This window comes from Sus scrofa, chromosome 10 (assembly GCF_054392235.1).
Source record: "Sus scrofa isolate SSC_HxYL_T2T_F1_AM1 chromosome 10, Sscrofa_HxYL_maternal_Yorkshire_Landrace_v2.0, whole genome shotgun sequence".
NCBI lineage: Eukaryota > Metazoa > Chordata > Mammalia > Artiodactyla > Suidae > Sus > Sus scrofa.
The window spans coordinates 2,919,204-2,991,292 of record NC_139392.1 but is presented as its reverse complement, the minus strand read 5'-3'; the positions used below and the strand labels follow the sequence as shown (position 1 = coordinate 2,991,292).

At 41.7% G+C, this 72,089-nt stretch overlaps 1 long non-coding RNA gene across 1 annotated transcript; it reads left to right on the top strand.

Annotated features, from left to right (window-relative positions):
* The first annotated feature begins 25,968 nt into the window (after positions 1–25,968).
* Positions 25,969–56,606, top strand: LOC146398759 (uncharacterized). The gene is made up of 7 exons (XR_014817259.1): positions 25,969–26,581; positions 26,665–26,750; positions 28,041–28,225; positions 35,603–35,791; positions 47,713–47,817; positions 48,899–49,457; positions 56,020–56,606. It is a non-coding gene; the product is annotated as an uncharacterized LOC146398759 (long non-coding RNA).
* Positions 56,607–72,089: the final 15,483 nt, after the last annotated feature.

Sequence of the window (72,089 nt, the reverse complement as noted above, 5' to 3'; positions counted from 1 at the left end):
GGATATTGACCTAGAGTTTTCTTTCCTTTTGCCATTTTTGTCTGATTTTGTTATCAGAAATGGGTTTCATAGACTAAATTGGAAAGTGTTCCCTTATTTCTACTCTTTTAGAAGAGTTTGCAAAGGATTGATGTTATTGACGTTAATTTTTTAAATGTTCGATAGACTTCAACAGTGACACCATCTCATCCTGGACTTTTCTTTGTAGGATTTTTTTTGCTTATTAATTCTTTCTGTTTACTCGTTTTAGGCTCATTCAAATTTTCTATATGTTTAATTTTGGTAATTGTCTGTTTCTAGGAGGTTGCTGGTTTCAGTTAGCTTATACAGTAGTACACTTATAATCCTCTCATTTCTGTGTGATCAAGAGTAATGTCTCTTCTTTCATTTTTAATTTCAGTAATTTGAATCATCTCTCTCTCTCTCTCTTTTTCCTGGTCATTCTACTTACAGATGTGTTAATTTTCTTTACCTTTTCAAAAATCAATTTTTGATTTTATTGATTTTCTTTTTGATTGTTTTTAATCCTCCATTTCACTTATTTCTACTTTCATCACTGTCTCCTCCTTTTTTATCCTTGTTTTAAGTTTGCTCTTCTTTTCTAGTTTCATAAAGTGGAAATTTAGGCTGCTGTTTTGAGATTTTTCTTATTTTTTAATATAGGCATTTTACAGGAAACATGTAAATTTCCTCCAAACACTGCTTTAGCTGCATCCTATAGGTTTTAGTATATTGTATTTTCATTTCATTCTTGCAAAGTATTTTCTAATTTCTAGTCTAATTTTTTTGGCTCATTTTTTTCTTTGTTAAACTGTGTTGTCTAATTTCCACATAATTGTGGATTTTCCAACTGTTCATTCCTCACAGATTCTTTTTTTTTTTATTTTCCCACTGTACAGCAAGGGGGTCAGGTTATCCTTACATGTATACATTACAATTACAGTTTCTTAATTTCATTCACTGTGGTCAGAGAATGTACTTTGTATATCTTCAGCCCCTACAAATTTATTGAGACTTGTTTTATGATCTAACGTATGATCTACTTTAAAAAGTGCCTTATAAGCCCATAAGAATGTATATGCTACTCTTGTTGGGTAAAGTGTTTTATAGATGCCTGGATTTGTTGGCTTATAATGTTGTTCAAGTCTTTTAATCATTGTTGATCTTCCGTCTAGTTCTAAATTATATTGCCTTTTTTTATTGTGGTGTCATTGACATACAACATTATATGAGTTTCAGATGTACAATTCAGCATTTTTCTATATGGCAAAATGATGATCACAATAAGTCTAGTTAAACATCTATCACCATACTTAGTCATGGAAGAGTTGTATATTAACTTTTATTAATACTTACAGGTTTAGTTTGGTAAATTTTGTTTAGAACTTTTTTATTTGTTTTGGTCTGAAAATAAGGTATTAGAGATTTATGTTTTATTTTTTATTTTATTTTATTTATTTTTTGGAGGGCATTAGGATTTTTAATTTATTTTTATTTTTAATTATTATTTACCCAATGCATTTTTTTTCTACTGTACAGCATGGTGACCCAGTTACACATACATGTATACATTCTATTTTCTCACATTATCATGCTCCATCATAAGTGACTAGACACAGTTCCCAGTGCTACACAGCAGGACTTTATTGCTAATCCATTCTAAAGGCAATAGTTTGCATCTATTAACCCCAAGCTCCCCATCCATCCCACTCCCTCCCCCTCCCCCTTGGCAACCACAAATCTATTCTCCAAGTCCATGATTTTCTTTTCTGTGGAAAGGTTCTTTGTGCCATATTTTAGATTCCAGATATAAGTGATATCATAGGGTATTTGTCCTTCTCTTTGTTGGGTTGTTTCCATGTGTTGTGGGTGCATGTGTCTTTTTTAAGGAAAGTTTTGTCTGGATATATGCCCAAGAGTGGGATTGCTGGGTCATGTGGTACGTCTATGTATAGATTTCTCCATACTGTTCTCGATAGTGGTTGTTCCAGTTTACATTCCCCCCGAGAGTGCAGGAAGGTTCCCTTTTCTCCACACCCCCTCCAGCATTTGTTAGTGATGGCCATTCTCATTGGTGTGAGGTGGTATCTCATGGTAGTTTTGATTTGCAATTCTCTAATAATCAGAGATGTTGAGCATTTTTTTTCATGGGCTTGTTGGCCATCTGTTTGTCTTCCTTGGAGAAATTCTATTCAGGTCTTTTGCCCATTTTTCCAGAGTTGTTGGCTTTTTTGCTGTTGAGTTGTATACGTTGTTTGTATATTTTAGAGATTAAGTCCTTGTCAGTTGCATCATTTGAAAGTTTTTTCTCCCATCCTGTGAGTTGTCTTTTGTTTTCTTTTTGGTTTCCTTTGCTGGGCAAAAGCTTGTCAGTTTGGTTAGGTCCCATTGGTTCATTTTTGCTTTTATTTCTGTTGCTTTGGGAGATGGACCTGAGAACACATTTGTAAGGTTGATGTCAGAGAATGTCTTGCCTATGTTCTCTTCCAGGAGTTTGATGGTGTCTTGCCTTCTATTTAAGTCCTTAAGCCATTTGGAGTTTATTTTGGTGCGTGGTGTGAGGGTGTGTTCTAGTTTCCTTGACGTGCATGCAGCTGTCCAGGTTTCCCAGCAATGCTTGCTGAAAAGACTGTCTTTTCCCCATTTTGTGTTCTTGCCTCCTTTGTCCAAGATTAATTGACCCTAGATGTCTGGGTTTATTTCTGGGTTCTCTGTTCTGTTCCACTGGTCTGTCTGTCTGTTTTGGTACCAGTCCCACACTGTCTTGACATCTGTGGCTTTGTAATACTGCCTGAAGTCTGGGAGAGTGATGCCTCCTGCTTGGCTTTGGTCCTCAGAATTGCTTTGGCAATTCTGGGTCTTTTGTGGTTCCATATACATTTTGGGGTTGTTTGTTCTAGTTCTGTGCAAAATGTCCTGGGTAATTTGATAGGGATTGCATTGAATCTGTAGATGCTTTGGGTAGTATGGCCATTTTTACAATATTAATTTTTCCAACCCAGGAGCATGGAATATCTTTCCATTTCTTTACATCTTCTTTAATTTCCTTGATTAGTGTGTTATAGTTCTCGGCATGTAAGTCCTTTACCTCCTTGGTCAGGTGTATTCCTAGGTATTTGATTTTGGGGGTGTAATTTTAAAAGGTATTGTATTTTTGTATTCCTTTTCTCATATTTCATTGTTAGTATACAGAAATGTGACTGATTTCTGAATGTTAATCTTATATCCTTTTACTTTGCTGAATTTGGGTTGTGTCCTTAGGGTTTTCTATATATAGGATCATGTCATCTGCATACAGTGACAATTTTACCTCTTTTTTTCCTGTTTGGATGCCTTTTATTTCTTTTGTTTGTCTGATTGCTGTGGCTAGGACTTCCAGTACTATGTTGAATAATGGTGATGAGAGTGGGCATCCATGCCTTGTTCCAGATTTTAGTGGGAAGGCTTTCAGCTTTTCTCCATTGAGTATTGTATTTGCTGTGGGTTTGTCATAAATGGCTTTTATCATGTTAAGGTATGTTCCCTCTATACCCACTTTGGTAAGAGTTTTTATCATGAATGGATGTTGGACTTTGTCAAATGCTTTCTCTGCATCTATTGAGATGGTTATGTGGTTTTTGACTTTTCTTTTGCTAATGTGATATATGATGTTGATTGATTTGCATATGCTGAACCATCCTTGTGAACCTGGGATGAATCCCACCTGGTCGTGGTGTTCGATCTTTTTTATATGATGTTGGATTCGGTTGGCTAAACTTTTGTTGAGAATTTTTGCATCTATATTCATCAAGGATATTGGCCTATAGTTTTCTTTTTTGGTGGTATCTTTGTCTGGTTTTGGAATTAGGGTTTTGGTGGTGTCATAGAATGTCTTTGGGAATGCTCCTTCTTCTTCAATCTTTTGAAAAAGTTTAAGGAGGATGGGTATAAGTTCCCCTTTGTATGTTTGGTAGAATTCACCTGTGAAGCCATCTTCTGGACTTTTATTTGTAGGGAGTGTTTTTATGACATATTCAATTTCATTTCTAGTGATTGGTCTGTTCAGTTTATCTATTTCTTCTTGATTCAGTTTTGACAGGCTGTAAGTCTCTAGAAATTGTCCATTTCTTCTAGGTTGTCAAATTTGTTGGCATACAATTGTTCATAGTATTCTCTCATGGCTTTTTTGTATTTCTGTAGTATCAGTTGTGACTTCTCCTTTTTCACTTCTTATTTTGTTTATTTGGGTATTTTCTTTCCTCTTCTTGGTGAGTCTAGCCAGAGGTTTGTCAATTTTGTTAACCTTTTCAAAGAACCAGCTCTTGGTTTAATTGATTTTTTTCTCTTGTTTTTTTTTTTTTTTCTTTTTTTTAAATCTCTATTTTATTGATTTCCTCTTTGATCTTTGTGATTTCCTTCCTTCTGCTGACTTTAGGTTTTGTTTGTTCTTCTTTTTCTAATTCATTTAGATGTTGGGTTAAGTTGTCGGTTTGAGATTTTTCTTCTTTTTTGAGGAAGTCTTATATTGCTGTGAATTTCCCTACGAGCACTGGTTTTGCAGCACCCCATAGATTTTGAGTGGTTGTGTTTTCATTATCATGTGTCTCGAAGTATTTTTTAATTTTCTTCTTGATTTCCTTGTTGACCCATTGGTTTTTTAGTAGTGTGTTGTTTAGTCTCCAGCAGTTTTTTTTTTCTCATTTCTTTTCCTGTGGTTGATTTCTAGTTTCATGCCATTGTGGTCAGAGAAGATACTTGAAATAATTCCTATACTCTTAAATTTGTTGAGGTTAGCTTTGTGCCCCAGTATGTGATCAATTCTTGAGAATGTTCCCTGTGCACTTGAGAAGAATGCATATTCTGATTTTTTTGGATGTAATGTCCTGAAAATGTTGATTAAGTCTAACTTTTCTATTGTGTCCTTTAGGATCTCTGTTGCCTTATTGATTTTCCATCTAGAGGAACTGTCCATTGTCGTGAGTGGGGTGTTAAAGTCTCCTACTATGATTGTATTCCCATCATTTTCTCTTTTTATGCCTGTTAGTATTTGTTGGAGGTATCTGGGTGCTCCTATATTAGGGGCATATATATTGACAATTATAATATCCTCTTCTTGAATGGATCCTTTAACCATTAAATAGTGTCCTTCTTTGTCTTTCTTTATGGCCTTCATTTTAAAGTCTATTTTGTCTGATATGAGTATTGTAATTCCTGCTTTCCTGTCTTGTCCTTTGGCATGAAATATCTTTTCCCATCCCCTCACTTTCAATCTGTATGTGTCCTATGGCTAAGGTGAGTTTCTTGTAGACAGCAGATTGAAGGTTTTTGCTTTTTTATCCAATCTGCCACTCTGTGTCTTTTGATTGGAGCATTCAGTCCATTGACATTTAAGGTGATTATTGATAGATATGTACTTATTGTCATTTTAAACCTTGTTTTCCAGTTGATTTTCTGTTTCTCTTCTTTTTTTGGTTGGATGGTTTCCATTTATTTTACGCTTGAGTACTTTTCTTTTCAGTTTTTGTGAATGTAATGTTTGGCTTTGATGTGTGGTTGCCCTGTTTTCTAAGTACATTAACCCCTTCCTATATCTGCTTGCTTTTGCCTGATAGTCATAAAGGCTCAAGCGCATCATTAAAATAAAAAAAGGATCTATATTTTCTTACTTTCCTTCCCCACATTTTATGATTTTAATGTCTTTTTTCCCCCCAACATCTTCATGTTTAGATCTGTATGATGGCTTATTTAAGTGATTGCTTTCCAGTTATGGTTTCCTCCATCCTGATTCTTGTTTTTTTCTTTTTTTTTTAATTTAGAGAAGCCCTTTCTCTTTTCTTCTTTTCTTTTTTTTGTTGGATGGTTTCCATTTATTTTATACTTGAGCATTTTTCTTTTCAGTTTTTATGAATGTAATGTTTGGCTTTGATTTGTGGTTGCCCTGTTTTTTTAAGTATGTTAACACCTTTCTATATCTGCTTACTTTAGCAGATATAATCATATCTTACTTCAGCTTATATAATCATATAGGCTCAAACATATCATTAAGATAAAAAAAGAATTTTTTTTCTTACTTCCCTTACCCATATTGTATGATTTTGATGTCTTTTTTTTATTAGCATCTTCATGTTTGAATCTTATGCTTGCTTATTTAAGCGACTGCTTTCCAATTGTGGTTTCCTCCATCCTAGTCCTTCCTTTTTTTTTTAAATTTAGAGAAGCCTTTTCAGCATTCCTTTTAGAATGGGTTTCATATTGCTGTACTCTTTCAGCTTTTGTCAGAGAAATTCTTTATTTCCCCTTTTAATTTAAGTGATATTCTTGCTTGATAGAGTATTCTAGTTGCATTTTTTTCCCTTTTAGCACTTTAAATATATCTTGCCACTCCCTTCTGGGCTGTAGTGTTTCTGTAGAGAAATCAACTGATAGCCTTATGGGGGTTCCCTTATAATTAATGCTTTACTTTTCTCCTGCTGCCTTTAGAATCCTCTATTTAACTTTTGCCATTTTTATTGTACTAGGTCTTGGTGTGGGCCTGTGCGGGTTCAACTTATTTGGGGCCCTCTGTGCTTCCTGTATCTTGGTATCAGTATCCTTTAGATTTGGAAAGTTTTCAGCCATAATTTCTTCAAATATATTTTCAATCCCCTTTTCTTTTTCTTTTCCTTCTGGAATTCCAATTATGCATAGATTGGCCTGCTTTATATTATCCCATAGGTCTCTTATATTGCTTTCATGTTTTTTCATTTGGTTTTCTGTCTGCTGTCCCGATTGGGTGATTTCCATTATTCTATCTTCCACGTCACTAATTCATTCCTCTGCATTATTCATTCTGGTCTTTATTGCCTTTAGCTCGGTTTGTACCTCTGTAAATGAATTTTCTAGTTTGTCTTGGCTCCTCCTTATATTTTCTAGTTCCTTTCTAAAGGAATCCGCATTACTGTTCATATCCTCTCTTAATTCCTTCAGAGTTTTCACTATCTCCCTTTTGAACTCAGTGTCTGTCATACTGCAGAGGTCTGTTTCATTGTTGATTGCTTTAGGTGAATTCTCCTTTAATTGGGAATGGTTTCTGAGCTTCTTCATCTTGCTTGTGTTTTTCTTTTTCTATGAGTTTGGGGAAGCAAAACTGTAGTCTTGTAAGGGTACTTCTATGCAAGAATAATCCTTTGTATTTTTTTGGGGGGGTTACTATTTATTTTTGGTGTGGGAGTTTGAATATTTGCTGTCTTTTTCTTTGGTGTGAGCAGGCCATTCTTCCCAGGATGCTCAATGTGTTTTCAGGGAGAAGGAGGCGATGTGTAGGGCCAGCAGTCCGTGCCTGGTCATTGGGCTCTCAACAGCAGTAAGGACCTGCAGGAAGGTGGCACAGGCTACTCCTGGTGCAGGGCCCTGGGAAGTGGTGATGAGCTCTAGGCAGATCTTCAAGGTCAGAGCATTTGGCAGCAGCAGCAGCAGCAGCAGAATGTGTGAGTTCCTGGGGGTGTGAGGGCAACAACATTGTGTGTTTGATTGCAATGCCCTCCTCTGAAGTGACTGGAACCGCAGGTGGTGCCTGTTCAGGGACCCCTATTGTGAGCGGGCCGTGACCGTCTCTAGAGTCAGTGATAACTGCGGTGGTTTTCCCTTGCCACCTGTAGACCATGCATGTAGCAACCCGTCTCACTTAGCTCACATAGGAGGCACTGTACAGGCTGCTCCTAGTTGCAGGATCCTGGGAAGTGACAGAAATCAGGCATGTGGGGACTGCCTGGAATGTTTGGCAGGGGCAGCAGCAGGGGCAGTTTCCAGGGGCGTGAGAGCACCAATAGGTGGTGTTCGGTCACAATGCCCTCCTCTGTGGTGCCCTTGAGGTGGGTTTGCAAGTGATTTTTGTTCAGATATTCCCAGGGGCTGTGGGCCACACCAACCTCTGGAATCAGGGATAACTGTGGCGGTTTGCCCCTGCTGCCTGCAGATCACTCAAGAAGAACCCTGTCCCACTTAGGCCATGCGGGAGATGCTGCTCCAGCTGCTCCTAGTTGTAGGGTCTTGGGAAGGGACAGGGATCAAGTGCCTGGGCGCAGCCCAGAGCATTTGGCAGTGGCAGCTGCAGGGCAGGTGTGTTCCCAGGGGAGTGAGAGCAATAGCATATGGTGCTTGGTTGCAGTGCCCTCTTTTTTTCTTTTTTGCCAACCCCTGAGGTGACTGGGGTCACAGGTGGAGCCCACTTACAGGGCTCCAGTGGTGACAAGCCACGCCTTCCTCTGGCCTCTGAGATGACCACCAGTCTGTCCCTGCCACCTGTAGCTCGTGCAAGAGGCACTACGTTGTGATCAGCCCCCTCATGCCCTTAGCCCACACAAGAAGTGCCTGGCCACCAGTAGCCTGCATAAGAAGCACCCAATCTCCCCTAAACAAGCAAGAGGCTTCTCGCTGCCCTGCGCTCTGAGCCCTTGGGCACGTGCAAGCTCCAGTGCAGGTAGTTTCCTGTGGCATCCACTCCTCCTCATCTCCCCTCCCCAACAATATGGTGCCTTGCCTCTCCTGCGGGTCCGGACCTTACCCTGGGTTCCCTCTGCCAGGGCACCCCCTCCTCAGCCCGTGGTGCACTGCTCCCCCACCTGTGGCGCACTGCTCCTTGGCACCTCAGACTGTCCCCACACAGCCCAGCCCCAGTCCTCTCCCGGGGACTGGCCTCTGGAGCCTGAGTCTCAGCGCCCAGCCCACACCCGAGTGTCTCAGGCTGTGGTGTCTGGGCCGGTGGTTCAGATGATTTGTCTGAGTCTCTTGTACACTTTTTCCTTTTTGTTTCCTTTCTCTCCAGGGTCTTCGGTTTCTCCCCAACCGGTGGCTTTTCCCCCTCAGTTGATGAACATTCTCAGTGGCTCCTGATAACCAGGAAATCAAGCAACACGTCTACCCTGTTTGTCTTTCTGTGCCACACCCTCCCCCCACCCTTCTAATCCTTTCCTTCATAACTGCAGTGCTAAATTCAGGCTTAATGTTCCCTTTTGAATTTAATCTTCTTTTTTTTTTTGGCCACACCTGTGACATGCGGAAGTTCCTGGAACAGGGATCGAACCTGCCCCTCAACCACAACCTGAGTCACAGCAGTGACAACAGCGGGTCCTGAACCCACTAGGCCACTAGGGAACTTCTGAATTTAAACTTCTTAAAACAGTCAACACTGAGAGACTCCATTTCTCCACCTCCCATTCTCATCTCAACTTTGGGCAGTTTGGCATCTGCTCTCAAAACTGTGCTAAAACTGCTCTCAAACTGTGCTGCCAATGGCTTTCTAGTTTCCACACCCTCCAGCAATGTCCAGTTCTTATCTCACTTTTCTGTGGCATTTACCATTTCCGACCACTCCGTCCTGGAAGCTCGGTCTTCTCTTGGATTTTGACATACACCATTTTCCATTGCTTGTCTGGGAATCTCCCTGGCCCTTGTATTTGACACCTTCTTTTCTTTTGTCCAGCTCTGGAAATGCTGCTGTTCCCCAAGTGTCTGACTTTGGTGCTCTTTCATCCACAAACATCTATGTGCTGATGACCCTCAACTTATTTTGCCATGTGGTAAACTCTAAGATCACTGAATCCGGCTCTTCACCAACAGTATCTACGTGGCTGTCCCATGAGCATCTCATTCCAAACTTGCCCCAATTAAACCTATTTGCTCAATAAATAGTGAATATCCACTATGTGCCCAAGATATACATATTTTTACATTCCTGGAACTTTGGCCATCATATTTCCTTATTGCATAATGAAACTTTATCTATATTTCTGATGTCAGAGAGAGACATCACCGTTATTCATCCACAACCGAACCAGAAGCTTAGACTTTTCCTTAGACCACAGAGCACACATTCCCACTCTAATGCTGTGACTTATTTGAAACCCTTCAGAGGCTTTCTTTTCCCTGGGATTGGAACACTGTCTTTATTCCTGGTCACTGCTTTCTTTCTCCAGTTTCATCTCTCACCCATTTCACATACTCTCCCTTGTGTAGGTAACAGGTTTATCAAGAAATTGTATCTTGTTGGAGCATAAATACAAACTCTTGACATTTTCCTTACAACACACCTGTCAAGTTCCCGTTTTTCCACTGGGTAATCATTCTTTAAAAATTTTATCAAGAATTCCATAGCTTTCTGGTCATTTTTTATTAGAACAGCCTAATCTAAGTATTTAAGAATATATCTGGATCAGTTAAAAATTTTTTTTTGGCCTCAAAATCAGTTCAGTATTTGCTTCCAAACTTCATTTCTTTTTTCTTTTGTCAGCTTCTTTAGCAAAGATAAAATTATATAAATTAATGACTATAGCAATGCATTGTTGGGTTTGTAACATATATAGAAGTAGCATGTAGAAAAATAACAGCACAAAGAAGAATAGTTTAAAAACCTATATGCTAGCATATTAGATAACTTAGAGGTTATGTAAATTCCCAGCAAGACAGAAATTATTGAAACTGACTCAAGAAGAAAGACAAATTCTGAATGTGGATAACAAAGAAAGATATTTAATTAGTAAGCACAAAACTTCCCACAAGAAAATTCCAGACCCACAGGCCTCTCTCATGATGTTATCTTAGCATTTTTGTCGAAAATCAGTTGGCCACAATTATAAGCATCTGACTCTGAATTCCCAACTGCCCTGCACCGATCTATGCGTCTCAAACCCTCATTTCAGGTGAGCTGAAGAATGGTGTTGTGGTCTGGCTTGGGGACATCTCCCTTTTGTACCTCTTCTAAACACTAGCTGCTTTAGTCTTTGGAGAAGGGAGAAGAGATTGGAGAAACAGTAGTCAATCTTTAGTTTGACACCAGTGGCCTCTGCGGATGTGGGTTCCATGCAGCTTGCACCTGGCCCTCTGTCCCAGAGGAATCGCAGTAGAGGAAGAGCCATGCCTCAATCTGGTATCCCCAACATTTTCTCAAACACCTTCTCTGGGTTGGGAGTACCATTTGCTTGGTCTTATGGCTGCCTGAGGAGCTTGGTGGCTCTGTCCTTCTCTAATCTCCGTGTTCCTTTATATGGAGCTACCCAACTCCCACACTCCTCTTTCTTACCCCCAATTTTGTGGAGTTTTGTCCCCCAGACCCTCTCTACCCCAGTTTTCAGGCCCTTTCAGCACAGCCTCCTCCAGCGAGCCTTGCGTCTCCAGAAGACCAGAGTTCGGCATCTGCGCTTTTGTTCAAGTCCTCTGTGAAGTCTGAGCGTACTCATGGCAAGCACCATTTTTTCCTTCCAGTGGGACAGAGGGGGTCTCAGAGAACCCTCTCCCCGGATCTGTCTCGCGATGCACAGGGTGTCACCTGGGTGGCCCAGAAATCTGTGTGTACCTTTAAGTAGGACCGGGGATTGTCCTGGGAATGGTGGCAGAGCAATATGACTGTTACCTACTGCCAGAGAACTGTACTTACAAATGGTGAGAATGGCAAACGCTATGTTATGTATATTTTACATAAAAGGACAGTCATTTGAATATGAAATGCTAAAGGGTTATGGGGTCAGTGCTGCAGCTCAGCAAGCTTCTAGTCGAGGAGGAAGATGCCAGTTTTCCTTTTTCACAAGTTCCTGGATGAGGTTCTCTTGAAGCTCTCTTTACTTAGCTTGGGGTGAGTAGATGCTTTTCCTTTCCCTCTCCCATGGGGTGGGGGGGCGGGAATAGACTTTCTCAACAGGCGCTGCATGTCCTGCCTGGCTGCTAACCTTCTTCTCCCCAGGTTTCCTTTTACCTTGTTGGAAGTGAGAGCGTTTCTTGGCCGGGACTGCCCCGACTTGATGCTTCTCAGTAATCCCTGTGGGCACTGGCCTTGTTTCCAGAATAAGATACCCTGACTTGACATTCTCTCGCGTGAGTTCATGCTGATAAATGCAAGTCGGACATGGGAAACGATATCGCAGAAAGAATAGAAAGATGCAGAACTATAAGGATCTCTCATATCACCTTGCCCTTTTGGATAAACATTTCCTGTCTTCATTTAGAAATGAGAAGAATGAGAACAGTCATTCCAAAAGCATGTCTGTGGTTCTGATTACTGTGTTTTCTCCCTTCCCTATCAGCCTGCCTTCAATATATAACGGGGCTAAATTTGTAGGCAGAGTGGGGATCTAATCCAGTAAGTGGAGCTCACCCTCCCTCAGATGCTGAAAGTGGGGTAGGGATTCATTCTGTCCTGACAGCACTCGTGGATGTGCCTCTCTCCTTATGCCTTAGTGCTCTTGCTTTTGCAGATATAGGAAACCAAGAGAAACAATTCAGACTGAAATCGAGGTGAATCTGTAATAATTACGTGGAGAGGTGAAATCCCAGGATACCTAATTTGGGTTCTCTTGGGTGTTCAGCTAACTCTCATTCTTTACCCACTTGGGAAGGTGGCCAGGACCCTATCTGGATCTTGGTAAGTTCTAATAGCACATAGATGCTCTAATTCTACACCTTCAGACTGGGTGGTTCTTAATTGTAGAAAATGAAGAGACAAGCAAAAGACATGAAGAATTTCATGGATCATGATGAGAAGCTGTAAGCGTAGCCACTGGCTTGAAGCACCTTGAACGTCTTAAGCTTGACTGTTTGGCTTCAACTCCAGCATGACTCAAGTCTGACCATTAGGGAAAAGCAGCTGTTAAGAATCCTGCCTGAGCTAGGCCAGCTGTATGTCACTTTTAGACTATGGCTTTAGTTCTCTGTTTTGAGAAGGCACTTTATTCAGTTTCCAGTTGGTCAGCACTACTGAGAGATGCTCAGTTCATCAGAGGCTACATCCAGGGCAAGCTCAACTGGGAGAGGGAGATGCACTGATCCCAAAGCACTATGGATGCAGTCCTTTCAAAGGAAGCAGCTAAGTTTCAATCAGAGATGCCACCATGTTCTGCTAGTCAGCAGCTGCCATCCCATTTTTTTTTTTTTTATTACTAAGGGATTCTCAAAGTATTGTGAGTTATTTCAGAGATGTTTGGAAGAATATTCGTCATTATTTTTTGAACTTGCTGGGCAGAAGGAAACGTGTTATTCTGATGAAAGATACGAGGTCCAAAGTGGGTAAACTTCAACAAGGGATTACTTATAGTACAAGCAGTATTTTCCCTGTTATCTCAAATGCTGGTTTTAACACTCAGAATGGGCCATGTTCACACTTTTGACATAGTACTGAATTTGAGATGAAGGAGTTCTTTTTTTTATTGAAGTGAAATTTTCATAGAGTGAAATGCAAAGACCTTAAGCATCTGAGAAAATTGATGAGTACTGATAAATGTACTGATAAGTTGTGAGTACTGATAAATGTGTAACCAACATAACAATCAAGACACAGAGCATTTCCATCACTCTAGAAAGTTCTCTCAGTTTCACTTTTCTTTTCCCAACCCCTTAGAGGCAAACAGTGTTCTTTTTGTCACCATAGATTAGTTCTGCCTGTTCTAGAACCTCATATAAATAGACACAGTACATACTCTTCTAGGTCTGTCGTTTTTCTCCTAACATTCTGTTTTTGAGGTTCATCCTTAATGTCGCATGGATCAGTAGTTTTCTGAGCTTATAGATCTGTGAGTTAACTTTTTAAAACCATTTATGGGAAATTTTACCTCTTCTTTTTTCAAGTTTTTTCATCCTATTGTCACACTTCTTGACTTTTGGGATGCCAATTCCATGATATTAGGCTATCTGATATTGCCTTTCATGTCTCTGAAGAAGCTTTGCTCATTTTTCTCAATTCTTTTTTTTTTTTCTCTTTTCCTTAGGATGGATTTGATTTTCATGTCTTCAAGTTCATGAACTTTTTATTTTTCAGTCTGCTCTTACATTCATCCAGTGAAATCTTTATTTCAGATACTATAATTTTAAATTCCAGAATTTTCATTTGGCTTTTTTTTTCATAGTTTTTATTTCTCTCTTGAGTTTTCTATGATGTATTTTTTACTTTAAGTCCTAGAACATATTTTTCAGAGCTTCTTTAAGGTCTTAGTTTGCTAATTCTGACATCTCAGGAATTGTTAATGTGGATTGCTTTTTTCCCCTTGATTATGGGTCACCTTTATTCATTTTTTCCCTTTCTGTGCAATAATTTGTGGTTATTTTCACAGTAGTCTACATAATGCATTATAGGGACTCAACGCTATTATCTTCCTGTTACGAATGTTGATGATTTATTCTTGTAGACAGTCCAGTTGCTGGCATGTCACCTTAATCTTAGGTATGTTTTGTTGTAACATATCCCCAGAAAGCCCTTCATGTTTCCTAAGCCTTCTAATTTTGTAGGATTCAAACTCCAAAGCTTGTTGCCCCCAGCTGTGTGCAGGAAATAATTCTTTGCTCAGCTCTTCTTGACTTTTGGCTCTTTCCTTCTCCTGAGCTCCTTGGAGTGGCTCTCCATTATGCATGGTTCAGGGGTTAGCCAAGACTTTTAAGATAATTTACATGTAGATTTTGGGGGCATCTCCCTTCTTTTTTAGATTCTTCCCCTCAAGTCCTTGCCACTCTGGGAGACTTGAACTCTACCCATGGACTTCTCAATCCAGCAATGCTTTGCCTTTCTGCTTGAGCGCTCTCCACCTTTCATCAGATGTGGTCTGAAAAGTGCCCCCAGGAGCAAAGATGTGGGAATTGTGGACCTCACGCAATAAATGTAGTTTTTTTTTTTTTTTTTTTTTGCTTACAAGTATCTCATCTTCTATAGTTTCTGTCTGCTTGCGGTTGCTTTCTGGTGACTTCAGTGGGTCTCTGTTTCTGTTTTTGCAAATATGTTTGTATATATTTTTAAAGATTCCACATGTAAGTGATATTTTAAGATATTTGTCTTTCTCTTACATCTCTTAGTATGATAAACTCTTGGTCCATCCATGTTGCTACAAATGGCATTATTTCATTTCTTTTTTATGGCTGAGTAGTATTCCATTGTGTATATGTATCATATCTTCTCTATCCATTTTCTATTGATGGACATTTAGGTTGCTTCCATGTCTTGACTACTGTGAATAGTGATCCAAAGAACACTGGGTGCACATATATTTTTGAATTGGAGTTTTCTCTGAATATGTGCCCAGGAGTAGGATTGCAGGATCATCTGGTAGTTCTGTTTTGAGGAACCTCCATACAGTTTTCCATAGTGGAAATGTACCAATTTATATTCCCACCAGCAGTGTAGGGAGTTTAGAGAGGCCTTTAAATGGTGATTTTCCTATACTGAATTTTGTCATAAGTTATCATTATTTTGGGTTTAATCATTTCAATATTAGTTAGATATTCACATTGAAAAAATACATGATTTTGGGAGTTCCCTTCGTGGCTCGGCAGAAACAAATCTGACTTGCATCCATGAGGATGGAGGTTGATCCCTAGCCTTGCTCAGTGGATTAAGGATCCGGCATTGCCGTGAGCTGTGGTGGAGGTCACAGACGTGGCTCGGATCTGGAGCTGCTGTGGTGGTGGTGTTGGCCCATCGCCACAGCTCTGATTCGACCCCTAGCCTGGGAACCTACATATGCCCTGGGTGTGGCCCTAAAAAGACAAAAAAAAAAAAAAAAAAGGACAAAGAAAAAACACATGACTTTAAACAATTGGCAGGGCAGAGGGAGGCTCCAGTTCACTGCCTCAAGCAGCTGGAAGTTCAGAGACAGGTCAACAGGAAAGAAGCAGATCCTGACCTTTTCTGCTCTAATTTCTCTTAAACCCTAACTCAGGACAGGACTGGAAAAACATTAACACACTAATTAACACATTCCAGATAAGCTGATGACAGTGGTTTAAGGTAGTTTTATATCACGTAGGTCACATTTTAATCTATTAATGAAAGCTTCATTTTCCCGAGTAAGATAACCTGAACCAGTTTATACTGGAAATTCTAGTACGATGACATAATAGGCTAATGTTAATAAATGTTTTTTTCTGTTGGAAATAAAGGGGCTGAGGTGGTGAAAAGACAGGTTAGGACAGCTCTTGACCTACTGCTCATCCATAAACTGAAAGGGATTGACCTGGATTATTTTTCATTCTTAAATTTTGCTGTAGCATTAGGTGATAAACCAACTAACAACCTCATTTGTTTATTCCTTTATGCACAGTCATTTTTTTGGTCTTTTTGTCTTTTTAGGGTCACGCCTGTGGCATATGGAGGTTCCCAGGCTATGGCCTACACCACAGCCATAGCAATTCGAGATTTGAGCCGAATTCGCGATCTACACCATAGCTCATGGCAACGCTGGATCCTTAACCCACTAAGCGAGGCCATGGATTGAACTCAGGTCCTCATGGATTCTAGCTGGGTTCGTTAACCACTGAGCCACAATGGGAACACCTATGCAGTCATTTAAAATATACATATTACACGCCAAGCATGGTGCTAGGACTTCAATACATATAGATAAATGAGACATAGTACTTACCCATGATATCCTCACAAAAAGCTGTAATAGTTTGAAAATTTGAATATTGGTATATGAACAGAGTGCTTTAAGAATCCAAGAAAGAAATGTTTAAGTTTGCTTGAAAAGAGGTATGTATGGAATCTAAAATATGGCGCAAATGAACCGGTCTACAAAACAGACAGACTCACAGATATAGAGAAGAGACTTGTGGTTGCCATGGGGAGGGGAGGAAGTGGGATGGACTGGGAGTTTGGGGTTAGTAGATGCAAACTATTATATTTAGAATGGATAAGCAATGAGGTCCTACTGTATAGCACTAGGAACTATACCCAGTCTCTTGGGATAGACCATGATGGAAGATAATATAAGAAAGGGAATATGTATATATAAAACTTGGGTCCCTTTGCTGTACAGCAGAAATTGGCGCAACATTGTAAATCAACTATACTTTAATAAAAAATAAAATAAATGCAAAAAAAAAAGGAGAGGTAGGTAGTGTCCTTTATTAAGAAGTGACTCATGAATGAGGTTTTAAAGACAAGGTCAAAGGTTTTCTGAAAAATCAGAGAGTGGAAGCGAAGATGTAGAGAAGAAATGGAATGGAGAGGAGAGCGAGGTGTTCCATTCAGAGAACAGGCAAGGGAAAAATCAGGAGCTCATGTCTTTGAGGAGAAAAAGGTGGTCAGGCTAAGTTAATTATAGATCAGCTTTTGCTGGCCTGTTGAAATTAAAGTCTGTTGATCGTTGCCAGTTAATCTAGTGCTTCGGTGCCAGGTAAGGTAGCCAACTCTTCCTTATTGTTGATGGTTCCAATGGTTTAAAGTTTAAATGGTTTACACGATGGCCACTATGCTGTGCAGCCAACTGAAGTTCAACAGCAAATTGAAGGGATTTGGCCTGGGGGCATGTTTTTCTTGGCCAGATGAATCATTTAAAACTTTTTAAGTGTTTGAATGTGCCTACCAGTTTATAACAGCTTCCTCATCTCATCATTGCCTGACAGGTGGTCCTTCACACGCTTAGGTTTTCTTGTGGACCCCTAAAGGTATTTTCATGTTCAATCTTGAATCTAGGGGGTGGTTTTGAAAAACATTTCCAGCATAAGACACTGTATGAATAAATAATTGGGGTAAAGTTGATTTCAGAAGTTGTTTGGTATTCTTGTGTTTGAGTCTGGGAAACTCCTGTTCCTTTGGACAGTATAATAAACAGTGTTGGTTTTAATGGATGGATTACTGGGCATTTGTCTACATGATCCAGCCGGAGGGCTTACATAGCAGGTGCCCAGAAATTAACTCCGACACGTGCCTCCACAGCAACCTTGGGAGTACGGTTCCTAAAGTTGGCAAAGAAATTATTTGCTGTACAGTATGATGCTTGTAGGAAGGAAAACACTGATAATAAACAATAACACAGAGCTATTTCAAGAGCGCTATCTCTTGATAGAAGCAGAACAGAAAGTCCTCCAAGGTTTGAATGAGGGGGACCTTGGAACAGAACCTCCAGAGGGGCAGTGTTTGTGTCCCTGATGCCCCAGTGCTTTCTCCCCCAACTGGACCGCCCTCTTCACTTCCGTCCTCTTGTATCCTATGTGGATGACCCAGCTTGGCCCCCAGGCTGTACTTCTTTCCCTGGAATCCTGTAGCTCCTCTGTCTGTGGGATTTCTCTGTGTTTTTTTCTTTCAGCACATGTGAGACACAGAGGAGTATTTAAAAATAACTCTCTTACATATCAAGGGAGATTATCTATCTATCTATCTATCTAGCTAGCTAGCTAGCTAGCTAGCTAGCTATTATATATCTATATGTAGCACAGGCTTGTTTGAAAATTTTCAGCATAGTTTCTGATGCTCAAATAACCATGCAGTTGCCCCTGGCTCCTTTTTGAATCTACATCCTTGTCAGATACCCCACTCTCTGCCCTAGCGGGGTCCCTCTGAGGGCCGACTGCTTTGTTGTACTGACTCCCAAGCACTTCTCCGATGGCCTATCCACTGGGATCCAGACTATTGGAAAAAGCCTCTTTCTTTTAGATGATTACATCTGTTTCCTTACAGTCTTGGGACCGTTCCCTCTGTTTTGACATATGAGAGGCTTCTTTTTCAGTAGATTGGCAGCCCTGATAATTGGTCCTTCCATCTCCAGATGACGGAGCCTCTTAGGTTTAGGTATTCAGCCACACTCACATTTGGAGCTTTCCAAGCTCCTTCAGGCGATAGGACAGGAAAGGGACTTGCCTCATGCCAGGCTCACGGCAGCACCTAATTGTTGGTAGAGCCAGCATGCGTGGGATAGTAGAGCTCCAGCTTTTGGCCACGTTTATCGGGAGAAAGAGCATCTGGCACAGTTGCCTGTGTTCTATTGTTGCAGATTATTGCCCAGTTGATAAAGCAGGTGAGCTACTGTAACCTTACCCATATACTGGTGCAAAGGTCTAGATTAGTTGTACAGTATAACCACCATAAACTACTACAGAGGCTGTGGACCCTTGCTAGACTTGTGTGTGCCACACAAGTGTGCTTTGTAGGAAAGAAAGGGAAGAATCATTAAAAACTGTGACACTGAAATTTTAAAACAGCATTTGTTAGTGTCCTTGCTTGCCAGGTGTCCCATGATAAAAAATTTGGCCAAATAATACATAAAAGTTGTTTCAGATAAGATGAATAGTAAGTAAATATTATGTGGGTTTTACACACACATATATTTTATATGCACTAAAAAATTCTTTTTTTTTAATTTTTAATTTTGCTTTTTAGGGTGGCACCCACAGGATATGGAGGTTCCCAGGCTAGGGGTCTAATCGGAGCTACAGCTGCCGGTCTACACCACGGCCACAGCAATGTGAATCTGAGCCTCATCTGAGATCCACACTGCAGCTCACGGCAGCGCTGGATCCTTAACCCCTTGATCGAGGCCAGGATCAAACCTGCGTCTCATGGATGCTAATCAGGTTTAACCACTGAGCCACGATGGGAGCTCCTATACACTAAAAAATTCTGATGTTGCTGCCATTACTTAAAATATTTTAGAGATTCCCCTACAGAAATTGCCCTCAGAGTTTTTGTCAAGGTGTTTTTTTTTTTTTTTTTTTTTTTTCCCCTTTGTCTCAGTAGTGGCAATTTTAAAAATCATTTATGGATGGATTTGCTTTTTGGAATCAGTCAAACGTGATTTGGTGTAAGTTCTGGTAAATAAGTGGCTTGTCATGGCAGGTATTAAAATTTTGCAGAAAGAAATAAAATTGGGTGCCATGATAAATAATGTTTCAAAAAGCATAGCTCAGGCTCGCTGCCCAGATCTTTCTGTTCTCACATTGGTGGCTGAAGAAGGAATGGTCGTGTGAGTACCAGCCTGATGTTGGTAAAGCAGCTGAAATGCCTTTTGACAATTTGTTTTCCAACCAGAAGACTTTACACGCTCACAAAGGCGCAGGTAAAAGCTCTTCTCTAAGATGCTTCAGTGTAACTCCTCCCATGAGACATTTTGTGAACAGTGTGACAATGTCACTTTTGTATCTTCCACACTTAATTCCACACTCTGCCTTGCATGTAGTGGTGTATTCAATGAATATTTGTTGAGTTAACCAAATGTTAGCATATTGGCTTTTCTCCCCAAAAAACATGGGTCCCACTGTTGGGGAAAGCTGTGTTAGCCAGGGAATTTTTAGATAATTATAGATCGTAACTGACCTTTAAGTAGTTATATTATTGAATGGATTTTAGATTTGTTTATATTAATATATTTTATTTATTTATTTTTCTTTTTTGGCCGCCTTTGCAGCATGTGGAAGTTTCTGAGCCAGGGATTGAATCTGAGCCTCAGCTGCAACCTACAACCACAGCTGCTGCAACACAGCACCCAACACTTAACCCACTCTACTGGGCTGGGGACCAAAGTGGTGCCTCCGCAGAGACGAGCTGGATCATTAACCTACTGTGCCTCAGTGGGAACTCCCTATATTAATACCTTTTAAAAGATGACAAATGCTGTTTCATAATGTTTGCCCAAGATCTTTTAGATTTCGTTGTGGTCCCATGAGACACTGGAGGGCAGATTCATAGAAATGATGATGATTTTTCAAGAGTGCTTCTGCTCTTCCACTGAGCAAGCTGAACCATCCTGCCAACAGTGAGAGCTGGTCGTTCTAGACTAGTGGCTCCACTTGGTCTAAAATAGGCTCATGCCTATGGGGCTGCAGACTGCTGCTTCTCAGTGCCCGGCATCTCCTTCCTGCAGATACCTGGGTGCCAAATCATTTATTGTCGCTGCGTCTTAACTACAAACTATAGGATTCTAGTTTGTAACTAGGCAATTCGAGTTTGAGACAATTGAAAAAATGTAGCTACAAACTATGTTTTTCCAATTCTCTCATTGAAGTTAGGAGTCTTTCAGAAAAACTCAGGTTCAGTTTTGAAGGAATACACTTTGAAAAAAAATTAGAGTAAAAAAAAAAAACCACAACAACTTGGAAATGATATTAATAGGCTGATTGATTCATTTTGAAGACCTCATAGGCAGCTTTAAAAGCCTGTCTTCACTTGGCAGGATTTCACACATTTTTAATGAAAGGAAAAAAGGATGAAACAACATGATGATTTTCTAATCTACTTAATGTCCATTGACTACTAAACATCTTGGGCTTTAAGTATATTAATATTGTCAAGTGGCAGATTAGTGGTCCTTCAGAATTATTGTCGTCGTCTCTCCTTCGTTTGCTATCAAATAGGAATGGATTCTATTTCATATTCCTATAGCTTCATCATCTTAACAAAATGCCTTCTAAGAGCAGTGCTTCAATGTTATTTTATTTTATTTTCAGTGTTATTTTAAAGCTGGCATGCTTAGGCCAGAAGAAGTAAGTAAAAGAATATTGTCGTTTTAGTAGGTACAGCGGAAAAATGGGAAATACAGAGATGTTTGCCAGAAGACAAATATTTGGTAGAAAGAAAATTTCTCTTTTTCTAGTTGTGTTGGGGGTATTAGGAAAAATGGAAGAAATTTGCAAAAGATCTTGTGGAGAATCTATCCTTTTGACTTTTCAAAGTAAATCTAAACTTTGAAGTGCAAATACTGCCATCCATACTGAAGTATAAATTTTACTTTGCAAAGGATATGATCTTCATTAAGTGGAACATTATAATTTTGTTTAATTTCTCCCTTTTTTTCCTAGTCCTAAGAAAGTTTTAAGTTTTATTGAAGTATATTTGATTTACCAAGTTGTGATAATTTCTGCTGTACTCCGTTCTGTATACTTCTTGGTTAGCATTCCATCTTTCCATCTTATAATGATCACAATCTGATTCTGATTTTTTTAATCATGTCTGTAACTTGGATAATTGGTGGGAAACCCATTCCCAAGAGGAAAATTATGGAATTACATGATAACTTTACAAGTGAAGATTTGGTGCTAGGAATTGGTGTAGGAGCTGTTTCAATATAGTCTGATTTAATTTTGACCAGAAAGATCATTTTAACCTACTTTGATTTGAGAGTTAAACTGTGATTTGCATTTTACGTAAGCCAGTGATTAGTTGCTGGTGTTTTACGGGGAGGGAGATTTGTAGGGGATTAGTGAGGTTGTAGGAGTTTTATTTTTGTGTTTTTTTCATAGACTGTGCAGCACTGAGAGTAAGGATGGGCTTGCAAGCTTTGCAGGAGGATGGGCATTTATTAGCTTTTTTATTTTGGAAGTGAAAATTCATCATAACAACATTATTATCAAAAATCGAATAGGAGTCCCACAGGAGAACTTTCTTTGTTCTATACTTTGGAATATTCTATTTTAAGCTGATTGTAAAAATGTGATTTCAGAAGCTCAGTGTTCCAATACCTGACGATATGGTTCTTCCCGAGGTAGATAAAAGGCTCAGATTCATATCAGCTTCCATATTATTGGTTTTCCTCTCACTTTCTGCTTTGACTTTGGAGGAACAGCTGCCAAGGTTGGTTTGAGACCTTTTGTGACTTTTCTCACTCACAGACGCAACTATTTTAGCATTGACCTTTGTCCTTCTCTCAGGGATAGAAATGCTACTGGTTGCAGAGAAAGAAATTAAGCATCAAGGAGTAAGAGAAGGAAACGAGAGAGAAGCAATATCAGTGAATTTTAAGGCAAAAAGGAATGGAAGTTCCCTCTGGGTATTTTCACACAGAATCAGGTTATAAAAGCAGATAAAAATGTTTTATTGTTTCGTTTCTTTGTCTGGAAGCATAAAAAGAACCGAAGAGGTGGGGTGTGGGGGGGTAATACAAACTTGAAAAAGAGTTCTGATAATCTTGTTAGGCTGAGTGTTAAATTGTGGCAGGATATCTTTTTATTTCTTCTGCTTATGAATAATTTCCAAGTTCTTTCCTGAGCACCCGTGTTTCACCTGAAAGCCCATACCAGGTAACAGGACGGATTGCCAATTCTTTTTTTTTTTCTTTGGTTTGTTTGTTTTTTAGGGCTGCACCTGCAGCATATGCTGGTTCCCAGGCTAGAGGTTGAATCGGAGCTGTAACTGCTGGCCTACAGCACAGCCACAGCAATGCAGGATCATCTGCAACCTACACCATAGCTCACGGCAACACTAGATCCTTAACCCATGGAGCGAGGCCAGGGATCAAACCCGCGTCCTCATGGATACTAGTCAAATTTGTTACGTGGGAACTCCTGATTGCCCATTCTAAATATTATTGCTAAAATATTAATCCTCTTCCTACACTTCCCCAAATATGCATTCCCAGATCACACTTTAAAGTCATCATCCATCATGTGTCATGAGGGTCGTGACCGTGATTTATTTTTATCATGACGTGTATCACTGTTTGGTATATTCTTGGTTGTTTGTGTATTGTTTGTGTCTTCCCATTAGATGGTCTTTTTTTATGAGAGAATGGTCACCTCCTAAACCTAGATTCCTGTCACCTGGAGCAGCGTCAGGCACGCAGTAGGGGTTCAACGTTGGATCAGTAAGTGAGGCAGATATCTTCTGCAGTGAAAGGGTGTTCCTTCCTGACCTGACGAATTTCTGAGCACCATTTGGAGAGCCATACCTGCCTGAACATCTGCCTGTTTGACTTTCCACTTGCATGTCTAACAGGAATCCCACAATTAAATTGTCCGCAGCATACGTCCTAATTCCGCAAACCAAGCCCATTCTTTGTTTAGTCCATGTCTTGTCATCTCTAGTAAATGCTTACCTGAGTCCTTACTTTTTTTACTCCTTGTGTGCCAAGTTCATCACCAAGTTCAGGCAGCTCTACCTCCCCCAAATTCTCAAATCAATCTACTTTTATTCACCCTTTATTTTCCACCTGGGCAAGCTGCTGCTGTCTCCCCTATGGAATGGGCAACAGACTCTAAGTGGTTTCTTTGTTTCCATTCTTACCTCTATCACCCATTCTCCACCGCAAAAGTGGTAATTAAAAATCACAAACCCTAATGTTCATTGCAGCACTATTCACAAGAGCCAAGACATGGAAGCAACCTGAATGTCAGTTAACAGAGGAATGGATAAAGAAGATGAGGTACACATATACAGTGGAATATTACTTAGCCATAAAAAGAATGAAATAATGCCTTTTGCAGCAACATGGACGGACCAAGAAATGATCGTATTAAGTGAAGTTAGTTAGACAGCGAAAGACAAACATCATATGATGTCACCTATATGGGGAATGTACAAAAAGGTACAAATGAACTTTGCAGAACAGAAGCAGACTCGCAGAATTTGGAAAACTTATGGTTACCAAAGGAGATAGGTGGGGGGGGGGGGCGGATAAACTGAGGGTTAGGGATTGGCATATCCACGCTGAGGTACATGGAATGATTGGTCCAAGGGACCTGCTCTACAGCACAGGGAACTCTATCCAATATTCTGGGATAACCTATGTGGGGAAAGAATCGGAAAGAAAATGGATGTGTGTACACATATGATGGGGTCGCTTTGTTGTACAGCGGAAAGGGTCACAACTTTAAATCACCTGTACTTCCAGAAACCTTAAAGAAAACAACTAAACGTCCTAACCTGTTGGAAGGCCTTCCCTCTCCCACTGGAGTAAAACCCCAACTCTTCACCGTGGCTTTAAGGACTTCCGTATTTTCATTTCGGCCTCCTCTTCCACCTGATAAGGGCATTCTCCTGTTCACGGTGACCGTCTTCCTGTTCAACCAGGACACAGACGCGCCAGAACCCAGGGCCTGTCGAACTTGCCATACCCACTGTCTAGAATATTCCGCTCCCAGTCTTGCCACTGCTAGTTCATCCTGTCATCCAGCTCTCAGCTTGAATTCACAAAAGGGGCCCCAGTCAGGCTCCGTCCCCATCCCTAGTTTACTTTCTTTATAAGATGTTACAAAGAAAGTTTATTTTCTGTATAAGGCTCATCATTTCATAATAATAAAAAATGATGTTATGAATTTTTTTTTTTCTCAAACAAGAGATGAGAACATGAACTTTGCCTTTCTTATTTCTTATAATATCCCCAGGGCCCTAGAACACTGCCTGGATATGGTGGCAGGTGCTTGATAAATACAGTAAGCGTGGAAATACAGATGAACGTGTAGAGACTTGCATTCACAACACCTGAGCAGAGAGCAAACGAGCAGGTAACAGTACTTTATTACGTATTTACAACTTGCCAAGAGAGTCAATCTTAAAATTTATCTCACAAGGGAAGTAATTTATAACTGTAGGGGGTGAAGAATACGAACTCAACTTATTGTGGTCATCATTTTACTGACAGAAATATATATCTAATACATTAAGACATATACCTTTGAAATTATCTTGTATGCTTTAAGCCATTCCAATGTTATATGTCAATGATAGCTCAATAAACCTGGAAGAAACACTGTATTTTTAAGTTGGACAAAGATAGTTAAAATATCCTTACCTCTGATTTCTTGGATATGGAAAAGTTTCAGACCTGCTAAAGTACCACTTGACCCAGAAGCAAAAAACAAATAGTTTTTTTTAAAAATTTTTTTGGTCTTTTTAGGGCTACAACTGAGGCATGTAGAAGTTCCCAGGCTAGGGGTGGAATCAGAGCTGTAGCTGCCAGCCTGTGCCACAGTCGTGGCAATGCCAGATCTGAGCTGCATCTGCAAACTACACCACCGCTCACTGCAGTGCCAGATCTCTGACCCTACTGAGCGAGGCCAGGGATCGAACCTGCGCCCTCTTGGATACCAGTTAGGTTTGTTACTGCTGAGCCACGACAGGAATTCTCAGCAAATAGTTTTTTGAGAGCTAAGCTTCTTGGCAGAAAGGCAGAGGCAGGGAAAAGCCTATGTGTTCAAGGGGCTAGAGAAGAAGTCCAGCTCCCGGGCTGGTGGTTTTGTTATCAGCATGGATGTGTTTGTCTCTGGGTCCCGGGGCCTTCCTGCCAGCTGCCTTTGCTCCGAGATGGAAGGGTGTCCGCTTGAAAAGACCGCTTTCTGTAAATTTTCCTGAAGCAGCCGTGGGCACGTTTTCTTCCAAAAATGTGAACCTTTCAATCAAGTTTTGGAAAGTCAGGTTACCTCTGAGATGTAAATAATATGTTAACCCTGGACTCCAGTCTCCAAAGTCCATTAGCTTGGAATGTGCTGAGCTCGTGGAAAATTGATACCCAGCCTGCAGTTGCCAGGGGAGGATTTCTGTCTTGTCTTCGTGCAGAAGAGAGAATGCAAGGGAATCTGTATCCGTTAATTGCCACCCTGGGTCCAGCCCTATCTATTTCGGGCAATGAAAACAGGAGAGAGTGACTGGTTTACTCGGCAAGAAGCTTCTGGCCAAGGAAGCTCAGTTTCAAAATCCTAGAAACCATATGTGTTAGTTTCATCAGCGTTTGGACCCGAGGAGAACGCAAATGAAAGGAAATTCCACAATTAGAAGGTGTGGAAGTGGAAAGCCAACTAAATCCAGAATCAAGGCCTTAGAGAGGCAGTGTGGGTTGGTGAGATTACGTTCCTAGGATATAGAATAGACCAAGGCTTTAATTTCCAGATTTTTTTTTGAGGGGGGCCGGGGGGAGTTCTTTAGGGCTGCACCTGCGGCATATGTAAATCCCCAGGCTAGGGGTCTATTTGGAGCCTAAGCCACCAGCCTACACTGCAGCCACAGCAACGCTGGATTTAAGCCACATCTGCGACCTACACCACAGCTCACAGCAACGCCGGATCTTTAACCCACAGAGCAAGGCCAGGGATTGAACCCCCGTCCTTCTGGTTCCTAGTCAGATTCATTTCGACTGCGCCACGACGGGAACTCCCCAGATTCTTTCACGTAAGAGCTTCTGTATCTGAATTCGGTGGACCAGCAGCCTCTTCTCATTACCAGGACCTCATCTTTGTAATTCTTGCCTCCAGCTGAAAAGACAAGGCGAGGTCCCAAGTTACAAGAGGTCTGCATGGAGCTTTGTAGCAAAGCCCTGGGCAAGGAGTCTTGCCATAAGGTAGGCTTCTCTCTCTTTCCTTTCACTTATTTTCTATTCAGTTGGGCTGGCTTGTAACTAAAACACAGAATAATGAAGAGCAGATAATCGCATGGAGGGTCACAGGAGCCACTGTTGGCAGTTATTTTGGGGGACTCTTTGGGGGGAACAGCTGCTAAAATAACTTGGTTACAAGTTGTGAATTGTTCATTGCAAATGAGAATTGACATGTAGCTATGCACAGGGCAGTGGTCCAATCAGACAGAATGGGATTGGGGCAGAGCCTGGCTGCATTCCCAGGAGTGATGGAGAGACTGAAACTGAGTTGAGAAGTTTTCAGGGATAAATTGTTCTCTAGTCTTAAAAAAAAACCAAAACACCCAGCACTAACATATGGTAGTTCTATTTTTAATTTTTTTGAGGAACCTCCATAGTTTTCCATAAGAGCTGTGTCAATTTATGCTCTAACCTACAGTGTACAAGGATTCTCTTTCCGCCACATTCTTGCCGACATTTGTTGTCTTTTGTCATTTTGATGAAAGCTACTTGAACAAGGGCAAGGTGTCTCGTTGGGGCTTTGGTTTCCATTTTTCTGATAAGTGATGCTGTTGAACACCTTTCATGCACCTGTTGGTCATATGTATGTCACCTTAGAAATGTCACTGCAAATCTTTGGCCCATTGTTAAGTTGTTATTACTGTTTCGCTATTGAGTTGTTAAATTCCTTATATATTTTGGATGTTAACTCCTTATCAGATATATGGTTTGCAGTTATTTTCTCCCATTCCATGGGCTGCTTTTTCACTCTGTTGATTGTGTTCTTTGATGAGCACAAGCATTTCGGGTTGATGCAAATCCCACTTTATTTTTGCTATTTTTGCCCATGCTTTTTGTGTCATATCCCAAGAATTATTGCCAAGGTCAAAGTCAGAAAGGTTTTCCCTGTTTCCTTCTGGTGGTTTATGGTTTGTGGGGCTTACATTAAAGCGGATAATCCACTTTGAGTTGATTTTTGTCTGTGGTGTGGGGTGAGAGTCTAATTTCATTCTTCTGCATTTGGCTGTCCAGTTTCCCCCAAAACACTTATTAAAGAGACTCTCCCATCCCCATTGCTGTTCCGGACACCCTTATCAAAGATCAATTGACCATAAATGGGTGAAATGATTTCCAGACTCTCTCTTCTGTTCCAGTGTTCCGTATGTCTCTTTTTATGTCGGTGCTATATTATCTTGTGCTCCCTTCTGAGAATATATTCAAAGAAAATTAAATCAGGTTCTCCAAGAGATAACTGCACTTTCATATTCATTGTAGCCTTATTCACGTAGCCAACATATGGAAACAACCTAAATGTCTGTCAACAGATGGATGGATAAGAAAATGTAATATATATAGTGGCATATTATTCAGCCTTAAAAAAGAAGGAAATCCTTCACTTGTGACAACATGGATGAATCTGGAGGGAATTAGGCTCAGTGAAATGAGCCAGACACAGAAAGGTAAATTCCGCATGATCTCACTTAGATGAGAAATCTAAAATAGTCTAACTCATGAAGACACAGACGGAATGGTGGGTGCCAGGGGCGGGGAGTTGGGGAAAGGAAGGAAGTGTTAGTTTAAGAGTACAAGGTTTTAGCTGTGCAAGAGGAATACATTCTGAGATCTACGAAGAACATTGTATCACATAGGTGACAACACTGTATTACATAACATTTGCTAAGAGGGTAAACCTTAGGTATTCCCAGCAAAAAAAAAGTAACTGTGAGATGATGGATATGTTACATAGCTTGGTTGTCGTCATTATTTCACAGTGTGGACACATATCAAAACATCGAGTCGTACACCTTCAATATATGCAATTTTTATTTGTCAGTTATACCTCAATAAAGCTGAAAAAAATTAGAAAAAAAAAGAAACCCAGTATTAACAACCTTCATGTGGGAGGAACACATAATAAAAAAAAAATCAAAACAGTGCAAAAGAAAACAACAGCCCGCTAAGAAGCAACTAGCAGATGTTCTAGAAGTGATTTTCGTTATGAATGCGTTGGCTACCCACATTTTTCAGGAACTCTGTTTGGGTGCTCACGCCCCTCCCCACAAATATAGAAATGGCTCTTCAACTCATAAATGATTTTCAGCATACAGTTTGCTCGGTCCTGGGGATCGAGAGGTGAATAAAATAGTCTGTACCTCAAGGAATTCCCATAATCTAGACAGGTAAATATGCATGTAAACAAATTCAACTTTATGCAGTATTTTCAGTATGGTGAGATAGGAAGGTTCGAGAGACAGAGCTAGCACGGATGGAAAAAATTGCCTAAACCCGGGGGAGAGATGTGAGCTGTTAAGCATGAGATGTTTAAATGCATCTAGAATGCAGACTGTTACCTGACTGATTGCTATATTATTTGGGGCATGATTTTCTTTAGTTTTCAGCAGATAGAATATCCGTTTTAGTCCAGCTCTATTCTGTTCACTTCTTAGGCACAGGCCTGTTAGACCTAATTTGAAATCAATGATAATATTCTAATTATGCAACTCCAATATATGAGTTAGAGCACAAGCTTGCAAATGAGAATGTCATTGACATGAAAAGAGATTCTTTTTGACACAATAAGTAAACATGATAGTCCTTTTTTTTTTTTTTTGGCATGATTTGCCAACTTTAGTTCTTGTTTGTATTTAAGTCTTCTCTTTTGATCTAGAATAAGAATGTATTTTAGAAAAGAAATGCACAAATGCATATAAAACTAAATTTTATAAAATGGGTTTAAACCAGGACTTGGCTTCGTTGAGCTTCTTCAGGCAAAGCTTCTTTGAACTTGGCCTTCTCTGCAGTACTTTGGCTACAGAAGCAGGGATTTATTTGAGACGGGTGCAATGAACTAAAATGGTTATTAGATTACCTTAAATCAAAACTCTGATAATTCATGCTGAAATTAGAGGAATTTGAAGTGAGTCCTTCTTTTTCCTCTTATTCAGGAATGACTTCAGTTGAAATGTTATTCAAAGGGTACTGGAACTTTCATAAATTATTCATTCGCAAAGCTCTAGCTATTTCAAGCCACATCCCCTGAAACAGAATGGGTTGAGTAAAATGGTCTCATTTTGCCGAAGCATTCATAAATATCCCTTTGCCTTACTTCCGCAACTAATTTGGGTGTGTGTGAGGTTATGGAACACATTTCCTGCTCTCAAGTTATCTAATAGTTCCCTTTCTAGAACAATTTGGGAGTGAACTTTTTCTCATTCTGATTATCACGCTAACTTCAAAACTGAGAGGCAAATTAACTGCGTCTCTGGGGAGCTCAGCAATTCTTGAATCTTCCTGTGCAAGCCAGCCTTCTCCTTAACATTCAAGATCTTAAGACTTTCAGGACAGGCGATGCCTGTTCTCTTTTTCTGCGTCTTTCTACTTACATAGATGTCTAGAGTTACATGCTTATTCTTTGAGGTACTCTATTTTTTTCTTTTTCTTTTTCTTTTCATTTTCTTTTTAGGGCCGCACCTGTGGCAGATAGAAATTCCCGGGCTAGGGGTTGAATTGGAGCTGCAGCTGGCACCTATGCCACAGCCATGGCAACACTGGGTCCGAGCTGCATCTGCAACCTACACCACAGCTTTTGGCAACCCTGGATCCTTAACCCACTGAGCAAGGCCAGGGATCGAATGTGCATCGTCACAGAGACAATGCTGTGTCCTTGACCTGCTGAGCCACAACTGGAACTCCTCTCTGGCAGGATTTGGCCGCGCCAGCCCAATGGTTGGGTGAACCGCTTCCTTCAATTACATCTCTTTCTCTCTCTGTACATATCCTAGCGGTTCTGTTTCTTTGGAGAACTGACTCGCACAGACATTCAGGATGGGGTGGAAGCCTTCTGGAGACACTCAGGTTAGTGCTGTCAGACTTTTGGTTTTTGGTAAATGGGTAATGAAAGGAAGGAATGAACGTGGGAAGTTTTCCAAAGAAGTTTTTGGTCCATATATAGGACTCTGAATTCCTCCAAGAAGCCTATCTTATTTATTTTGTATCCTAAAATTACAGCACAACAGTGGGCATTAGGAAAGTGCTCAGCAAATGCTTATTGTGGGGTGGTTGTTGTTTTGTCAGATAAGCCAAAAAAAAAAAAAGGATAGTGGTGGGTCCAGCTAAGATTAGATACTGGGAATTCACAGCGAATACATTGCCACAGCTCTGTAACTTTTTGCACTAATGCTGGTCTCTGGAAGCTGGGGGCAGGGAACGTGAACCAGGAGAATCAGCCCCAAGGGAACGGATTCAGTGGAAGGGCAAGCCCTTGAGAACAGCTAGTACGCGAGTGCATGGACGACACACTAAGGTAACAACTGGGTGGCAAAGGACAAGGAGCCAGATTGGGGTTAGTGCCTGAGCAAACTGGAAGAGCCAGGGGATCAGCACCTGAGTGGGGACAGGCGGGATGTTTCATGGGAGAAGTGAGGTGGAGAGATGGGAAGAAGGGAGAAAGTTGTCTCTGTTCCACTGTTCTCAGGATTCTTACGGTGGCAGAGTAGTTGTAAGAAGCCAAAGTAAGGAGGAGGTTAAGACTGGGGAGAAAGAACATACTTTCTTTTTGATATATATATATCACATTATATGTATAGTATTTTATATTATTAAAATATTATATATGTACATTATATTTTATGTAAAAATACATTATAGAATGTATTATATTTTATATTACTATATATTTATGTTTTATATATATAGCAAATATATTTTATATATATAGCAAATAGGTACATTTTTAAAACTTTTTTTATTAATTGTTATTTCCCCAATACAATTATGTACATATTTTAAAATTCCTTATTATAGGGAATTTCCTGGTGGCTTAGCAGTTAAGGATCCGACGGTGGCTCAGGTCATTGCTATGGCACGGGTTTGATCCTTGACCTAGGAACTTCTGCATGTTGTGGGTGTGGCCAAGAAAAAAAAAACCCATAACATTCCTTATTATATAACCTAAGAAGATTTTAACAAATGGAAAATATAGTCAATAACTGCATAGCATTTCCTACTTTACTTACAACCGATTATCCAGGGACAAGAGGCTTCATTAGCTGGGCCTTTCTAGATGCCAAGCAGGGTGTCGAGTATTGAAAGCACTGAACATGAAATTGGAAGATCTTGGTTGAAGCCCAGTCTTTTTGTGTTTGCTAAACGGGTGAACTTGGGCAATTCATATAACCTCATTGAGTTTTTATGTTATAAAAAATGAATGATAACAATACCTTTAAGATTGGATGCAACACACAAAGATGCTTTTCAACTATAAATGTGAACATTGGGTAAACATTTTACAAATATTAATTAGACATGGAGCTATCCTTCGAGGAAGATTCTACTTGACAAAGATATTTAAGGGTTCATTTGTAGTCAGACGTTGGCATAATTAAATGAAAATATCTTCATTATATTTATTCATTTTATTATATTTAATAATTAAAAATATTTGACAGAACATTATCTATTATTTAATCAAATGGAAACTAAAATAGAGATTTAAAAATGCACCTTAAGAGTTCCCATCATTATCCAACTACAGATGTGATAAATTCATTTGAGTTAAAAAAAAAAAAAAGAGTTCCTGTTGTGGTTCAGTGGAAACGAATCCGACTAAGAACCATGAGGTTGCGGGTTCGATCCCTGGCCTCGCTCAGTGGGTTAAGGATCCGACGTTGCCGTGAGCTGTGGTGTAGGTGGCAGACACGGCTCGGATCCCACGTTGCTGTGGCTCTGGCGTAGGCTGGCAGCTGCAGCTCTGATTCCACCCCTAGCCTGGGAACCTCCATGTGCCATGGGTGTGGCCCTAAAAAGACAAAAAGACCAAAAAAAAAAAAGTGCACCTTAAAGTATCCCAAATGTTGTTATTTTCCGTGTTTTCGAAAAGATAATTCCTTAAATAAAATTTTTAAAATACAAGTATAGTTGACTTACAGAGTTGCGCCAATTTCTGCTCTACAGCACAGTGACCCAGTCATAATGGATTCTTGTCATTCTTATTGTTCCCATCCTAGAAGCAGAGATGGAGTAGGTGTGTGTGTGGGAGGGGGGGGTTAATTTACTTGCAATAAAATAAAATCCTAAACATAGAAGGTAACTGTAACTTGTGTATACTCTGAATACAGCTAAAGTTAACCAAAAAGAAGCATTTCATCTTAGCATTTAAGCCAAGAATAAAGAAAAAATAAGTATGCAATTACATAATTTATATACTTCCTTTCACTAAATGTTTATTTTTTACAGTCAGTGTTGTAAGTTCTGCGATCCAGGAATTCTAGGCAATAGACTTCCCAGGCAGATGTTAAATATCCACCTCTAACTTGAGTCTGAACATGAAGCACCTGTGTAATCACATATTATTTAGTGTAAAATATTTAAGCAGCGAACACCCATACTCTTGTGCACCTGAGGTGGTATTTCACGCATTGGACCAGGCACATGCCTCTGTGAAACAAGGATTCGTTTTTGCTTTGGACTCTGTGAAGACGGAGCTTTTCCATCAGCATGGCTTTCGTGATCCCCTCTGCTCCAGCCCTCACTGTCACAGAGAGCAGGGGAACCCGTGTCCTGTCAGGAGGTAAGAAAGAGAGCGGAGGCACAGGACATTCGGGTTAGGGGAAAGCAGAGTTTCGGATTCTGGCTCCATTCCCAAGAGTATTAGTTAAGTACAAGCTGAGCTGCTACAGCAGAAAACACCCCAAGTATCAGGGTTGAAATGGGGCAGGACCCTGTTCCTACCACATAACAGAATGTCCAGGGCAGGTCGCATGTCCTGGTCAACGAGACCATCCAAGGTCCTGGGTGGTGGGACAGCTTGGCCATCATCAACCTGTGACTTCTTTCTCCATATCAGAGGCAGCTTCTTTCAGGGTCCCACTTCCCGGCCCTCGAAAGAAGAGAAAGAGGACATGAAAAGCCAGCTTCTTTCTTTTTGTGGCTGTGACCCAGAGGTTGCTTTTATCAGTTCATTCCCTTCCCCTTGTCCAGGCCTTACAAGGTCACACTTTCCCTGCAAGCAAGGCTGGGTTTCTGTCTGGGAAGATGTGTGCCCTAGAACTGGCGGTGCCACCCATCACTCTCTCTTACCATAAGCCTGTAATGTAGAAGTGGCTTCTGATCATTGGACTTGTAAATGACCTCTCAACATTCTCACAGCACTCTGTATCTCTTGCTTGGGCTACTACAATGACCTCTATTTTTTTTTTTTTTTTTTTTTTTTTGTCTTTTTGCCATTTCTTGGGCTGCTCCCACAGCATATGGAGGTTCCCAGGCTAGGGGTTGAATCAGAGCTGCAGCTGCCAGGCTACGCCAGAGCCACAGCAACCAATGTGGGATCCGAGCCGTGTCTGCAACCTACACCACAGGTCATGGCAACGCCGGATCCTTAACCCACTGAGCGAGGCCAGGGATTGAACCCACAATCTCATGGTGCCTAGTTGGATTCATTAACCACTGAGCCACAATGGGAACTCCTACTTTTTTTTTTTTTTTTTGGAATTGCAGCATATGGAAGTTCCCAGGTTAGGGGTTGAATCAAAGCTAATAGCTGCTGGCCTATGCCACAGTGACAGCAACACTGGACCTGAGCCTTGTCTGCGACCTACAACATAGCTCATGGCAGTGCTGGATCTTTAATCCACTGAGCCAGGCCAGGGATCATACCTGCATCCTCATGGATACTTGTCAGGTTCTTAACCTACTGAACCACAGTGGGAACTCCCTACAATGACCTTCTGTCTGAGGTGCTCTTAGCTTGGCTAAGTCATTTCTCACAGGGTAGAATTGAATGCTAAATATATAAATCAAATCTCATCACACAGAACCAAGTACAGACTCCCCACCATGAGAAGTCCCACAAGACCTGGCAGTGCCCAGGAGCTACCCTCCTCAGACCCATCCTTGTACCACTTCTTTACCTGGCCACTGTGTTCTGGCCACTGTGGCATCCACCTCTATGGAGAGCGCAGTGATTCCCTCCCAACTCCCTTTAAACCCATCACTCCTTGTTCTGGAAGGTTTCTCGAGGAGAATCTCCGTAAGCCTGGTTCACCCTCACCCCTTGGCTCTCATCTACCGTCACCTCTTCTGAGGTCCTTTTCCGAAGCACCAGGTCTTGGGAGTTCCCGCTGTGGTGCAGCGGGTTAAGAGTCCCACTGCCCTAGCTGGGGTCTGTCGTGGCTCGGATTCAATCCCTGGCCGGGGAACTTCCATGTGCCTTGGGTGCGGCCACAAACAGACCAAAACCCGGTGTCATTTGCCCTGTTACACTGCCACGTCGCCTGTTTATCTCCTTGCTTGCACTTATGTTGTATGACAGTCCTGTTGTTACTGATTGGTTGATCTCTAGAAAGTCTCAACGACCCTTTTGAGTTGCTTCCCAACAGGTGTCCCTCTGCCTGGTGTCACTTTAGCCAACAGAAGGAGACTGAGTTGGGTTCGAAAGCAAAGGAAAGCTTTATTCTTGGATCAGAGAGTGAAGAGGTGTGAACAGGGCCCTAGAGCTCTGACGCTTGGCCCAACAAGGTGCGGGGTGGGGGTGGGGCTGCTTCATAGGCTCTCGGTGGGGGGCAGGGGCGGGCTCTCACGGGGCGGGCACAGGCGCCTTGCTCAGGCTCCAGCTCTCAGTGCTGCAGGTCTTTTCACTTGGGCCACCGCCGCCGCCGCAGTCTTGGATGGAGCGTGGTTTGCCGCATCTGCAGGCGTCCCAGGCGTTTTCCCCAGGAGCTCCGATCTGAAGGGCCGGGTGCCAGGCCTCTGCACGCAGCACCGCGGGAGCCAGTGAACCTAGACTAAGCACAAAGAAAAAGGTTAGACTCTATCACCCAGCTTCTGTTTTTATTTCCTAGGAAGTGTTAATGGGTTTTGCTGCTGAGACAAGAGTAATCCTGAGAAGGAAAAGTTTTGGCTTACCCTGGATTCCCAGACTCCGGTGCCTACCTACAAAGAGCTCAATCAGTGTCTATTGAGGGAGTGACTGGGTGGCCTTCCTATGCTTCTTCCAAAGAAGAATCTGGTGCCGGTGATGGGAGAACCAGGTGAAAGAACCTCATGCAGATTTGCCTCCTTTGGTTTTGTTTCTGACGGTGAACTGCTTGGAGTTCATCACCCTCAGCTGCTGTTTAGGTCCTCACGCTCCTCCTTGGCAGCAGGTTGGGTGGTGACCTTCCTCCCGACCCCAAGAGTTATATTCATGTCCGAATACCTGGTCCCTGTCGAGGTCGCCTTATTTGCAAAAGGGTCTGTGCAGATGCAGTGGAATTAAGGATCTTGCGGTGAAATCACCTTAGATTTACGAATTGCCCTAGATTCAGTGACTCCTGTCCTTGTAAAGGCAGAAGGAGATTTAGGAGGAGGGCGCTGTGTGAAGATAGAGGTGGAGACGAGAGGAAGGCAGCACAAGCCAAGAAATGCCTGGGCCATCAGCAGCTGGAAGGGGCCAGGAGGGGTCCTCCCCTAGGGCCTTTGAAGACGGGGGCTCTGCTGTCACCTGGATTCAGATGCTATTCTCCAGAACTGTAAGAGAAAACGTTTCTGTTGTTTCAAGTCACTTCAATAATACATTAGTATAAGTATATCCCAAGTATCGCCTTGGACATACTTATACCAAAAAACTTGTTTATTGTTTGTCTGAAATTCTAATTTAACGGAGCATCCTGGAATTTTTCTTTGTGAAAGCTGGCAATTTTACTCTAATTCCAAGAATATTTGAAAGTGAAGCACTGGCTGTGAATGATATATAGATTCTGCCAAGTAAGAGCTGGCATCAATTTTTTTTTAAAGTCAATTAAGTAACTGAAAGAAAATGAAATTGGTGTCATGGGAGTTTTAAATATGCTCCAAAATCCTGAAATTTTGCCCAGAAAAGTAACTCAACAAAATGCTTGGGCATATAAAAGAATTTTTTTTTTTCACATTTTAAATCTGATCTAAAACTATTTAAAGTGGCTAATGTGTTTCTTGTGACTATCAAAAATAAGAACTAAATTCCCTCTAATCCTAACTTTTTTTTTTGGTTTAAATCTGGTGAATTATGATCAAATTGGGGACTGTCTCTTTTTCCTACTACCAACAGTTTATTAGATTCAGCTTGAAAACAGGTAAATTAAAACACAGGAATTAAAAAAAAAATTAGGCTGAAAACAGCTTTCGAGAAAGCTCATTAAGGGAGGCCTTCCCTAAGGACCTGCAGGTGTTTCTAGCAACGAGCGGGGATCTCTTCTGCCCATTTTTCCTTCCCCTGCTTCAGGAGCAGCTCACATCACTCAGGAGGCAGCACTTTGGTTTCCTCTGCTTAAATGTTGTGTTCTTCATGTTTATCATCACCTTCTTTTGTTTTGCCCCTTGTGAGTTTTTTTAAAGCACAAATATCGTGCAGACTATTAAATTAGCAATTACACTCATCTGAGGGGTCAGTTGAAGAAGCAGATGGAGTAGAGGTGTGAGGCGAGAGAGAGAAAAGAGCAAGGACAAAACCGAACAACCACATCCCCAACATCTCAACTTTATTGAATGAAAGGGGAAGTGAGGGCCAACCAGGTAAAAAACACCTGACGCAGAAATTTTCCAGCGTTGGCTTTATTTCTGACTTGCGTGTCCTGAACCCTTCACCGGAACACCCTTTGTCCTTGCAATGGGAGAGCTTAGACTTTGTAGGAAGCAAAGAGGAAGAGAGAAGGAGAAGCACCGAGTTAGGGCTGGGTGCGTGTTGCAGGTGGGGTGGGCTGGGGATGCAGAAAGCAGAGACTCTCCAAAGCGGAGGCCCCTGCAGAGAAACTGAGCTTGGTAATGATTTTCTTCCCAGGACAGAGCAATTAGGGCTCATTGGTCAGTGCCAGAGGGAGCTTCTGGAGGCCTGATACTTATTCCTCAGTCTTTTAGTGACCGCGCAGTGGGAATCAGGAGTTGCCTTAGACAACGTGTTTCTCCAGAGACAAAGCCTTCGTTCCTCACTTGAAAGCGTGGACTCTCAAGAGCGAGGAGAAAAAGACGTTAAAAAGGGAGCTCCCTTCGTGGCGCAGTGGTTAACAAATCTGACTAGGCACCCTGAGGTTGCGGGTTCGATCCCTGGCCTTGCTCAGTGGGTTAAGGATCTGGCATTGCCGTGAGCTGTGGTGTAGGTCACAGACGCGGCTCAGATCCCACGTTGCTGTGGCTCTGGTGTAGGCTGGCAGCTACAGCTCTGATTAGACCCCTGGCCTGGGAACCTCCATATGCCATGGGAGCGGCCCAAGAAATAGCAAAAAGACCAAAAAAAAAAAGTTAGAAAAGAGAGGTACAGGAGTTCCTGTTGTGGCTCGGCGGAAACAATGCCACTAGTATCCATGAGGATGCAGGTTTGATCCCTAGCCTCCCTCAATGGGTTGGGGATCCGGTGTGGCTGTGAGCTGTGGTGTAGGTCGAAGTCGAGGCTTGGATCTGGTATTGCAGTGGCTGTGGTGTAGGTGGCAGCTATAGCTCTGATGTGACCCCCAGCCTGGGAACCTTCATGTGCTGCAGGTGTAGCCCTAGAAAAGACAAAAAAAAAAAAAAAAAAAAAAAAAAAAAAAGAAGGAAGTACAACGTTAATCCTGTGACCACTGATCATGTAAATATTCTTACTCCACTCGACAGGTGAGCATTTAAATATTTATCTACGTTAGCTCAGTGACTGAACCAAAAACCAAACTCTTTTTTTTTTTGAAATTTTAAACTATAGTTGATTTGCAGTGTTGTGCCAATTTCTGCTGCACAGCAGAGTGACCCAGTCATACATACACACACCTTCTTTTTCTCATATTATCTTCCATCATGTTCTATCCCAAGATGGTGGATATGGTTCCCTCTGCTCTTCAGTGGCAGCTCACTGCTCATCCATTCTAAACCGATGGAACTAAACAATCCATCTAATCGTGCGCATCCACCAACCCCCAACTCCCAGCCATCCCACTGCACCTCCGCCCCCTTGGCAACCACAGTCTGTTCTTCGTGTCTGTGCATCTGTTTCTGTTTTGTAGGTTGGTTCATTTGTGCCGTATTTTATATTCCACACGTAAGTGATATTATATGGTATTTTTTTCTTTCTCGTTCTGACTTCCTTCGCTTGGTATGATCATCTCTAACTGCATCCACGTTGCTGCAAATGGCCTTATTTCCTTCTTTTTCATGGCTGAGTCATATGCATCCCCCATCTTTTTAAGTCATTCATCTGTCAGGGGACATTTAGGTTTCCATGTCTTGGCTATTGTGAGTAGTGTTTCTGTGAACATAGGGTGCACGTATCCTTTGGAATTGTAGTTTTGTCCATGTATGTACCAGGAGTGGGTTGCTGGGTCACGTGGTAGTTCTATATTTAGTTTTCTGACGAACCGCCGTCCTCTTTTCTGTAGTGGTTGTACCAATTTACATTTCCCCCAACCAAACTCTTGGTGGCCGTGTTTCCCATTTTGCCTTGTAGTCCGCGTACTAGAAAATACATGTATTAATAGCTCCTCCAAAGTGTGTCTTACTTGAAAAGTGTTGATGGTTTAATAATTACGTTTCAATTATTATAATGAAAAGAAACCCATTTCCTGGATAAAAGCAGGAGTTGATAGTTTCTGATTTTAGTGGCTCCTGCTAGAGCTCCAGAATCTACTTGATAACTCAAGACCAGCTTTCGCCGGAAACCCCCAAATTTAAATACAGTTGCCAGAGATGGCAGGGTTTTGGCTCAGCACCCAAACCAAAACCATGGCAGTCCTCTCCAGGATGAACTAATCTGGTCAGTGTAATTTTTGATCTCTGCTTTCCGTCATAGAGAGATGACTCCTCCCAGCATCTTCTAGGCGGAGTGGCTGTGGTGGGTCGGGTTGGGCACCTGCTCTGAAGTGTGCTGCAGTGCAGTGCTTCTCAAACCTCATTTGCTTCGTGCCCCTGGGAATCTCTTGAAGCTCTAGGTCTGTGCTGGGGCTCACATTCTCAGTGTAGCTCCCGGGTGGCACGGGGGCTGCTGACGCACAGACCACGCTCTGAATCACAAGGGCTTAGAGTGAACTCAGACCCCCCTTCTGATGTCGGCTGTCTTGATTCCGTACGACTCACCCAACTTGTTAGAGGATAATTACTGAGTGCCTGCAAGGTGCAGACACTGCACAGCACAGAAGACAGGTATATGGAAAAGTACAATCCATTCTCGCTTCTCCTTCAGCATGTGGGTGTGATGGGGAGAGGAGTATTATTCTTCTCATTCTTGTTTGCATTGTCACACATTACAACGAGCGCATTGATTCTTTTGTAATTTAATATGAAAAGCATTGCTTTTAAGAGTTGTTTACCTTGTAGGGCAGAGCAACAAAGGGCATGGCACCTGTGAGGGCAATGTGACGTCTTACTCTGAGAGCGTGGGTGGGGGCGCTCACTCTGGGACTTTTAACTCTTCTAAAAGAAGTGGGGATAGGTTAAAGGTTATTTTCGAGGTGTGGGGAAACACTCCCTTTGGTTTGAAAGTGGTAGGTTAGGATTCAGACCCATTCACAGGGGATATGTCTGGAGGCAGGAAGAAGAGTTAGAAGGCTGTTGCCATAAACTAGGAGATTTGAGGTTAAAAGAAGGAAGTGGATCTGAGAAGACTGAATCAGCTAGTCATAGGTTACGTATGGAAAACAGAAAGTCATGGATGAGGACTAGTCTTCTCGTGTGGGCCCGCGGATGCATGTTGGTCCTTTCCACTGAGGAGAGAACACAGAGAAGGTGATTTTGGAGTTTGGCTCAAGAACAGGGCCTCTCAGCAATGATGTCCCCTGGGTCTTTGCAGATAAAGTTGGTGCCAGTGATAGGTGCATGGGCTGGAAACACAGTCCTGAATGGTGACTGAAATCATGACCCTAGTTAAACTCATCCAGGGAACATACATTCGGCTGCAGTTTTTCAGCTGGAGGGCACACATATGGGAGTGTCCTGAACCTTCACAATTTGTATGAAAAGTTTAACTTTTTTTATGTTGCTTTTTTAAGGGTCTCACCTGCGGCATATGGAAGTCCCCAGGCTAGGGATGGAATGGGCGCTATAGCGCCTGGCCTATGTCACAGCCACAGCAACCCCGGATCCGAGCTGCACCTGTGACCTACACCACAGTTCATGGCAACACCGGATCCTTAACCCACTGAGCAATGCCAGGGATTGAACCCGCATCCTCATGGATGCTCGTTGGGTCCGTTACCGCTGAGCCACCATAGGAAGTCCTGAAAAATTTAACTTCTTTGTGTGCTTTTCTGGAAACAATGATTCTGAGGTTTCATGAAATCCTCCAAGGGCCTTTTTATCTTGAAAAGTTTAGGAACCACCAGGATGAAGGGTAAAGTGAGACCAGGATGGAACCTGACACTGCTAAGGAGGGAAGTAAAATGAAAATTCAGAGCAGAACCTCAGAGAATGCCAGCAGTAGGGAAATCTCAGCACATGTCGCCAGGCTTTGAAACTTCACTGCCTCTTATATTTTGCCATCTTTTTTCCTAGTGTAGATTCTGGGGAGAGAAAAGCCAGGTGTCTGCAAGATTGGACCACAGCACTGATGAAGTTTGGGGGTAGAAATAAATGAGAAGATGGATGAGCATGTCATTGAATGTCAGACCTTGGGATTTTTGGAGAGACCGTGCTGAGAATTTTCTGAAACCAAAAAATTTCCAATTACATCTTCAGGAAAGAAAATGAACACACATAATCCCTTTAGTATAAAGAATTCTTGTCCGTGGAACATGTAATTGCTTTTTATTCATTAGGCTGGATGGAATAAGATGAAAGCAGAGTCCAGCATTGGCTTCACCTGGTGAAATTAAGATAAAGGATCAAATGTCTTTTGAAGTACAAATAGAATATTCATTTTTGATTCATGTCCTTTGCAAATACATTATGTTTTGGGGGGGTTTTCATACCACTTGGACTAAGAACAATTTGGGCTTGATGGTGTATCTGTCTTTTTTTTTTTTTTTTTTTTTTTCTCTTTTAAACACATGTCATCAGCCATACTTTTTGTCCCCGCAACTCAATTTGCTACTCATCTCTCCAGGTCTGGGCAGAAACCCAGGGACTTTGTTAGAGCACTAAAAACCAGAGGTCACCACGAATCAGGAAGGAGAAGGCAGAAGGGTCTTTACCATCGGTTACTATCTGACTTGAGTATTTACTCATTGGCCAAATGTGTTTCTACCCTGGTCAATCGTTTTTTTCTGTTGGTAACTGAATTCGTTTTCCAAGTTTTCCCCAAGCCCAGGTTTAAGACAAGTAGCTTTCTCATGGTTTCTGTGGGTCAGGATTTTGGGGGGGCACTTAGCTGGGTGATTCTGGAGTGGGGTCTCTTGTGAGATTGCGGTCATCGGGAGGCTTCGCTGGTATGAGGGTCTGATTCCAAGATGGCACCTTCACATGGCTGTTGGCAGGGGGCCTCTGTTCTTCACACGTGAACTTGAGTGTCCTCAGAGCGTGGCCCCTGGCTTCTTCTAGACGGAGTCATCCAGGAAAAATTGATGTCTGTTATGACATCAGTAGCTTGGAAGTCAGTCTCTGACGTTTCTGCAGCGTCCTCTTGGTTGCGCATGTCTGTCCTATGCCATGTGGAAGAATATGCCAGACTCAGCAAGGATGTGAGGACCAGCAACTGGGGGCTCTTGTGGGGGCGGGCTACCACAGTAACGAAAACTAATTAAAAAAAATAAGTGTTCTTCTGAAGTCCTGAGATTCTAAATCCCATTACAGCCATCATGGCGCTCTACCACAACCACTCATGCTGATTTTTCCCCCCATTTTTTTTTTCTTTTTAGGGCTGCACCTGTGGCATATGGAAGTTCCCAGGCTGGGGGCTGAATCAGAGCTACAGCGGCCGACCTACACCACAGCCACAGCAATGCAGGATCTGAGCAACGTCTGCAAGCTATACCACAGCTCACAGCAGTGCAAGATCCTTAAGCCACTGAGTGAGGCCAGGAATTGAACCCACATCCTCATGGATACTACTGGGGTTAGTAACCCACTGAGCCACAGTGGGAACTCCTGATTTTTTTCTCCCAATTTTGACAAAGAGCTGAAATAATAGATTGAGATATAGGTGCCATACAGCATTGTATACTTTTCATGTACAACATAATATTTGATACATGTATATGTTGTAAAATGATTACCACAGGAAGTTCAGGTACCACCCATTCCCCAGCTTGTCTCTTTAGAGGTGTGTCAAAGTCTGCACAATCAGTAATTAAGATGCAGATGCAGGTAGGTCTTGGAGTCAAGCGGTGGTCCATACCATCATTTCAGCCATAACGAGAAGTAGCACCCAGCCAAAAAGGGAACTTTTCACTTCCGTTTTGAATATGGCCAGTGACCTCTAAATCAGGAACCTTGGGTTTCATTGTGAGTCAGTTTTAATAGATGGTAGGGCCAGGTCAAAGTTGGGGTTCAGCAGAATAGTTAATGGATATATTTTCAGTAGATCGAATTTGGCCAGGGATCAGTTTGCTTTTAGTCAAGAATTTCTCCCCAAGAGGATGAAGCTTTTGTTTCATGGAGAATAATGACTTCATCTCTTTCTAATGCATATGGTCTATAAAAGGCTAGTCTATGAAAAGGACCAGGAGTTTTCATAACCTTTAAAAAGACTTCCATGATTCCCTTCCTTTTTTTGGGGGGGGGGGGCTTCTAAAAGTGCCATTTCTTATTCAAATATGATGAAATTCTAAGACACCTTAGTGCCAAATTTTGAACCCAGAATTGATGCAGGCCGTGAACTTAACAGGGTGTCTTTTAAATGTTCCAGGAGCAGTTCATAGAGACATGAAGTACAGGAGTGAAATGCAAAATAGGGAGTGGTACAGGTTGGGTCAGACTTGTCCTGTGGTCTCTCTCTAGCAGCTACTTTGTGCAGCTCTGCTGGGCCGTGTGAAAGGGAGGCAGTCTGTCCTGTAAACATGAGAATCCTGCCAAGGATGGTGGTTGGCATGCAGATCTTTCGTTGGGGTGGGTTCTGTGCCTCTGGATCTAGAGAAACAAGTATGAGGAGAGGAGCTGTTTTCTGGAGGACGTGGCCAGCCTTAATGGTTGTGGAGATTAGGGCGTGCTCTTTGGGAATGTAGAAAATCTTGGTTATGGTCTTAGTGGAGCTTTTTTATTCTGTCCAAATATTTTAGAACAGTGTGATTTTACTACCTGAGGAATTAATCAAGAAGGGGGGATTTTTTTTTTCTTTTCTGGGCTGCACCTGCTGCATATGGAAGTTCCCAGGCTAGGGATCGAATCAGAGCTGCAGCTGCCAGCCTACACCACAGCCACAGCAACATGGGATCTGAGCTGCATCTGCGGTCTACACCATAGCTCATAGCAATGCCGGATCCTTAACTCACTGAGCAAGGCCAGGGATCAAACCCACATCCTCATGGATACTAGTTGGATTTGTTTCCGCTGTGCCGCAATGGGAACTCCCTTTTTTGTTGTTTTTATTTTGGTTGTTTTTGAAGGGTGAGGTTTTAAAATGGGCTCTCTAGGGAGGACAGCAGGCTTAACTAAATTGCTAACGCTGCAGTGACACTGCTTGTATTTACTCCTGAAAGTAGAGATGCAGCTCAATTCACTTTAACTTCAAATTGTGACACAGAAATCCATACCCATTTTTATCCCTTTATTGATAAAATAATGCAAATATGCCTCTCAAACTCTAATGGGAACCCAACTCCCTCTTTGAAGAGTTTACTTCCCATTTTGTGGGTGGCATATTTGTATATTTCTCTGGAAAACGTTGCCTTGGTGATTCTCAGAACATATTGATAACGTGGCAAGCACATGCCCCTGCAGGTGTTTTATTCAAGGTCACAGTACTAATAGGTAAGAAACTGTCTGTTCAATGTTTGTTGATTGAACAGATAAATAGTAACTTTAAGGAGACTGTTGTTTAAAGATGCAGATATATGCAAAGATATCTAAACGTGCTGAGGGGGAAATTATAAAACATCATACTTGCCCAGAAGAAATCGTTTTTTCAGTTGGAGAAATCTGGGAATGATTCGGATAGCTTGGGCAAGTTGAACCCTTTCTCCAGCAATGCTCAGTAGCTAAAAATTGGCAAAAGGCCTGTCACTGTTTTCCTTTCCTTGGTCCTACCCATGGCACACCAAGTTCCTGGGCCAGGGACTAAATCCAAGCCAAAGCTGCTGACCTACGCCACAGGCGCAGCAACTCGAGTTCCTCGAGCCCATTGCACTGAGCCACGGATTGGACCCGAGCCTCCATAGGGACCAGAATCACTGCAGTTGGATTCTTATTATGTTTTTCTTTTTATGGCTGCACCTGTGGCACATGGAAGTTCCCAGGCTAGGGGTCAAATTGGAGCGTAGCTGCCGGCCTACACCACAGTCACAGCAACATCAGATCCAAGCTGCATCTGTGACCTACACCACAGCTCACAACAATGCTAGATCCTTGACCCCCTGAGCAAGGCCAGGGATCAAACCCGAATCCTCATGGATACTAGTGGGGTTCACAGCCTGCTGAGCCACAAGGGGAATTCTCTCTCCCTAATTCTTAACTGTACCTACATCTAGGCCCTGGGTGTGCCACACACTCACAGTTCGACCCCACTCTAGCAAATGCTGACACGTTTGCCTTCCTTATTTGACCTGTCTGCAGACAGAGAGTATTGTGTTTTTTCCCAAATAGGTTTGCGCCATTTGCACCTGAAGTTATGTCATTTATTTAAATATTACATAAAAGGAGTGAAATATAAATGCAAAAAGAAAATATTGTTCCCATGAAAATTTAGGTGGAATGACGTGCAGAGATGCAATAAAATTTAATTGCTAAAGAAGATTGCTCTCCAAGTAGATGTGGTTGAGAAAAACATAAAGCATTAAAAAAAATGTTGAATGTGTCTGCACTTGGGTTTTGTCTTTGTTTTATGTTGTTTTGTTTCGCCTGCTGCAGTATCGCGGTGAGGATAAGGCTGTGGACTCTGGAGCCAGGCCTGCCTGCGTTGCAACCTGCTTCTTCCACGAGGCAGCTGGCTGACTCTCAGCGCCTCATTCTCTTTGTCTGTAAATTAGGGATCCTAAACCACCCCCGTGTCATTAAGTTGTCAGGCGGCTGCAGTGACACGCGCTACCCAGTTAGGCCAGGCTTAGCAGGTTGACGGCACCGTCCTTTGTAAGCTACCTCTTGATTCAGACCCCAGCCACAAGTTTGGGGTCCCCAGGCCACCCTCACTTCTGAGAAGCTGCCTACCAGTTGCGGGTCTTTTGGTATACTCTCAAGTTTGGTAATTCACGGGAATGACTCACAGAAATTCAGGAAAGTGCTGTGCTTCGGGGAACAGTTTTATTACAGCAAAAGGACACCCATTAGAACCAGCAAAACGGGGAGAGGCACATGAGTTCCGGGAGAAGGCGACATGCCAGTGCCCTGCTAGTCTTCCTGATGATAAGGAAATTGGTGCTGGAGTGTGGAAGACATGTTTACGGTCTCATGGCTGCAGCTGTGGCAATGCCAGGGCCTTAACCCACGGTGCCACATTGGGAACTCCGGAAGTTTTAAATGGTATCAGTAGTGAAGTTTGCTTTTTTCCTCTGGAAGATCATAACATGAAAAAGATTCTTTATGATTTGAATTTTTTACAACCTTCATATCCCGAGATTGGTCTCACAACAACGTCACACTTGGGGAAGAGCGTTTCCTACTTGGTTCTTGTAACATAGGAGAGGGTCTTGCAATCAGGTGTGCTTGGAAAATACTGGGATAATTTTTACAGCTTTAAAAAAGTTCAAATGTCTTGTGAATATTCAAGACTACGGAATAGCACGCAACATTGTCCAGATATATTTGTCCATGTGATTCTTTCTTAGTGAAATATTTATTAATGCCCCAAGATATACCAGATGGAAAAAAAATCCCAACAAAAAATTTAAGAAACCCCCAAACCTCCAAAATACGTCTCAAAGTAGCACATAACCAAAGATAAAATACTCTTGATAGTCTTGCACAGAGCCTTGGGCTTATATTTTCCAAGTTGTGCTTAATGCTATTCTATTTCTTAGCTAATAATTTTTGAAAGGCCAAAGTACAATAGATATAGTATGAAATAGTTATAAAAATCCAAAAATATTACCAGGACTTAACCAGAGTCTAAATGCTGAATGAGGAAGCAGAAAGACAAAAAATAGACATGGAACCTTATTTTTGCACAGAATATATTGATAGATATTCCTAGTATGACTGTGCATTAAGGAGAAGTTAAATTATGTTTATAATATTTGTATAAGAACACATTTTTGGGGCGTTCCCATTGGCTCAATGGGTTCAGGACCCAACATAGTGTCTATGAGGATTGAGTTTGATCCCTGGCCTGGCTTAGTGGGTTAAGGATCTGGCATTGTTGTGAGCTGTGGTGCAGGTCACAGATGCGGCTTGGATCTGGCATTGCTGTGGCTGTGGTGTAGGCCAGCAGCTGTAGCTCCGACTGGACCCCTAGCTTGGGAACGTCCATGTGCTGCAGGCGAAGCCATTAAAAAAAAGAAGTAAATAAAAAAAGAACACATTTTTGGAAATGTATCTGTAAAAAAAATTCAAAAAAACCCTTTGTTTAAAATTTCTGTTTTGCTGGTAAACTTCAGTTACGTGGAAAATTAATTTATACAAGGCATCTCATTCCCTAACTGTGCCAGGTTGTGGAAGGGAGACGTAGCTGTGATGCGGCGAAGAAAACAGTGTGATCAGGGAACTGGGGCCTCTTACTGACTTCATGGCATTGACTGCAGTGTATCCATTTCTCTGAGTCTAATTTTTCTCAGGTGTATCATAGAGGCGGCGATGGCTGTGTCCAGGATTATTGCGAAAATAAAACGAGACCCACTGTAAGAACTCATCTGGCACTGGCTTCGAAAACAGAAGGCTGCGAGGATTCTTTAAAAACAATTGACTGTTGTTAGTCAAAGTCTAAAAAGTCCCTGAATCCCTTCCTTTTCCTAAGGCTTCCTCTGCGGATGATCCAGCAGGTTTTGAGGCTTTTGAAGGAGCGAGCTGCGTTTACCAGGATGCAGCCCTAAGGGACGTGGATGCAGGAGTTCTGAGAAAGGTAAATGGATGGAGCAAGGGTTGATGATTTTCCAGAGAGCATGTTCATGAGTGGTGAGCGTGGAAGCCACCGGGCAGGGATGTAAGGACCGCAAGGCCTTCCTTTAGGAGCCTGAGAGGAGAAGAAGAAATGGAGCTGCAGCAGGAGGCCCAAGGGTATCAGGCCAGGGCCTGTCTTTTCTTTTCTTTTTCTCCCAGATTGAGAAAAGACAACATCCTTTAGTTTCCTGAAGGTCGGGAAGAATACAGAGGAAGACAGTGGAAAGAGTGTAGAGAGATGAATCAGATCTGTTTCTTTTTTTTGCTTTTTAGGCTGTACCCGCGACATATGGAGATTCCCAGGCTGGGAGGTGAATCAGAGCTACAGCTGCCGGCCTCCACCACAGCCACAGCAATGTGGGATCCCGAGCCGTGTCTGTGACCTACATCACAGCTCACGGCGATGCTGACTCCTTAACCCACTGAGCGACACCAGGGATCGAACCTGCTTCCTCCTGGATACCAGTTGGACTCATTTCCCCTGAGGCACCACGGGAACGCCCCAGATGGGTTTCAAGTTCAGGATTCATCATGAGTTTACGGTGTTACCTTGGGCTTGATCCTGAGGCTCTCTACATCCCGGTAGCATGGAAGTGCTCAAAGCTGCGAAGGCCATGACTTTGAAGATCTCATGAAATAAAGCTCGGGTTCACCTTGAAAATTAGAGAGTATGTATCTGACAAGATAGGTGTAAAGGAGTCTTTTTGGAAGATGGTCTCGCTGAGTGCAAATGCTTACCTTTATGGCTGGTGCTATGAATATTTCCTTTGCCTGTGTGTGAAGGGTGAGCCTGACGCTTGGAGAGCTGACTTAAATTCCTATGGAATCAACGTGGCAAATGCGCGTTTGGGTTACGAGGCACATCAGTCCTCTCCCTGATAAGCTGAGAGCCCTTCCTGGCTCTCGTTGGACTTTCTATTCTGGTTCTTATTTTCATCACGTACCCCTGCTGGGAGGCCTGTCGGTTCCCTGTTCTTCAGCTCATACAATCCAACCACATCTCTCAGCAAACTGAAAAAATCACCTGCTCTTTGTTTTCACAGAAATAAAATGGGACCCACTTAAGGGCCAGTTACACAAGGAGGAAAAAGAAGACCGTTTAGTCACCTAGTGTCCAGTAATAGGCCTTTTCGAACCACCTTGTGTTTTGAACACTGTGGTTACAACAGAGGCAGAAGTTAAGTATTTTTTTGCACTGGGGGGCTGTGAAGGACCTCTGGAGTCTTAGCTTTGCTGTAACCCCCTTAAATTCTGATTGCGTTTTGTATTTCAGGTTTTGAATTCATTTTTGACACAGTGTGTGCTCTCTGAGGCCGAGACAAAAAAGACATTTTTCTAAGAATTGCAAATTCTCCAACCAAAATGTAAGCACTCGAAGAAGGAAACCCCCCACCAGGATTACCCCAGTCGGTTCTCTGAAGGAGAGATACGTGTCTCCCCTGGCGCCATGCTCGTCCCGGGAGATAACGATGAATAGGTATTACCTTGTTCTCAGTGGATTTTGGCATGTAGGAAAAGAAGGAACATTTTACCAGATTAGCCATAACAAGTCTTGGCAAGGATATGGAGGAACTGAAACCCTCACACCGCGCTGGTGGGCAGGTAAAATGATACAACCCCTTTGGAAAACAACTCGACAGTTTCTTTAAACATGAAGCCTATACCTGCCACACGATCCTGTCTATCCACGTATCTGGGCATTTACTCAAGAGAAATGAAAGCATATGCCCTTATCCAACTCATACAGGAATATTCACAAGAACTTTCAGTTTCAATAGCCAAAACCTGGAAACAACCCAAACGTTCATCAGTAGATAAGTGGATGGATAAAAGTGTGGTTTTTACAAAGAAAAAAGGAGTTCCCGTCGTGGCTCAGTGGTTAATGAACCTGACTAGTATCCATGAGGACACAGGTTCTATCCCTGGCCTTGCTCAGTGTGTTGAGGATCTGGCATTGCCATGAGCTGGGGGGTAGGTCGCAGATGTGGCTTGGATCCCGTGTTGCTGTGGCTGTGGTGTAGACCGGCTGCTACAGCTCCAGTTAGACCCCTAGCCTGGTAACCTCCATATGCCTTCTGTGCGGCCCTCAAAAGACCAAAAAAAAAAAAAAAAAAAAAAAAAAGGGAAAAAAGGAAGGGGAAAGAAAGGGAAGAGGAAGAAAAGGAAAGGAAGTGAAGGACTGACACACAGCAACACGGGTGAATATCAAATAATTAAGATGAGTGAAAGAAAGAAAGGAGTCAGGGCAAGGATGACAAAAGGTCCCAAGGAAATGAACAAACGTATCTTTTCCAACATTTCCTTGTGACCTTTTGTCATCCTTGCCTTTGTTTTTTTTTTCCCTCCCCTTCCACAGCTCTACTTTCTATCACTTCTGACTAGTTTGCATTTTCTAGAATTTCATATATGTGGAATCATACAGTATGCAGTCACTTTTTATCTGGTTCTTTCACTCATCTTAATTATGGCTAAGAGCCTCATGGGAGCTCCTGCCCATTTTTTAAATTGGGTTGTTAGTTTTCTTATTGTTGGGTTTTAAGGTTTGGTTTTTTGTTGTTGTTATTGTTGTTTTGTTTGTTTATTTTCTATTTTGTGTAACAGATATGTGTTTTGCAAATATTTTCTCCTAGTCTGTGACTTGTCTTTTCATTCTATTGACAGTGTCTTTTGCAGAGCATGCATTTTTTTTGTGTTTGTGTGTGTGTGGCTTATAACAATACAAGTTTATTATCTTACAGTTCTGCAGGTCAGAAGTCCAAAATGAATCTTAGAGGGCTAAAACCAGTGTGCCAGTCCTGAAGGTCTGTGCTCCTTCAGGAGTCTCTGGGAGAGAACCTGTGTCCTTGCCTTTTCTAGCTTCTAGAGGCTCCTCCATTCCTTTGCTTATAGCTCCTTCCTCTACTTTCTTCCTCTTTGTCGTTGTCATCATCATCTTCTTCTTCTTTTTAATAGTTATTTCCCCGATACAATTTTTTTTCTACTGTACCGCATGGTGACCCAATTACACATAGATGTACACATTCTATTTTTGCACATTATCATGTTCCATCATGACTGACTAGACATAGTTCCCAGTGCTATACAGTAGGATCTCATTGCTAATCCATTCCAAAGGCAATAGTTTGTATCTCTTAACCCCAAGCTCCCCAACCACCCCACTCCCAATCCCTCCCCCTCGGCAACCACAAGTGTATTCTCCAAGTCCATGATTTTCTTTTCTGTGGAAAGGTTCTTTTGTGCCGTATTTTAGATACCAGTTATAAGTGATATCGTATGGTATTTGTCTTTTTCTTTCTGACTTATTTCACTCAGGATGAGAGTCTCTAGTTCCATCCATGTTGCTGCATATGGCATTATTTCATTCTTTTTTGTGTCTGAGTAGTATTCCATTGTGTATATATACCACATCTTCCTAATCCAATCATCTGTTGATGGACATTTGGGTTGTTTCCATGTCTTGGCTATTGTGAATAGTGTTGCAATGAACATGCAGGTGCATGTGTCTTTTTTAAGGAAAGTTTTGTCCAGATATATGCCCAAGAGTGGGATTGCTGGGTCATATGGTAGTTCTATGTATAGATTTCTAAGGTAGCTCCAAACTGATCTCCATAGTGGTTGCACCAGCTTACATTCCCACCAACAGTGCAGGAGGGTTCCCTTTTTTCCCACACCCCCTCCAACGTTTGTTATTTGTGGATTTATAATGATGGCCATTCTGACTGGTGTGAGGTGGTATCTCATGGTAGTTTTGATTTGCATTTCTCTAATAATCAGGGATGTTGAGCATTTTTTCATGTTCTTGTTGGCCATCTGTACATCTTCCTTGGAGAAATGTCTATTCAGGTCTTTTGCCCATTTTTCCATTGGGTTGTTGGCTTTTTTTGCTGTTGAGTTGTGTAAGTTGCTTGTATATTCTAGAGATTAAGCCCTTGTCAGTTACATCATTTGAAAGTATTTTCTCCCATTCTGTAAGTTGTCTTTTTGTTTTACTTTGCTGTGCAAAATCTTGTCAGTTTGATTAGGTCCCAGTTATTTATTTTTGCTTTTATTTCTGTTGCTTTGGGAGACGGACCTGAGAAAATATTCATAAGGTCAATGTCAGAGAATGTTTTGCCTATGTTCTCTTCCAGGAGTCTGATGGTGTCTTGTCTTCTATTTAACTCTTTCAGCCATTTTGAGTTTATTTTGGTGCATGGTGTGAGGGTGTGTTCTAGTTTCCTTGACGTGCATGCAGCTGTCCAGGTTTCCCAGCAATGCTTGCTGAAAAGACTGTCTTTTTCCCATTTTGTGTTCTTGCCTCCTTTGTCCAAGATTAATTGACCCTAGATGTCTGGGTTTATTTCTGGGTTCTCTATTCTGTTCCATCGGTCTCTCTGTCTGTTTTGGTACCAATACCATACTGTCTTGATGACTGTTGCTAAAGTCTAGGTTATTAGCTCTTTCATGGATTATGCCTTCAATATTAAATCTAAAAAAGCCATTGCCATACTTAAGGTCATCTAAGTTTTCTCCTGGGTTAACTTCTAGGAGTTTTAGAGTTTTACATTTTACATCTGGATCTATGATCGATTTTGTGTTAATTGTAGTGAAATGTGTAAGGTCTAAATCTATATTCATTCTGTGCATTTGGATATCCAGTTGTTCTAATACCAGTTGTTGAAAAGACTGTCTTTCCTCCATTGTATGGTCTTTTCTCCTTTGTTAAAACTTAGCTGGCTACATTTGTGTGGCTCTATTTCTGGGATCTCTTTTCTTCCATTGATCAATTTGTCTATTCTTTGGCCAATACCACAGGGTCTTGATTACTGTAGCTTTATTATGTCTTAAAGTTAGTGGTGTCAGTCTTCTGATTTTGTTCTTTTCCCTTAATATTGTGTTGGATATTCTCGGCCTTTTGTTTCTGCATATCAACTTTAGAGTCATTTTGTCACAATCCAAAAAACAGCTTGCTGAAATTTTGATAGGATGGCAGTGAATCCATAGATCAAGTTAGCAAGAACAAACATCTTGATGTTATTAAGTCTTTCAATCTACAAACATGGACTATCTCTTCATTTATTCTTTAATTTCCTTCATCAGAGCTTTGTAGTTTTATTTATGTAGATTTTGTAAGTATTTTGTTAGGTTTCTACCTAAGTGCTTCATTGGGGAAGTGCTAATGTGAATGGTATTGTATTTTTACTTTCTAAGTATATTTGTTCATTGCTAGTGTATAGAAAACTAACTGACTTTTGTACATTAACCTTGTATTCTGCAACTTTGCTATAATTGCTTATTAGTTTCAGGATTTTTGTCATTTCTTTCAGATTCTCTATGTAGATAATTATGTCATCTGTGAACAAAGACAGTTTTATTTCTCCCCCCCAGTCTGCTTAGCTTTTATTTCCTTTTCTTGTCTTATTGCATTAGCCAGCACTTCTAGTATGATTTTGAAAAGGAATAGTGAGAGGGTGAATTCTTGCTTTGTTTTTGATCTTAGTGGGAAAGCTTCTAGGTTCTCACCATTAAGTTGTTAGCTGCAGTTTTTTGATAGATATTCTTTAACAAGTTGAGGAAGTTACCTCTGTTCATAATTTGATGTGAGTTTTAATCATAGATGGATATTGGATTTGTCAAATGCTTTCTCTGCATCTGTTGGTATGATCATGTGATTTTTCTTCTTTAGCATGTTGATGAGATAGATTACATTAATTTATTCTCTCTTCTTTGTTTTCCCCAGCTTTACTGAGGTATTATCAACATATAACAGTTGAACATATTTAGGTTGTACAAATTCTTTAAAGGCATACAATGTGTTGAGTTAAGATATACATATACATTTTGAAATGGTTACTACAATCAAGCTAATGAATGCATCTGTCACCTCACACAGTTACCTTTTTTTGTGGTAAGAACACTTAAGATCTCAGCAGATATCAAGAATATAACACAGTATTATTAACTATAATCACTATGTTGTACATTAGATTTCTAAGACAATCATCTTGCATAAGTGAAGCTTTGTACCTTTTGTACAGTACTTCCCCATCTCCCTCATCATCTCTCTGGTTCTATGAATTTGACTCTTTTCTTTTTTCAATTCCACACGTAGTTGAGATCACATAGTATTTGTCTTTCCATATCTAGCTTAGTTCACTTAGCATAAATGTCCTCCGGATCTATCTATGCTGTTGCAAATGGTGGAATTTCCTTCTTTTTACGGCTGAATAATAACTTTCCATTTGTGCGTATGTGTGTATCTCATTTTTAAAATAAATTTTATCTTTATGTGAACACTAGGTTGTTTCCATATCTTAGCTATTATTAATAATGTTTCAGATGAACATGGAGTGCAGATATTTTTTTGAAATACAGATTTTGTTTTCTTCAGATGTATTCCCAGAAATGAGATCACTGGATCAAGTAGTAATTCTATATTTAATTTTTTGGGGAGTATCCATACTGGTTTCCATAACGCCTATACAAATTTATGTTGCTATTAACAATACAAGGCTTTTCTTTCTTCACACTCTGGTCACTCCTTTTATCTCTTGTCTTTTTGATAATGCCCATCCTAACAGATGTAAAGTGACATCTCATTGTGTTTTTCATTTACATTTCCCTGTTAAGTAGTGATGTTGAGTACCTTATCATGTGCTTATTGGTCATTTGTCTGTATTCTTTGCAAAAATATTCAGGTTATTTGCCCATTTTAAAGTAGGTTATAGTTGATTGATTGCTGTGAAGTTGTATGAATTCCTTATGTATTTTAAATTTTAACTCCTTATCAATGATATAATTTTCAAATATTTTCTCCCATTATGTAGTCACATTTCTTGATTTTTGCTTCTTTTGTGTACTTTTGGTATCATATACATTAATTGATTTTTGAATGTTGAACTGGCTTTGCATGCCTAGTTTAAGTCTCATTTGGTCATAAGGTAGGTGATATTTTCTTTCAATTATAAATATTACTTTCTAATTGTTACTAGTACATAGAAATACATTTGATTCTGATTCTTTTTTTTTTTTTTTTTGGCTTTTTAGGGCCACACCTGGAGCATATGGAGGTTCCCAGGCTAGAGGGTCTAATCGGAGCTATAGGTGCTGGCCTACACCACAGCCATAGCAATGCCAGATCTGAACCATGTCTGCAACCTACACCACAGCTCATGGCAATGCCAGGTCCTTAACCCACTGAGTGAGGCCAGGGATTGGACCTGCAACCTCATGGTTCCTGGTTGGATTCGTTTCCACTGTGCCACAACGGGAACTCCTACCTTTGATTCTTGTGTGTTAATCTTATACATTGATCCTGTAACCTTGCCAAACTGATCTGTTAGTTCTAGTAACTTTTTGTAGAACCCACTGGATTTTCTGTGTAGATAGTAATGTCAGCATTGGTGAGCATGTGGCTGAAGATTTGAGGGGATCCTCTGTAATCTTCAGAGCTCTCTTTCTGTGCATCTCTCTGCTTTACGGTGCCCAGATTACCAACTGTGGCCTCCCTGGACTCCCAGGCCTGTTTTCTTCTTCCTTTTTTTTTTTTTTTTTTTTTTTTTTAGAGACAGAGGACTTTGTTACTCCTGTCACAGCAGACAGCATAAGTTTCATGTTAATATCAGTGCCTCTTGCTCTCCAAATCTTATGGGGAATTGCAGTAACGGTCCACATGGACACTAGGTACACAGGTGTGAATTCCTATTTTTTATTTCCTGAGTAAATCTTCCTAATTTATACTTTATCTCAAAATTACTTGTTACATTAAAATTTTCAAATTGTATTACCATTTGTAATTATATTACAATTATAATAGTAATAATTATTGTATAGCTCTGTATTAGTGAAAATGCTTTTTATTTATCCCTTGAATCTTTATTTTTTAAATTTTTTTATTATAGTTGATTTACAATGTTCTGTCAACTTCTGCTGTACAAAGTGACCCATTATACATCTACATATATATATGTATACATATATATATACACACACATTATTTTTCTCATAATATCTTCCATCACATTCTGTCACAAATGATTGGATATAGTTCCCTGTGCTCTACAGGAGGACCTCATTTCTTATCCACTCCAAATGCAGTAGTTTGCATCTATAACCCCAAACTGCCAGTTCATCCCACTCCCTCTCCCTCCCCCTTGGCAACCAAAAGTCTATTCTCTATTCACAGTAGCCACAGAAGCAACCTAAATGGCCATCGACAGATGAGTGGATTAAGAAGATGTGGTACATATACACAATGGAATACTGCTCAGCCATAAGAAAGAATGAAGCAATGCCATTTGCAGCAGCAAAGATGCAACTAGAGATTCTCCTAGTAAGTGAAGTAATCAGAAAGAGGAAGACAAATACCATGTGGAATCTAGTATACGGCACAGATGCACCTATCTACAAAACAGGAACAGACTCATGGTCATAGAGACCAGGTCTCTCTTCTTATTTCAGAGGAACTAATAGCCCCCTGGGTTCCCAAAGCCTGTACCATGGCCCAGGAATGCTCTGAGTTAGGTCGTAGGATTTGCTACCTGTCCTCAGGGACCATTGTCCTGTCCTTTACTGCCTGATGTTCAAGGTCTTAAAAACCACCACGTCATATACTTGGCCTTTTTGTGAGTTGTCTTTCTGGGGGAAGGACTACTTAAATCTGGCTTCTGTTAGAAGCTAAACTTGGCCAGAAGCTAAAAATGGCAAGATAGCTTTCCATGTAAGTATGTATTAAAGTATCTCAATTTTTATTAAAGAAAACACTATATTTTGTATGTATCTGCTGTAATTTATTCACCTTTTCTCCCTTGAAGGGTATTTAGGTGGTCTCCTTTTTTCTCTTTAGTAATGAATTGTAATGCATGTATGTTCTTGTTCATAGCATCTGAGTGAATTTTGCACAATGAATACTTGAGATATTTACAATGCTATACCACATGGTCAGAATTGTGGCGAGGTATATACTCCTATTAAGAATTCTTATTTAGAGATAATAATACTCAAAAGACTTGAAGCTTGAAGTGAAAGAACAGGAGCACACAGCCCTATGCATATTCTAGAGTCCTGGGGAATCAGATATTCCAGATTCATGACATTTCTGTACATCCGCGAGGTAAATGGTTAGCTAAAAAATGATTTGCTCTTCACTGAATTATACTGAAATCCTGAAAATCGTACCGTATACTCTCCAGCTGTTGTCTAAAGAGTAAAAGTAAGTAGTTTAACCACACCTTGATGGTTCACATCATCCTTCTAAACACAAATGTTTATATTCTTTAAAAAAATTTTTTTTGAAGTTTTTAATTTTTTTTTTGCTTTTTAGGGCCACATCTGCGATATATGGAGGTTCCCAGGTGAGGGGTCAAATTGGAGCTACAGCTGCTGGCCTGCGCCACAGCCATAGCCACGCAGCATCTGAGCTGCTTCTGTGACCTACACCACAGCTCTTGGCAATGCTGGATCCCTGGCCCACTGAGCGAGGCTAGGAGTGCAGCCTGCATCCTCATGGATAACTAGTTGGACTTGTTTCTGCTGTGCCACAACGGGAACTCTCACAGATGTTTATATTCTGATGCAGAAGATGTGCCGCGTTGAGATGAGGCCGTGCTGGCATGCGCCCCGAGGCGACGAGTAGAATGGCCGTGCGTTTTAGCCGACCTCCTCGTAGATGACTCTCTTCTTTGAAATACTCTCGTAGACCTGTTATATCAGTCACCACTGTCTCTTCGGAGTGATTTGGGGTCTGCCTCCTGGAGGCCGAGGACACCCTGTATTTATGTTTGTAGACCCCCACAGCACCTGGGACGGTATTGGATGTGGTTAATTAAGTCAGGTAGACCAAGGATTTAGGAAAGTAAGACATTTCCAACCATTTTTAGATGAATTGAGCGATAAGAAATTGCACAGCTTTAAACAACAGTATTGAAAAGGCTAACAGACCAACATTACAGCAAGTCAAATAGTTTCCATCTTCATCTAAAATTTATCACTGCATCTATGAAGACTTATGTGCAGAGAGGTTCTGTGGACCCACCAGAACCCTAGAGATGTGTAAAATGGGAAAGAATCTATGCAGTAACTCTCAGGATGAGGCATTTTCACCTTTTGTTGCTCAGAAGGAAAAGGAAGGAAACCTAGGCTTGAAAGTTTTGTGTCCTCTTTTTCATCCAAATTGGTGTCATGAAGACAATAAGAGGGTTTCCCTTCAGAGTCCAGTGTATTAATTAGTTAATTGAACAAGTGTATATTGAGCACTAATTATTCAGGTTCCACCCAGCTAGCAACATTCAAGGTCTTGTTTTCAGGTTTTTATCAACTAGCTATCATCTATTTACTCTGAAATGGAATTTTTCTTTGAGGTCAAGAAGATGAACCCCAAAAAGGATGAATTGGAAATTAAAGTATAAGGCACTTCTCAAAGATTTTCCTTCACACTATAAATGATTCTTGCTTTTCTCATTCAAAAAGCAAATGTGGAAAAGAATAGCAAGCCCTTAGTTTAAGAGAGAGAGAGAGACTTTAGGAAGATTTGGAGAGATCTTGATAGAATAGCCATCTGCATTTTAAATCTTATTCTTAATTTATGATTGCTTCCCATGCCCATTTTCTAAGGGAAGTTTAAGAGGGAAGTATTTTTCTTCCTCTTGTCTCTTAGCATACATGGATTGAAAGAGTTGTATTATAAAGTTTGAAAGTACAGAATATTGCTGGATTTTGCTTTCTTTGGGGACTACTTATGCATCTCAGAGAGTGTTGTGAAGTAGGCTATAGGAAAGATATACTGCAGAAGAAAAATCATATTGATATTGTTTCTGAATTTTGGACTCTATGGCTTAGAGAAAAAAAAATGACCTTGGACAAATAAAGCATAATACTCAACTCTCAATGTTTTTCTAATCTGCTGACTTCCAAATGCAAAAGATTCTTTTTGAGAAGATATTCTTCTCTGACAAATTATCTTTCCTGATACATTTTGGTATGTGGTTAACTTTATACGTTGCTTAAAATAGAACATCTTTCTATTTTGATGACTCATTGAATCAATTTCATAACAATTGAATCAAGGCCTTGAATAAAAGGATAATAAAAATAGGGTAGATTAAGAACAAGTACTTCAATCAATGGAAATGGGTTCTTGCACCGTGTGCTTTTCCTGCCACAACGCACTCCAGTGGGCACATCCGGATGTTGACTCCGAAAGAGTTATGGAAAAATAAAGCAACGAGCGCTAAACGCAATTATACCTCTGTACCTTTGCCCAGCATCTCTCCTCCCTCTCTCTCTCTCCATTTCCGCCTCCAGCCCCACCTCTGCCACCGCCCTTCTACTCCCTGCTTTCATGAGTTCCGTGTTTTTAGAGTCCCCGTGAAATTGTGCAGGATTTGTCTTTCTGTGTCTGGCATATTTCACTGAGCAGAATGTCTTCAAGGTTCACCCTGTTGTTCCATATGGCAGGATTTCTTTCCTTCTTTTCTTGAAGGCTTTTTCACTGTGTCTGTGTGTATCACATTCTATCTATGTATATATGTCACATTGTATATGTAGGCATGGACGTATATCCCATTTTCTTTTTTTTTTTTTTTTTTTTTTTTGTCTTTTTGCCATTTCTTGGGCCGCTCCCACGGCATATGGAGGTTCCCAGGCTAGGGATCTAATCAGAGCTGTAGCTGCCAGCCTACGCCAGAGCCACAGCAACGTGGGATCCAAGCCACATCTGCGACCTACACCGCAGCTCACCGCAATGCCGGATCCTTAACCCACTGAGCAAGGGCAGGGATCGAACCCGCAACCTCCTGGTTCCTAGTCGGATTCGTTAACCACTGCACCACGACGGGAACTCCTATATCCCATTTTCTTTATTCATTCATCTGTTGATAGGCACTGAAGTGCTCTTGTTCTGTGTTGTTTGGCTCTGATGTGCAACAGCTTGATGTGGGATTTTAGCTCCCAGTCCAGTGGACGCACCAAGTCCTAACCAACAGACCAGCGGGGAGCTCTAAAGTGCTTTCACTACCCGGGCTACTGTGAATGAGACTGCAACAAGGTGGGAGTACAGCTATCTTTAAGAAGATTCCAGTATTCTCTACATCTTCTGGCCGATTAAAAATATTTATGGATTTGTAACCCATCCCACGAAGAGCATCGTGGCTCATGTCACCAGCATTATTACTGATCTTCATTTGCTTTGGTGATTTGGACTGTCAGTCAGTGTCGGTGGTATCATTGTGGCTCATGTGTCAGGTCCCTGGAGATCGCTGGTTTTTAGGTGATGATCACCGGAATCTTGGGGTTCTGTGGACCAGCCTCACGTGTCACCAAAGGGGAGCAGGTGGAGGTGAAGTGGGAGCCTGGTCTCTGCCCCTGTTTGAACAAGAGCAATTCCTTGTTTGTGTTTTTTGGAGTCTGGGGTTCTACAAAAGTCTTACTCTGAAAAAAGTTTTTCCTTTTCCTTTACGAAGAAGATATTTGAAAGCTTGTGATACAGATGCACTGCTGTCTTCATCACTCCATTCTTAATAAAAATTCATCCGTGGGTAACATGGAAATGAAAATGGAAGCAAATACAAAATCAGCACCCAAAGCACTCTCACGATTCGTAATTGCTATAGTTATTAATGGCGTATCACTAATGATGGCTCAGTAAGGGATGCGGCAGAGGAGAAATAAATTGCAGGGTATGTCTAATTCTTTCTACCTGCAACTTCAACTGTTTCTTCTAATTTTAGAAAGCAGATCGGCAAGCAAGCGAGTGGGAGAGTGGGACTATTTGGGGAATAACCTTGAATCTATTCTAATTTATCAGAGAAAGTAAATCATTTGTATGATTGACACTCTAATTATTACTGTTAAACTATTTCAACACCCCTCATTACTCATGACGTCACACTGGTGGAGGATTGTCTAGGGTATGGAGCTGAGAGTAGGAATCACTCCACTGATGAAAAATATGAAAATTTTGGGGAGCTCTCATTGTTGCTCAGTGGATTGTGAACCTCACTAGTATCCACGAGGATGTGGGTTCGATCCCTGGCCTCGCTCAGTGGGTGAAGGATCCGGCATTGCTGTGAGCTGTGGTATAGGTCACAGATGCTGCTCAGATCCCACATTGCTGTGACTGTGACATAGGCATGCAGCTGCAGCTCCAATTCCATCCCTAGCCTGGAAACTTCCATATGCTGCAGGTGCAGCCTTAAAATGAAAGAAAAAAGGAAAGTAAAAATATGAAATTTTGGATGGCGAAGGATGCAGTCCGTTGAAGACACCTAGATGTTTGAGGGATGACAGCTCTTATTTTGTTTTTATTTTATTTTTGGGGTCATGAGCCCAAGAGAAGGCAGTTTACACAGCGAGAGAGCAAACACCCTTGGAGGAAGCCTCGTGAATGATGCTGCCTCACAGGATTGGAGCAAGAGCCTCATGACATCCTCTGGGGTTGCTGCCAGGAGGGAGCTGCAGAGAGAGGGAGGAGGCTTTGTTCAGAGAAGCAGCCTGGCCGGAAGGAGCCAGCCAGCGATGCCTGTTAATAATAAATGAGGAGTTCCCGTTGTGGCTCAGTGGGCTAAGAACCTGACAGGTATCCATGCGAATGCAGGTTGGATCCCTGCCTACTCAGTGGGTTCAGGATCCAGCATTGCCATGAGCTGTGGTGTAGGTGGCCGACATGTCTTGGATTCTGAGTTGCTGTGGCTGTGGTGTAGGCCGGCAGCTGCAGCTCGATTCAACCCTTAGCCTGGGAACTTCCATATGCTGCAGGTGCAACCCCCCAAAAAAATTCGTAAATGAAACCAAGCAGCTTCTCTGTGGTGACATGATCCTCCAAGTAGAGTTTTGTGGGAGCTTTAGATCCTCAGGAAAGTAAGATTGCTGGTAGAAATATAATTAAGAAGATAAAAGCCTATCCTATTGCCAGAACTTGGTGGGCCAAGGGGGTACATCTTTTTTTTTTTTTTTCCCATGGCTGCACCCACAACGAATGGAAGTTCCTGGGCCAGGGAGTGAATCTGAGCCACAGCTGTAGCAACGCTGGATCCTTTCACCTACTGTGCTGGGCCGGGGATTGAACTCACGCCTCTGCAGCGACCTGAGCCGCTGCAGTCAGATTCATAACCCACTGCACCATAACGGGAACTCCGTCAGCGGGTATGTCTTCTCGTTAGGAATCATTCATGGAGTCTCGAGTGACCTTCTCAAACTAAAGCTGTCACAGACTAACTAGTGGTCAGCTGCGCCAGCCGTGAGTGTGGGCTGGGCCCAGGGAACAATGCAGGGGACAGTGGCATGTGTTGGGGTCCTTCAGTCCCCCGACTCATCTCCCTGTATTTCTGCAGTGGGTTGGTGAGAACGCTCTAGCCAGGGGGTGCATGTTTTCTGAAAACTTCTTGGGTTGCTACGTTCAGTGACCCATGCAGAAATCCACATAACCATCCAATAAAATTAGATAAGCTGATCCCTGTATCCGTATCTTTATAAATCGATACTTGTACTAGAGCAACGGTTAAGGGTTGAGAAACTGCCAGCCACTAACACGGATAACTGAGACCATGAGATCTTTGCAGGAATTTTGCTTTCAAGTCGGAGGGAAATTGCCTAAGACACGGTTTACCAAGCACAGAGCATGCCTGCGAGGCCAGAAAATAGCTGACAACAGAACTTCAGAGCCTTCAGAACCATGCCGAAGGGAGGAGGTGAGAGAGATTTGCTATATTTGAATCCAGGGGGAAAAAACCTCCAACTGGAAAAACCATTGCGTTCTCCTTGAGGAAACCCATCTTGTGGTGAGCGAGCTGGCGGTGCCGTGGCACAAACCCGGGGCTGAATTCCTGACAGGTCACGCACCTGGTGACCTTATGTAAATTATTTGACCTTGCCAAGTCTCACGGTGATTTCTGAAAGGGCATGGTGGTGACACTTTTCTCAGAAGATGCGATTGCGTAAAGAATGCTTGCAAAGCTGCCGGCAGCTCTTCTTACTCTCATCCGTATGGCTGGCAGCCAAAGGGACATGAAGGATCACAGCAGTCTCCTGAGACTGAGACATCACAGGACGTGAATTTGACCCCAAACGTTGTTCCCCGTGGGTTGGATGGAGGGAGAGAATGTAAGAGACCGGAGCCATGCGGACGGCTTTCTTGAGAGATAACCCTTTGTCTCGTTCATCAAAAACGCATGTCCAATTTGGGAGAAGTGGTAACGGCGGCTTGAACCTCAGACAACTTCAGATTACCTGGAGAACTAGTACAGCCAGCTGCTGGACGTCACTTTGCAGGGGCTGAGAGGGACGTTTGAGAGAGAAGGAGAAAAGAAGGAGCAAAGCATGGCTTCTTTGACCGCATGGGGATGTGTGCTTTTTGCTTCTCAGGTTTTCATTTTACTCTCGGGATGCTGAATATAGAAATGATGACCAAAGCCACTATGGCAGAAGGACTCTGACCCACGTAAGAGGCCTGGATGCCAAACCACAGTTTCTTTAGCAACCAGTCCCAGAAGCCAGACCACAGCCTGGGCAACAGACAGCCTGGAACGATGAGGACTTAATCGATAACTGTCAAGTTCCTCCTCTTTGCCCCAACCAACGTCAGAACCAACTAGAGAAAGCCAAATATGCTCTCCAGACCAATCACATCCGAGGCCCCGTTTCTAGGTAACCCGCCTCCAGCTCCCATGGCAACAACATCCAGCGAGAACATACCTGGTGCCTGCCCTTTTTTTGTGTGACAAAGCTTTCCTACTTCCCTGCCTGCCTTTGAGGGCAGGGTGCTGATGCTGGCCAGGGTGATGGGTTCTGACCCCCTTGTCATAGCCAGCTCTGAATAAATAGCTTTGGTGCCTATTTGGGGTGTTTTCATGTATAGTCACCTTCTGTAGCATACATTTTTTTTTTATGAAACAATCATGGTAAACATTAATGTATAAAATTATCAGTGAGTTGGAGTTCTCTTGTGGGGTGGTGGGTTAAGGATCTGGTGTTGTCACTGCAGGGGATCAGATTGCTGTTGTGGCTTGGGTTCAGTCCCTGGCCTGGGAACTTCCACCTGCCACAGCTGTGGCAAAAAAAAAAAAAAAAAAATCACCAGTGAATAAAATGAATGTTTTAAAGTGGCTGTGTGTTTAATACTATACCCCGGGTGTTCTCAAACCCTGGTTTGAGAAGCACTGACTCAAGGATCCTTTTTCTTGAACCATTTTATTGAATTAGAATTTACCATTTATTCCACCTCTTGGAAGGATTCTCCATTTTCTTCTGAATTGGATCTTTTGAAGTGCAACAGTTTTTAATTTTGATGGAGTTCGATTGAACAACTTTTCCTTTTATGGGTTTTGCTTTTTGTGTCATTTCTAAGTCACCTTTTCCTAACTCAGGGTTACAAAGATTTTCTGTTCTGTTTTTCTTCTGGAAGCTTTATAGGTTTGCCTTCGACACGTAAGTCTGTGATCCATTGTGGGTTGATTTTTGTGGGGAGACTGTGAGGTCCAGGTCTAGGTTTATTTTTTCTGCCTATAAGTATCCAGTTGTCCCAGCAACTTTTGTTGAAAGGACTAACCTTTATTTCATTGAATTTCTTTGATGCTCTTGTCAAAAATTAATTGACCCTAAATGTGAGGGTTCTGGGTTTTCTACTGTGTGTCACTGATCTGAGTCGCATCGTCTGGATTGCTGCAGCTTTATAGTAAGTTTTGAGATCAGGTGGTGCCAATATTCTTTTTCAAAATTGTTTCCAGTGTTCTAGGTCCTTTGCGTTTCCATATGAACTTTGGAGTCTGTTTACTAATGTGCCCTTGACTTCCGAGCAGCTTAGGCTCTGAGAAGTCCAGCGCCTGGTGGTGCAGGTTGGCAGAGCCGTTTTCATCTCTCACTCATTTTTAGCAGTGAGATATATCTATTTGAAGTGATATTAAAATATGTAAATATTATATATGTATATATATATATTTTTTGGCCACACCTGTAGCATGTGGGAGTTCCCAGGCCAGAGACTGAACTTGTGCCACAGCAGCAACCCATGCCACAGCAGTGACAACACCAGATCCTTAACTCGCTGTGCCACAAGAGAACTCCCCAGCAGATGCCATATTGAAGTGAAATATTTCTACATTAATAGGATCCTGGAAACCTTTTAATTCTCCCTTCTAAATTCTACCTTCTCTACGAACATCTTTGAGTTCTCCAGAGAACCACTAGTCTTCATTCTCTGAAATATTCTTTTCTGTTTCTGTCCTTTAAGGTGGAAGCATCTCTTCAAAGTCATACAAACAAGCACACCTGTTACAGTGTATCTCCACGTGTTTCATTGAGAGGAGCAGGAAAACACTGGGGTTGTCCCATGACTAAATAGGTATTTCTAATTTCTGTAATCTGGAAACTACTGGAAAGGTTGAATCTAGTAGGATATATATATATACACACACATTATTTTTGCAAAAGAAAGTGGTGGTAGACCACTTTCAAACATATCAAACATAGATGGTGTTCAGAATAAAATGACTCCTCTTGTGAAGGAGAAATATATCCACAGTACAGTGGATTATGAGTGGCAGGTGAAAAAGTGATGCTGCGATGATGGTAGCAATCCATTTGCCAGCTAATCTTGAGGGCCAGTGGTAAGATATGTCTTTTTGAGTTTCTCTGTTAGAAGGCAGTAATCTACAACAAGCTAACTTTTTTTTTATATTGCTGCTATGTAAGAAAAATCAACATATGAACTTATTAGTATTAAAGTTTTACCAAAGTGCAGGATTTTTAAAAACGGAAAAATTTAAGGTACATTTTAGCATTAGTAGAATACCTTGAATATAGCAGGACTTCAATTAACATTTAGAGCTGATGATTACAGCTTTTACTTCTTTTAGTTTTTTAAAAACTATGACAATACACATCACTGTATATGTTACATAACATCAGTATAAATTTTGTACCAAGAAAGAGTAAATGAAAAAAAAAAACATTCATACAGTCAGTCTAAATGTGTCTTGTATTGACAGGAGGACAAAAACAAATAACCTCAGGGTGAAAAAAACAATTCAGGGAATTTGAATATAATTTCCTTTAGCAGAAATAGAATAACCAACTCTCCAGGCATGCTGTTTTTTTTTTTTTTTTTTTTTTTCTCTTCAAAGAGCAACTTCAAAATATGTGTACACAGTAGGTAGAGTCACTTCACTTAACTATATGTATTTTTTTGTGTCTTTTTAGGGCTGTACCTGCGGCATATGGAAGTCTCCAGGCTAGAGGCCAAATCAAAGCTGCAGTTGCTGGCCTACACCACAGCCACAGCAACGCAGGACCTGAGCTGTGTCTTTGACATACACCACAGTTGAGGACAAAGCCAGATTCTTAACCCACTGAGCAAGGCCAAGGACTGAACCCTCGTCCTCATGGATGCTAGTGAGGCTCATTACCGCTGAGCCACCCTGGGAACTCTAACTCTAATTTTTTGGACATCTTTTATTACTTAGCCAGTCTTCCCACTGAAGAAATGGCAGAAATTGTAGGCTTGGAAAAGCTGAGTAATTTTCATCTGATTGCACTGAAAGTACACTAAAAATAGATCAGTGATGTTAATAGCCATCAATTAATAGGCTTTCTTGCGTTTACATGTAGATGTCCATCCATTAATAAGTGTGTGTAAATACGAGTAGTAACTAGTTAAGTGCTTTAGGACAGTGTTTGGGTCGTAGGAAGGACTCAGTATTAATGAGTTATTATAGGGACATAGTTGTGTTTTCTCTGTATACTGTTTGACTGTATGTTTGCTATATAAAGAGAGGAGCCTCCAGCTCTATGAGTTACACATGAAGTAGCTGCTTGTGAGTCTGAACTTTAGACTCTGGCACAGCCCAGTTCAAGTGAATGACAGCCATTCAGCACTGAAAGGTCACCCATCCTCTCAGCACTGAATGTGAATTTTGGCAGCATCTTGCCAGGGACAGGAAGGAACGTGACATAAATGCTGGAGGTGCAAGAGCCAGAAAGACCTGATCCTCTGAAAGTGCTTGCTGTTTCCTGTTATCTGCTGCTGACTCTACTTTCTCCTTTAACTTCAGTTCCTGCCGATGGCATCTGTGGGACTCGCTGTAAAACAAATCCTTTTCTTTTTAACTGTGACTGTCTAGTGAGGGGTCGTGCTTTCGTATGGGATAATTACAGGGGTAGGAAATACAATTTGGCCTATTCGTTTGTGTGTGTGTGTGTGTGTGTGTGTGTGCGCGCGCGCGCGCGCGTGTGTGTGTGTGTATGTGTGTGTGCGCGTGTGCGTGCGTGCGTGCGTGCGTGCATGTGTTTAGGGTTGCACCTGCAGCATGTGGAGGTTCCCAGGCTAGGGGGTCGAATCAGAGGTGCAGCCACTGGCCTACACCACAGCCACAGCAATGCCAGATCTGAGCTGTGTCTGCGACCTACACCACAGTTCACAGCAACACTGGATCTTTAACCCACTGAGTGAGGCCAGGGATTGAACCAGAGTTCTCAGGGACGCTAGTGAGATTGGTTTCCCCTGAGCCACGGCGGGAACTCCTGGCCTATTCATTTTTATACCAAAAATACAAGTGGGTGTGGTGGGCAGCGTCCGAAGTGGGGCCCAGGAACCCCTCCTCCCTGTGGTCACGCTCTTGTGTAAACCCCTCCCCTCGAGAGTGAGTCCCTTCTGTGTTTGTGTTGCTGGCTTTGTCTTTCTTGCTCTGTGGAGGGGCCCTGGGGGCCGGGAACGGAGTGAGACCTCCAGCCAGCTGCTCGAGAGCCACTGAGGCCGGAGTCCAGCAGCCTGCTGAGATCTGAGTCCTGCCAACAACCACGTGAGTGAGCTTGGCAGGGGATCCTCCCACGTTCACCCTGAGCTGACTGGAGCCTGAAGTAATGCTCAGAGCTACAGTTTTCAGCCGAGCCGTGCCTGGATTCCTGATCCAGAGAAACTGCGAGATCATATAATGTTTTAAGCCACATTTTGGAGTCTTGTGTTACACAGCAATAGGTGACCAAAACAAAGGACGGATTGGAAGTTCCTGCTGTGGCTCAGCAGTAACAAGCCCAACTAGTATCCATGAGGACGTGGGTTCAATCCCCGGCCCGGCTAAGGATCTGGCGGTACTGTGAGCTGTGGTGTAGGTGGCAGAGGCAACTTGGACCTGGCGTTGCTGTGGCGTAGGCCTGCAGCTGCAGTTCCAATTCTACCCCTCGCCTGGGAACTTCCATGTGCGAGAGGCCCTACAGAGCAACAAAAGAAAACAAACAGAAAAACCGAAAGGGTAAATGGAAAAGCCAAATATTTGCTTGATAAATTTGGATTGTGGGGACCTATGGTGTGCTTCATTTGACTCCATTTATCTGATAGAGTATACAAAATGTCTATGAAGCGTGACAAAGAATTACGCAATTTTTTCTTTTTTTGGCTGCACCCACAGCATTCAAATGTCCAGGGCCACAGCAGTGACAACGCTGGATCCTTTACCTGCCGCACCACCAGGGAACGCCTACAACATTTTAAACAGACACAGTTTTCCTAATAATTCTCCGTCTCCCAACTCCACACCCAGCCTGAGCCTCTTGATCTATTTATTTTGCATAGAGTGATAGAATTAGGATGGTAGCATATTTCTTTGTATATAGTTACTCGCTAGCCAGATGACAAAAATAAAATAACTTGATAAAAATGCTTTGCATGTCATAGCTCTAGGCTACATCATGTCAAGCAACATGAAGGCGAGCACATATTTATAATACTCTCACTTCCCGTGAAAAACGTGGCTTCCCGTGGGACGGTCTCTTTTGAGCTGATTGGCTGGATCACCCCCAGTCACAGCGAGTTACATTGTACAAGAGACGGATGATTGTCCCTGTCAAATGCACTGTGCCAGATGGAAACTGACAAGGAAAATTGTCTCTGACCTCACATGATATAAATTTGTCACTGCTTTCCCGCACCCTAAATAATCCGAGATTCAAAAAGTGTGTTGGGGCCGATAGAACCCTGGAGAATGTGATTCGGGATGGTGCATTGATAACACGGGCGTGATTAGGAGTTTGCCACATTTTCATCCTGCAACTCTGGGCTCCGTGTCCAAGTGAGCCATGGTGGAAGGAAAGTGAGGCTGAAGTTTATTGAGTTAACCCACTTTGCCAGAGAAAGGAAATAAAGTTTCGTGGTGTTTCCGGCCTCACTTTATTCCAAGTCCAATAATGGTTTTGTGCATGAGGGGATGGTTCTAGGTTGAAGTTATTCCGTTCAAGTGCTGTGGTTTTCACCTTCTGATGAACATAGCAGATTCTAAATAATTTAGCTGTTGGCTTAAGGGCAGGTTTTGGAGGGTACCGCTTCTTCTGTTTCGGTATTTAGGGCACAGTAATGAAGCACGTCACCCAGCTGCAGGAGGCACGTGCAGGTGATCTTGGGTTTGGCTCGTTGGCGCTTCCGATGAAGAGGATCAATGGAGGAGGAAGTTAGATTTAAGAGAAAACCTCTGCCAATTTCAATGATCCCTATTAGTGTGGGTCCGACTCACACAGGAATCAAATGGTGATTGGTTTTAACTTTCCCCTCTTGCTGGATCAATACGACTGGCCAAGATACAAGAGTGAAAAGAAATTAATTCATGGGGGCAGAATTGGCCCCTAATCATAACTGGTTGGTAGTTCAATCACTGAATGTTGTAAATAGTCTTTACGTTATTGCTGTGGACAATTGGATAAACACAGCCTATTAAACCATGGCTCAGGTTTACTTTCTGGGTATCTGCTGGTCTGCTTAGAGAATAATTGATCCTGATTACCCATTATTTGCTTAGATTACTCGTAATCAGTCCGGCGCAGCAAGTTTTTCTGCGTCCAGATACATGTAATCCTGATCAAGTCTGTTTTTCTCCCGGAAGCTTCCGCTGGTTGTTGCTTTCAGGTGCCTTCAAGAAACGATTCTTTCCAACATTACAGAAAGGATGAAACGCATGTTCCAGGTCATTTGACAGTGGTCGAAGAAAACGATCAATTATTTTATGTATTTAAATTTAGGTTTCTTTCTGCTATAAAATCACCTTGATAGAAACATTTATTCTTGAAATTTCCATTGTGGCTCAGTGGGTTAAGAACCCACTGGTCCCCATGAGGATGTGGGTTCAATCCATGGCCTTGGTCAGTGGATTAAGGTGTTGCCATAAGCTTCCGTGTAGGTCACAGATGCGGCTCGGATCTGGTGTTGCTCTGGCTGTGGTGTAGACTGGCAGCTGCAGCTCTGATTCGACCTCTAGCCTGGAAACTTCCATATGCTACAGGTGTGGCCCTAAAAAGAATACCAAACAACAAAAAAATACTTTATTCTTTCAACAATAAAAATAAATCTCTGACATGCTTTCTTGTCTTGGTAAATTAAGGTGCAGTTGAAAAATAAAACTTAAGAAAAGTGTGTGTTCAGGATACTGCTTTGTCTTTCAGTTTATCAGAGGTTAAGAAGAAAACACGTCAGTGATTCAGAAAGACTGTCCTGAAATATTCGCATAGTCTGTTAGAGATAAAACTGGTTGGATAAGGAAAAAAAAATTTAGTGACTTCTGTGTGAAATTGGCTATAATCTCATGGATCAATATCACGTTTTGTATGTTAATTTCATAAAAATGTATTCATTATGACAAGGCAGTACTTCATTATAGAACAAAGTAGAAAATTAATTCATCTGGAAAGTCTACAACTCTACTACCCAAGGGTTAACCTCTCATCATCTGATTATGTATCACATACCTTCCACATAATTTTTTTAGTCAAGATAGTATCAAGAGTTATGCTATTTTACCCTGATTTTAACTTACTGTTTAATTCAGCAGTATTTTGCTAAGACATTTCTTTTCAACTGATACCTCACCTTTTCTAGATGGCTGCATTAGATGTGCCATAATTTGTGGATTGGCGTTGTTGGCCGTTATACTCTGTTGTTAAGCAATCCTGAAGTAAACCTCCCTATTCATAACATTTTTGAGTCCTTGTCAAATTCTTTCTTGAGGATACATTTCTAAAATTAGAATTTCAGGGTTCATAGTATACATTTGAAGTGTTTTGAAATTCTCTAAATTTGTTTTATCAAGTGGAAATTTCTTTCACCCTAAAAGATTTTCTCAGTATCCTTCGGGTTATTTGATCATTTTGTTCTTTGTAATATAAACAACACTTATTTCACGTGCCAGTGCGTGTCTTGGACAACCACTAGAGGTCATCTAGGAAATTAAATACCCCACCTGCCACTCAAAATGTTTCAGTCAAAGGCTGACCTTTATGTAAATCAAAGAGAAAAAGAGTCTTGAGTTAATGCTTGCTAACGCGAATAACATTAAATATTAAAGTCAAATCTCTTTCCTTCCGCCGTACCACCACCTGCTTTTAAAAAACGATTTTGTGTGTGTGGAAGACTCAACAGCCTCTGATAGTGTTTTCTTTATGATTGAGAGGTAGGTTATAGCCTTATGCTTGGCATGCGTTTCTTTTTTGCTGTCTTCCCGTGACTTTCACATATTTTGCTCTTGCATACTTAATTTGAATTAGTTTGTGTCATTGCACAAATGCCTGGTGTAAAGTGTTTTGGTGGCAGGTGTTTTTGCTACCGTATTCTTCCTCTCCCTCTGTCATGATCTAGATCATGTATGGATGTGCCAGCGTTTGGTTAGCAAATGGTATTGTTTTGCTGGTATATTTTCAACTTGATGGATGCATCATCATCATTTTCACTCTTTTTTATTAGATTGCCTTTCATTTAACACATTTTTAGTAGTGTATACTGTTGTGCCAGCTGCTGCTGTACCGCAAAGTGACCCAGGCATACGCACGTGCGTATTCTTTTTCTCATGCTGTTTTCCATCATGGTCTCTCCTCAAAGACTGCGTAGAGTTCCCTGTGCTGTACCGCAGGACCTCATTGCTTTCCATTCTAACTGTAATGGTTTGCATCTACCAAGCCAAACTCCCCATCCATCCCACTTCCTCCCTCCAAACTTTGGCAACCACAAGTCTGTTCTCTGTGTCTGTGAGTCTGTTGTTGTTTTGTAGATAGGTTCATTTGTGCATATTTTAGACTCCACATAGAAGTCATATCATAGGGTATTTGCATTTCTCTTTCTGACTTACTTGACTTAGTATGAGAGTCTCTAATTGCATCCTTGTTGCTGTAAACAGTGTTATTTTGTTCTCTTTCATGGCTGAGTCGTATTCCATAGTATATACGTACCACATCTCAATGCATTCATCCACTGATGGACATTTAGTTTGTTTCCATGTCTTGGCTATTGTGAAT